Source organism: Oncorhynchus clarkii, chromosome 10 (assembly GCF_045791955.1).
Source record: "Oncorhynchus clarkii lewisi isolate Uvic-CL-2024 chromosome 10, UVic_Ocla_1.0, whole genome shotgun sequence".
NCBI classification, from domain to species: Eukaryota; Metazoa; Chordata; class Actinopteri; order Salmoniformes; family Salmonidae; genus Oncorhynchus; species Oncorhynchus clarkii.
Window position 1 is genome coordinate 53727226 of NC_092156.1, and position 51072 is coordinate 53778297.

Here is a 51072-nt window from a genome sequence, read left to right on the forward strand (position 1 = left end):
AAACCCTTACAGTATGCTTGTCAATGGCAAGGATTAGGGAGTTTTTTCGGATAAAAATAAATGGAATAGAGCTAAGCACAGGCAGAATCATAGAGGAAAACTTGGTTCATTCAATGGGAGACAAAATTTACCTTTCAGCAGGACAATAATCTACATTGAATGTTCCAGAGTGGCCTAGTCACAGTTTTGACATAAATCAGCTTGCAAATCTATGGCAAGACTTGAAAGTGGCTCTCTAAGCAGAGATCATGTGCAAATGTTGTACCATCCAGGTGTTCAAAGATCTTAGACTTAATTAACCAGAAAGACTCACAGCTGCAATAACTGCCAAAGATAACTCAAACCTCTATTGATTCAGGGGTTTGAATACCTATGTAATCAAGACATATTAGAGTTTTATTGTTCATATTTTCTTTACAAATGTTTGAATGTTTTTTCCACTTTGACATTAGAGAGTATTTTGTGTAGATCGTTGACAGAAAATACTATTTTTTTTGTCCATTTGAATCCCACCTTGTAACACAACATGTGGAAAAAGTCAAGTGGTGTGAATACTTTTGGAAAGCACTATATAACGTGTAGGCTTCGATTTGATTGTGGCTCACACCCTTTTGGCACAAACTTTGCCTTTCCTGTCTTTGTCTCAATGTCTCTGTCCCCAATAATGCAAAAATACTCCTTTAAAAATATATACTCACCTCCTCACTTGAAGAAACTTCTCAATGACATGCTGATGGCCATGCTCAGCCTTCAAAAGCAAACAATAAGACAATTAAATAATATACATATGGATGTAATATACTAACTTTAAGATTTGACCAGCATTTCATGTACATACTACATGCATGGCTTACCAAAGCAATAGAGAGAAGCATCACAAATCCAAGTAGAACAACAATCTTCATGCTGAAAGTCTTCATCTAAATAGAGTATAAACATAAACATCATCACTTTATTAATCCATCTATTTCCTACAAGTTACAGATTATATTATATGTATAATCTACTACACAGTTAATGAGTGTATAAGAATGACTTCACTCTGAACAAAGTGTTAGAATTATTAGTATAACCATACCTTAACGTATCTCAGGGTTAAAAGCCTTCTCAGTGCCTCTGTAAGCGCTAGCACACTCATCAATACACAGACAATATATAGTGTTTCTCAGCCAATCACAAAGCCCTAATGAAGCCTAAATGTGTTGTAATGAAGGATGTTGTATGATGTCTGGGTGTTCCATGTAACGTTGGGCATTGCAAAACAGGCAAACAAATGAGCCTCTTGCCACTGCTATTAATCAAATGTGCTAACTGAAAATGTCAGTAGGCCTACTGTGTCATTGTTTCCCATCTGCTGTTAATTCCAAACAATGTCTATTTCACATCTACATTTATGGCAATAACATTCTCTGTGTGTAACTGTGTGAGTTTGGCATATTACCTCTGACCTTGTATTGTCAGTGGATCACAGACCAGCTAATAAGGGTCTCCCTCACAACGTTTTTATATCAAATCACATTATTTGAGGAATTTACTTTGATCGAATTTCTATCAGGTACGACAGAAAAATAAAATGATTAAAACAATGAATCAGGGTAATTGTATACTAGGCTACTATTAAGTGTTGATACTTACTCAGTGCTAAGGATAGATAACTAGAGTAATCAAAAGGGGACCAGAAGCTTAGCCGGTCCGTAAAACCCTCAAATTCAGACAAACAAAAGGTGTAATGGGTACTCATTCAAAATAATCTCACACAAAGCTTACTAGATATCTAGAGTATCTGACTTTATACTGAAGTTATAGATTAGAGGTTCGCAAACGATTATGTTATCACCCATTTGCAACGTGTCTTTCAAAATTGTCTTGTTATTAGCCACCAAACAACATATTTCATCATGTGCTACCCAAGAGGAACTGGTAGTGGGTCTTGACCCTTTTTTGGAAACACCAAATACCCTGGAATTGACTATGAATTCCGAAGTTTTGTGGATTTCATATTTGTTCATATTTGTGTTAGAACTTGTAGCGACATCCACCTTATGTCAGAGAGGTTTCACTCTTGTTTTGAAAGCATCGCAAATACTTTGTCAAACAAACAGAACACAACAGACAAAGACATACACAATGATGGATCTTAACTTATTTCATTTATTGAAAATGGAATAATCAGCTCTGAACAGCAGCTAATGTCAACATATGTGATGTAAACAAGGTGGAGACATGAGAGTCCTTCTGGCGCCCATCTCATTTTCCACCTGCTGCTGGGGCTGGGGCGGGAGCTGCAGCAGGAGTTGCGGCTGGAGCGGCAGCGAGTCTGGCCAATAGGAAGGGCAGGAGGGCCATCAGGGCAGAGTTACTTTGGGGAGGCTGGGCGTAAGGGAAGAATGACGGGTACTGAGGCTGCTGAGGCTGCTGATAAGGATAGAATCCCCCAACACCACGCCCATAACCCCTGAACATCTGTGGAGAGAGAGAGAGAGAGAGAGAGAGAGAGAGATGGATAAATTGTTCTGAACTCAAACAAACTAGTAATCATATTCAAATAGCAGCCCATACTAAAGTACTCTAATAGATAGAATACCTAATAAATAGCAATAGATAGTACTAAATATTACTGTACCTCATCACTAGCTGAGCGCTCCTCTCGATCATGTTTCTCAGACACCTGCACACACAAACAAAATCCCAGGATGAAGGATATTACAGTATAGAGTAATCAACACTCAAAGAGTGAACTTAAGTCCATCATATTGTAATAATTAATGTATTGTCATATTCCAATACATTGCAATCTGTGGAAACAGCAATCTCTTGGTGTATTGATTTGTAAATTGCAGTGTTGATGTTGTATTTCAAGAATTCTTACAGGAATGGAGGAACAAAGTCCAATCAGGCACATCACTAGGAATAGTAGTTTCATGGTCGCCATGGAATTCTTGAAATGAAGAATACGAATTGTGAATTCAAAGCTAGATAAAATACTGCAAGCCTAAATTCCACTACAGTATTCTTTGAATCTCTTACCTGTTCAAGTGAAGATGTAAAATGGTTGAAAAGTCAGAACTAAAGTTGTGACACTGATGCTGTATTGTAACTTAACAGCTAGTTTGTGCTTTTTATAGACCATTTCAGTCCAGTGCACCAATGAGCTTTCAGTCCCATGATCAAAGGTGTGTCCTGGAGATGTAAATGTGATGAAATTAGGCATTTGGTGGGTAATCCTACAAATCTATATATCCACAGTCCCCACAAAGAACAATGTCTCATCAGTATTAGGAAACCTTAGCAAAGATGAGACGTTTTGAAACTGTGGATGATTCATTCACATGGTTTTGGGGGATTGTGGAGGCTAAATGAACACATTTAAATAATGTTAGATAATGTATATTGATAAAATATTGTTTCAAATTGTATTACACCGCTTTCATTTCTCAAATAATGCAATATAGCTAAAGTCCCACCATTTATTTAGACCATTTACTTATCATACAATCTGATGTACCACACTTTTTTTTCACAATTTCCACAAACTTCATGAGCATTCATCAGAGAACTGGAGAGACATACAATGTAGCTTGAAATATATATCTATTTTTAATTGAACATAAAGACATAAAGGAATCACACTTCATTATGTAAAGTGTGGGGTTCCACAGAGTGCTGAATGTTCATTCTGCGTGATGCAGGATATGAAGGGACAGCAGTTACTCTCTGGGAGTTCCATTAAATACCTGCTAGATTGAAAAGTGAATTAATTAATATATAGGATATTACATTTAATTTGTCACGTTGGGGGACTGGTGCAGGGGTTGAGGCAGGTGCAGGGGCTGGTTCAGGGGTTGGGGCTGGTGCAGGGGTTGAGGCAGGTGCAGGGGCTGGTTCAGGGGTTGGGGCTGGTGCAGGGGTTGAGGCAGGTGCTGGGGCTGGTTCAGGGGTTGAGACAGGTGCTGGGTCTGGTTCAGGGGTTGAGTCAGTTGCTGGGGCTGGTTCAGGGGTTGGGGCAGGTGCTGGGGCGGGTGCTGGGGTTGAGGCAGGTGCTGGGACTGGTTCAGGGGTTGGGGCAGGTGCTGGGGCTGGTTCAGGGGTTGAGGCAGGTGCTGTGGCTGGTTCAGGGGTTGAGGCAGGTGCTGGGGCTGGTTCAGGGGTTGAGGCAGGTGCTGGGGCTGGTTCAGGGGTTGGGGCAGGTGCTGGGGCTGGTTCAGGGGTTGGGGCAGGTGCTGGGGCTGGTTCAGGGGTTGAGGCAGGTGCTGGGGCTGGTTCAGGGGTTGAGGCAGGTGCTGGGGCTGGTTCAGGGGTTGGGGCTGGTGCCGGGGTTGGGGCTGGTTCAGGGGTTGGGGCTGGTTCAGGGGTTGAGGCAGGTGCTGGGCTGGTTCAGGGGTTGGGACAGGTGCTGGGGCTGGTACTGGGGTTGAGGCAGGTTCTGGGGCTGGTTCAGGGGTTGTGGCGGGTGCTGGGGCTGGTTCAGGGGTTGAGGCAGGTGCTGTGGCTGGTTCAGGGGTTGAGGCAGGTGCTGGGGCTGGTTCAGGGGTTGAGGCAGGTGCTGGGGCTGGTTCAGGGGTTGTGGCAGGTGCTGGGGCTGGTTCAGGGGCTGGGGCAGGTGCTGTGGCTGGTTCAGGGGTTGAGGCAGGTGCTGGGGCTGGTTCAGGGGTTGAGGCAGGTGCAGGGGCTGGTTCAGGGGTTGGGGCTGGTGCAGGGGTTGAGGCAGGTGCAGGGGCTGGTTCAGGGGTTGGGGCTGGTTCAGGGGTTGAGGCAGGTGCAGGGGCTGGTTCAGGTGCTGGGGCTGGTTCAGGGGTTGAGGCAGGTGCAGGGGCTGGTTCAGGGGTTGGGGCTGGTGCAGGGGTTGAGGCAGGTGCTGGGGCTGGTTCAGGGGTTGAGACAGGTGCTGGGTCTGGTTCAGGGGTTGAGGCAGTTGCTGGGGCTGGTTCATGGGTTGGGGCTGGTGCAGGGGTTGAGGCAGGTGCTGGGGCTGGTTCAGGGGTTGAGACAGGTGCTGGGTCTGGTTCAGGGGTTGAGGCAGTTGCTGGGGCTGGTTCAGGGGTTGGGGCAGGTGCTGGGGCTGGTTCAGGGGTTGGGGCAGGTGCTGGGGCTGGTTCAGGGGTTGAGGCAGGTGCTGGGGCTGGTTCAGGGGTTGAGGCAGGTGCTGGGGCTGGTTCAGGGGTTGGGGCTGGTGCCGGGGTTGGGGCTGGTTCAGGGGTTGGGGCTGGTTCAGGGGTTGAGGCAGGTGCTGGGTCTGGTTCAGGGGTTGAGGCAGGTGCTGGGGCTGGTTCAGGGGTTGGGACAGGTGCTGGGGCTGGTATTGGGGTTGAGGCAGGTTCTGGGGCTGGTTCAGGGGTTGTGGCAGGTGCTGGGGCTGGTTCAGGGGTTGAGGCAGGTGCTGTGGCTGGTTCAGGGGTTGAGGCAGGTGCTGGGGCTGGTTCAGGGGTTGAGGCAGGTGCTGGGGCTGGTTCAGGGGTTGGGGCAGGTGCTGGGGCTGGTTCAGGGGTTGGGGCAGGTGCTGGGGCTGGTTCAGGGGTTGAGGCAGGTGCTGGGGCTGGTTCAGGGGTTGAGGCAGGTGCTGGGGCTGGTTCAGGGGTTGGGCCTGGTGCCGGGGTTGGGGCTGGTTCAGGGGTTGGGGCTGGTTCAGGGGTTGGGGCTGGGGATGGGGCTGGTTCAGGGGTTGGGGCTGGCTCAGGGGTTGGGGCTGGTGCAGGGGCTGGTGCCGGGGTTGGGGCTGGTGCAGGGGCTGGTGCCGGGGTTGGGGCTGGTGCAGGGGCTGGTGCCGGGGTTGGGGCTGGTGCAGGGGCTGGTGCAGGGGCTGAGTCTGGTGCAGGGGTTAGGGCAGGTGCAGGTGTAAATAATTTCTGCTCATAATCTGTGGAGCTATGGAACGTACCTCCTTGGAGTTTGAGTTAGAGTTGGAGTCAGAGCTGGAACGTGCAACTCTCAAATGATCCACATCAGCCTGAAAAATAATAATTTTGTACATGTAAATATGCCTATATATGAATATATTTAAAAAATGATATCGAAAATATAAATAAAATATGATATAATGTAGAATACTACGTAATTTGGGCCATATCTATTGTATGTTTATTTTTGTTAAACTCACAGGAACAGTCAATGACAGGCCCAGGAGGTATCCCAGAAAGATTGTAGCCTTCATCATCATCTTGGTGGTCAGTTCTAAAAACATATTAAGGAGCAAAAGCAGCTTAGATGACCTTTTTGTTTTTGTTCTGAATGCTGAAATAGCATGTGAACACCACAGCATAAGTATATTTACCAACGTTCAAAAGCCCTGCTTTACGACCAATTCTCTTACCTTTGAGTCACAGTTCATTTCAGCAGTTGATCAGGTGTAATGATGCGAAGACAATGAGCTATACCCAGTCGGTGGGTTCAATTTAAATAGAGTTAAGAGCACTGATGTCACAACCCCTAATACTAAGCGATATTATTGTGAAAATAATCATGATGTTTAATTTTCTGAAATCTTTAAACTCTCTGTTGAAGGATAGGTGTGGGTAATAGTAAGTGATTTACATTATAACTTCACAGATGAGTCACATGTCAAATATTGGATATAAAACACAACCATGTGGTAACAGTTCACAGTCATTTTCATGAATAAACCTTTTATAAATAGTGTTTATTATTAGTAAATGGTATATCATTATTTAAAAACATGTATAAATATTATAAGTATACAATGCATAAGCATATAAAATGTGTTATAATATATTAATTTCAAACATTTCTGAACATTTATTAGAATAAATGTCATAAATGTTAATATAAAGACAAAATATCAACTACATCCAGCTAATCGCTGAAATAATTGTTGAATGTGTGATAGAAATGGATATTAATCATTTTGAAAACACATGCAGTTCCAGTGTTTTGCAAACAAACACCCTCTTAGCTCCCCACCATTAAATGTTGCCCAAACATCATGGGAAGTATTTGAGTCACCAGCTTAAAAAGTATAATAGGCAACACAATCCGCACCTTGCCACGACAAATGTCCAACTGTTTTTCTTTCTTTCAAGTATATGTTGCTCCAGGCAAAAACATTCATTTAGGATCATGTTCAAGAGTTCACACATTTCAAAGGCATCCGTATTTGTAGAGAAGTAAACTATTAAACACTGAACAAAAATGTTAACACAACATGTAAAGTGTTGGTCCCATTTTTCATGAGCTGATATAAAATATCCAATACATTTTCCAGATGCACAAAAAGCTTATTTCTCTCAAATTTTGTTTACATCCCTATTAGTGAGCATTTCTCTTTTACCAAGATAATCCATCCACCTGACAGGAGTGGCATATCATCAATCTGATTCAACCATATGATCATTACACAGCTGCACCTTGCGCTGGTGACAGTTAATGGTCACTCTAAAATGTGCAGTTTTATCACCCAACACAATGCCACGGATGTCTCAAGTTTTGAGGGAGCGTGCAATTGGCATGCTGACCGCAGGAATGTCCACCAGAGCTGCTGAATATTCATGTTCATGTTCATTTCTCTACCATTAGCCACCTCCAACTTTATTTTAAAGAATTTGTCAGCATGCCCAACCGGCCTCACAACCGCAGACGACGTGTAACCATGCCAGCCCAGGACATCCGGCTTCTTCACCTGTGGGATGGTCTGAGACCAGCCACCAGGGCAACTGATGAAACTGGTTTACACAACCAAAGAATTTCCGCACCAACTGTCAAAAACCGTCTTAGGGAAGCTCATCGGAATGCTTGTTGTCCTCACCAGGGTCTTGACCTTACTGCAGTTCTTGACCTTACTACAGACCTCCGTGAGCCAATCAATGCTCACCTTCGATGGTCACTGGCAGAGGTGGAGAGGTGTGCTCTTCACGGATGAATCCCAGTTTCAACTATACCTGGCAGATGGCACACGCATGGCGAGCGGTTTGCCAATGTCAACATTGTGAACCGAGTGTCCCATGGTGCCGGTGGGGTTATGGTATGGTCAGACATAAGCTATAGACAACAAACATAATTGCATTTGAATGCACAGCGATACCGTGATGAGATCTTGAGGCCCATTGTCGTGTAATTCATCTGCCGCCATCACCTAATGTTTCAGCATGATAATGCACAGTCCATGTCGCAAGGAACTGTACATAATTCCTGGAAGCTGAAAATGTCCCAGTTCTTCCATGGTCTGCACACTCACCAGACATGTCACCCATTGAGCATGTTTGGGATGCTCTGGATTGACGTGTATGACAGCGTGTTACAGTCCCGTCAATATCCAGCAACTTAGCACAACCGTTGAAGAGGAGTGGGACAACATTCCATAGGCCTACTTGTTTTTAAAGGTACAGTGCATTCGGAAAGTATTCAGACCCCTTCCCTTTTTGCACATTTTGTTACATTACAGTCTTATTCTAAAATGGATTATACACATTTTTTCCTCGTCAATCTACACACAATACCCCATAATGACAAAGTGAAAACAGGATTTTAGACATTTTTGCAAATTAATTCAAAATAAAAAACAGAAAACCTTATTTGCATTAGTATTCTGACCCTTTGCTATTAGACTCGAAATTGAGCTCAGGTGCATCCTGTTTCCTTTGATCATCCTTTTGATGTTTCTACAACTTGATTGGAGTCCACCTGTGGTAAATTTAATTGATTGGACATTATTTGGAAAGGCACACGCCTGTCTATGTAAGGTCCCACAGTTGACAGTGCATGTCAGAGCAAAAACCAAGCCATAAGGTCGAAGGAATTGTCCGTAGAGATAGGTAGGATTGGATTGTGGCTAGACACAGATGGGAGAACCTTCCAGAAGGACAACCATCTCTGCAGCACTCCACCAATCATGCCTTTATGGTAAAGTGGCCAGATGGAAGCCACTTATCAGTAAAAAGCATATGACAGCCTGTATGCAGTTTGCCAAAAGGCACCTAAAGGACACTCAGACCATGAGAAACAAGATTCTCTAGTCTGATGATCCAATATTGAACTCTTTGCTTTGAATGCCAAGCCTCACTTTTGGAGGAAACCATCCCTACGGTAAAACCACCCCTACGGTGAAGCATGGGGGTGGCAGCATCATACTGTGGGGATGTTTTTCAGAAGCATGGACTGGGAGACCAGTCAGGATCGAGGGAAATATGAACGGAGCAAATTTCAGAGATCCTTGATGAAAACCTGCTCCAGAGCGCTCAGGACCTCAGACTGGGGCAAAGGTTCACCTTCCAACAGCACAACGACCCTAAGCACACAGCCAAGACAACACAGGATTGGCTTCGGGACAAGTCTCTGAATGTCCTTAGTGGCCCGGCCAGAGCCTGGACTTGAACCCGATCAAACATCTCTGGAGAGACCTGAAAATAGCTGTGTAGCGATGCTCCCCATTCAACCTGACAGAGTTTGAGAGAATCTGCAGAGAAGAATGGGAGAAACTCCCCAAATACACATGTGCCAAGCTTGTAGCGTCATACCCAAGAAGACTCAAGGCTGTAATCGCTGCCTAAGGTGCTTCAATAAATTACTGAGTAAAGGGTCTGAATACTTATATAAATGTGATTTTTCAGATTAGTTTTTCTACAAATTTGACGGAATATCTAAATACCTGCATTTGCTTTGTCATTGTGGGGTATTGTGTGTAGACTGATGAGGGGGAAAAACAATTTAATCCATTTTAGAATAAGGCTGTAACGTAACAAAATGTGGGAAAAGTTCAATGGGTCTGATTACTTTCCGAATGCACTGTATCTGTGACCAACAGATGCATATATATGTATTCCCATGTGAAATCCATAATGAATTTCTTTCAATTGACTGATTTTCTTATTTGAACCTTAACTAAGTAAAATCTTTGAAAATGTTGCATGTTGCATTTATATTTTTTGTTCAGTGTACATTATACAATTTAAATACACTTATATGAGCTACTGTCAGACTGTCATTGCAATCAAAGGGCTCTTTCTGTTGGCAAACTGGCATTGCACGACTCAATGTCAATGAAATACCTCTTTAGCAAAGCCTGCGTGATAATTGCCCTATTGCACACATCAAAACATTCGTCATAGGCTGTGTTTTCTCAAGCAGTATAGAGATTGCTCAACACTTCATGTCTAATATAAGTGTCCATAGGTAGGAGCTTAGAGCACAAAGAGACTTCCAAGGTGAAGGTAAGTGCTAGGGAGAAACACTGGGTTTAGAATAGACAGGTTGTTTTCAAGCAATCTGGTGGCAAAAATGACTTGGTGTTTTTAATGTTAAAACTACTGTTTTCAGTAATGTGTTTTCAGTGTTAAACAACTTTGTGTTTGCAGTGTTAAAATGGATTTTCAATGTTAAAACCTCTTAAGGATCGGACCCTTAAAAAAAAAAAATAGCCTAAAATAACATACCCAAATCTCTCTGCCTGTAGCTCAGGACCTGAAGGAATGAAATGCATATTATTGACACCATTTGAAAGGAAACACTTTGAAGTTTGTGGAAATGTGAAATTAATGTAGGAGAATATAACACATTAGAGCTGGTAAAAGATGGCAGTAGTGTATGTGCAAAGTTTACACTGATCCAAAGAACCATTGCACTTCTGTTCAAAATGTTGTATCAAGACTGCCCAAATGTGCCTAATTGGTTTATTAATACATTTTCAAGTTCATAACTGTGCACTCTCCTCAAACAATAGCATGGTATTATTTCACTGTAATAGCTACTGTAAATTGGGCAGTGCAGTTAGGTTAACATGAATTTAAACTTTCTGCCCATGTCAGATATGTCTATGTCCTGGGAAATGTTCTTGTTACAACCTCATGCTAATCACATTAGCCTACGTTAGCTCATTCGTCCCGTGAGGGGGCACCGATCCTGTATTAAACAACTTTGTGTTTTCAGTGTTAGCAATATCAGTGTTAAACAACTTTGTGTTTTCAGTGTTTAAATATGAATAATTGTCTTACAGGCATATAGGAAGCAATGGAGGACCTCTGTGTTGTCATTTTACTTTTCTCGGCTGTGGCTACACGTGTGAGTAAATAGTCAAGAGAGAATAGAGAATAATCCAAAAAAATATATGGGTGCAATGCATTAGGTTTATTAATATTCAGCACGGCAGATCATGTACTTTATTAAATTGTGATTTATTTTTCCCAGGCTGACCCATGGAGACAATTGCAACAGGGAGACAGTCGATTCCTCCCATTTGGCAGACCTCAACAAAGTCCAGACAGACACCCTATGAGAGTAAGAAAAAAAGGTCAAAGAGATTTCCAAGAGATCCAAGAGACCTAAATCAAAGTCAATCAAGATTTAGAGAAAAACAGACAATTCTAGATTTTACTTTGTTTTCTTACTTAATGGTTATATCTGAAGCTCATATTATTTTCCTTTACTTTGTCAAGCCCAATGGTAGAGATCCCTGGATGAAGGATGGTTCCCTCCCTCCATTTGGGGGCCAGCCAATAGGTGGAGGAGGAGAGAACTCTAGACCAATCGGTGGAGGACCTACGTGGCAAGGATGGGATATGGGTGGAACTGGTAACCCAGGATGGGTATGATGGCCTTCTAATTTGATTAACAAATGTGATTTTCCCAAACTACTAAATCATTGTATCTACTAGTAGTAATAGTTATGATATAGTACTTTTTACTTGACTGAATTTATTTTGTGTAGCCCGACCAGGATCAAATGCCCCCTTGGTACCCAAACAGACCCTCTGGAGGCCCAGGAAGTGGGGACACTCAGCGACTAATGGGAGGGCCCGAGTCTGGAGGACCCCTCGACTACCCTGATCGGGATTATAAAAGGGTATGTCGTGTCTGATTATTTTCTATTCTATTTATGTAATTTATTGCTTTTTCAATGTTTTTTCTTCTCATATGCTGTTTTTGTGATCGTTTTATTGCCATGATATACTCAGGTCTCATTTTGGAAACGTGATTTGTAATCTCAATATGATCTCCTGAATAAATAAAGGATACAAATATAAAAGCTGTCAGGGATCCTCCATCAATTGAAAATCTATTGTTAATTAACATGTATAATGTGATGCTCGCTCCTGGTCAAGAGAGAGGATGAAGGTCAATGGTGGAACCAGGGAACCATGAGAAGAGACCGAGGATCATCATCCCCTGCCGATCTTCCACCTGTGACAGTGAGTAAACGGTGTAATGGCAACCTCCATGCAACCTGCTATGAATACAATCACCGATTCCACTTAAGATTCTTAACTGATTGTAGAACTAGAATTTAATGTTTCTCTCTCTCTCTCAATAGGGATCTGACTTTGGGTATGCTCCCAATGGACCTGGACCGCACCCTGGCCAGGGCCCCCCTCGCGGGCCAGGGTCCCGATGGCGTAGACCTGCAGGGCCCCCAAGAGGAGGAAGACCCAACATGAGGAACCTTGATGCAAGGGTAAGACATTTTTTAAACTTTTATTTCAGACTATATTGGAAAGTACTAGCCTGGCGGTCCATTTTGTTAGTGTGTTAGCCAATGTATCCCTCTCTGTCTTTCTGTTGTTAAAAGCGCATAGATTATGTGACGCTGGCTAGGAGACGACAGAACTAATTAGCTTTGATATAATGAAGGGTGTTGTGTCTCTTTATCTCCCCAGCCTGACAGGAACCCCATTCGCCCCTCAGCTGTTCCATCTGGAGCAGGTGGACGGCCCCCGTTTGATGACACCTTCTTAGGAGGAAGACTGTTGCAACCTGAGATGGTGGTAGGTTGTTAATAGATCCTGGTTATGTCATAACCCGGCATTAGGTTTAACGTAGACAAAATTAACTTATGTCCATTTTTTTAATGTTTTAGGGCAACAGAGAATTCATCCCCATCTTTCAGGTACAGTACCTTGGCCATTGGTAATTAATGTATGTCAATGAAGAACATCGCTTTGTGAATACAGACATATGGGTAATGAGATATGTATAATTTATTGTTAAATATGATGTTATTCCTTGTTATTATATTTATTCATTTAGAAATTCTTGAGAAATTAGAATTTAAAAAATAAATAATGTTATGGTTCTTTTACAGGCTGACAATGTGACTTTACAGGTAAGATGATGTTTTTACTATCAAAAACTGAATGGATTTACATACTTAAAATCATATTGAAACAAAATGCTTTTTTTCTTTCCCAGAATGCAAGTGGTCTGCCCCTGAAAGAGGTAAATAATGAATTTGCCTGAATGATCTAAGATAGAATTGTTATCATATATTATACATGCGTTAATTGTCCCAGTATCATACAGTGTATGTCGTCTATATCTGTTCATGTGGCGAACATGTTTCCCTTTGTAGGGTGAGAACATTTTCCTGCTGCCAAAGGTGAGGAATTCACACTAACAATGATTTATTTTAGTATTATGATGGCTGGAGTACGGCATGATGGAATTGTGTAAAACAAATACTGTATTTTCTTTACTATCAGGGAGGACGAGGAACACCCCCACCAAGGGTATGGACTAGCCTCTCATTCCATGTTAGCTTAATTCTATGACTCTGAAGTATTGTAGGCAACATAGCAGGAAGTATGCCATTGTACTGTATATAACAGATAAGTAAACTGTAATATGTTTTACAGCATGGACATAAAAGACCTCAAGAATTAGGGGTATGACGAGATATTCCGTTTTAAATCATATTCTAGTACATTTTGCTGTGAACTTTGGTGTGAAGTGTGAATTTCTTGAAAGAACTTGAAAAGCAGTTGATATTTTTTCTGTGTCCCTGGTTTTGATAGTTTGGATACCCACACTCATCTGGTTTTCAGGTAAGTGTCCTAATGAACCTTTAAACTATTTTGTTATATATTTACAATGCTGAATAAATAGAAAACAAGTTGATTTGAAGATTTGAGAACTAGCAAAACATTTCGTTTTTTTTCTCTCAGTTCCAACCTTACCTGAAGCTCATCTACAACCCCTCAGCTACAGTATGTATACATTTATGATTTAACATCAACAAAATACCACAATGCAAATATGTTATGTGAGATTTTATCTTTTTTCTTAATTAAGAAATATACTTTACACATGTTTTAAATGTTTATCTGTTCTTTTCCCTGCAGAATAAAATCTCATTTGAATATGGGATAACAACACTTGTAAGTATTGGCTGTTTACTAAACATGCTTCTTATTGAGATTTTAATATTCCCTTTCAGCTTTAGTGTCATCATGAATGAATATTGTCAAATGTAGCAATATTGTTTATTTTTCAATCAAATGTCACTCACAATACCATCTAAAACATGATTTGAATCCTTCAACCTTTATCCCAAGCTCCCATCGTTCATGAAGGTAAGAAATTACTAATGACATTGTTGTATCTGTATTCCTACAATAAAATAATGTATTTCATTTCTTAAACCATGATATGATTGATCTATCTGCAGGCTGAAGAGACAAAGGCTTGGGAAGAGGAAGGAAAATAATATGGTGGATACAAGGTGTGTTAAACACTTTGCCTAGGCGTTTCCTTGCAATGCATCATCTATTTCTTTATCCTTTTCTGACTTCTTCTTCCCTGTTTACAGGGAGAAGAAGCCCAAGCCTTGCATCTGGATTGGAAACGTCGATTGGAATGAGATTACATTTTCGACATATTTTCATATCTATCTGGAGTACATTCAACTTTACAGATTACATTTGGATATTTAGTTGCTAAATGTTTTCCTAAATACTAATACATTTCTTAACTCATGAAACCAAACAACCTTTAGTTTTAGCCTAACAATATTTGATTTTACTCATGGGTGTGGGGAGGTGGGCCTCTTTCTGTCCAGTAAGGTAATTTCTGGACAATATTTCTGTCCAATTAGGGGACCCCTTTTGGCTCAAGAGCACCCCCAGTGGCAAGATATGTGTAGCCTCTTTAGAACCTATTTCTAACTATACAGTACATGGCAGGTGTTGGTGGAGGTTACTTCTGTGATATAATTTGACACTTTCTCAATCAATTGCTCTATAACATTCATTAAAACTTCCAGCATGCAAACTAAGAACTCTTGTTTTTGTGTGCATACAAAGTACAATTGACAACTGTGATTTTGCTTGATAATAGATTTATTTGACAATAGAAAATGTATCAAATTGTAACTGACAACATATCTTATATTAATATAGGAGTAGGAATGTGAGATTGATGTGCCGATCCCTGAAAATGAAAAAAAAAACACTTAAATGGAAGTACAGTATACTACTGATCTGAATACATTTCAGGTGTTTAGTTGAAGAAATGTTTCCTTCCCATAATAAAAACCTGGAAATGGCCCTAATGTTACCCTACCTCAATTTCATTTGACCCCACATGCAATTTTATGGCTCAAACAGGAAAGAGAAGTTGGGATGACCCTGTAAAAAAAAAAATTCAAGATGACATTATCACAAGTACAACATATGTTTCATATCACATACTAAAATCTATATATACAATGTATACATACTATAATATATTATATGTTATATTAGCATTGTTATAGTCATAGTAAAAGAAGTAGAGGTCATACCTCATCTACGCCAGGGTCAACTGTGTCTCCACGGTGATCTGGTGGAGGGTTGGCAGCCTCTGTCTGGAATCCTTTAGGCCATGTCTATCAACAACACAAAAATACAGTTAGATATCACACAGCTCAGTCTACGTCAACAGCCCTCACATAGAGGACACATTAATGTTATCCATATATGATTCAGACACAGTAGTAAGCGCTTACTTACCTTTCCTGGTGCCTGAGGTTGGGCAGCCTGCTGCAATTATGAAATGGTAATAATAATTATTAAGATACTCTGTCTGACCTGTTGAATTTTCGAATTATAAAATTATTGTTAGTTTAAAATGAAACTAAAATCATGAAATTATGACATACTATCGGTTCATTGTCTCTAATTTCCATTCTGTTGAGAATATTTCACTGCACTTTAAACTGCCGTATTCAAATATTTTATTCTCCTGGAGCCGCAATGCTTATGCATAGGTTTCACTGAAATGAATATGAACGTCTCACACTCTGCAAAAGTCACTCGTCTAGTGTAACAGGCCTGTATGAGGGGAAGGGAGAGCACACCCATGTAATGACCCCTCCTCACCTGTAGTGGGAGCTGTGGTTTCTGAGGGGTCTTCTCCAAGTTCAGCTGGTTCTGCCCGTTGTTCTGGTTAGGCTGGGGGTAGTTGGGGTAACCGTAAGACATGTAGTAGGGGTAGCCCTAGGGAAGATACACTTGTGAAAGTTAATAGTCTTAAAGGATCAAAAAGTGTGATGATGATATGTTTGATATGCAAAACACATCAGGATCACACATTTAGCTTTTTAGTGCTCTATCTTGAAAACTTTACTGTTGACATGCCCAATTTGTGGGGACCATATCAACAGTGAACTACTAAGAAAATGCAACACAGAAATGGAGGGTAAAAGTGATCCTTTAGTCTGAATAAAGAGTGTATATCATCTCTTACAGTGAATACAAGATGCACCTTGAGGAACAAATCACACTGAAAGAGGGAAACTCCACTGTACCTGCATTCTTGGTTGCTGGGGAAATGAAAATGATGGGTAGTATTGAGGAAACTGGGGAACCCCCTTCAGGATAATAGAAAATAAATACAACTTCAACAAATACTGGAAAGACTTTGCCAATTAGTAGTGGATTACCTGACACGTGGTATTTCATTGAATTACATTGAATTTGTATAAAAACATAGACAAACTGACTTCAGGAAAAAAATATGTGTATTCATTAGTAGAGGCTGGGAAGCCTTTTGTCATTGGTATCCATCAAAAACATTGGTATTTCAATGAACTTGTGTGAAAACATACACAGACCAACTAACTGATCTGAAATGGTACAGTAGCCTACCTGTGCAGGGTTGTGAGGTTGCTGGGGGTTATTGGGGTTGTTGGGGTCCTGGGGGGCCCCAGGCTGCTCCTGTTGGGCATTGGCGTACAGTATGGGGGGCAGCTGGTTCCCCTGTGTAGGGAACATCATCTGGGGGCCGAAAGGGCCTCCCACCTGGGGGTTAAAGTTCACCATCTGGGGGAGACCAAGTTCAGGCTGCTGCTGGATCACGTACTGGGGCATGAATGGAGACGCCTGAACAAACAAGGTTGGGTAAAAGATCTGTCTCTGACCTAAGATCATTTCAAAGCTTTGTGGACCGAAGTTGTGATGAGCAATTGAATGAACAATTCGGCTGATGTGCCAAAGCTGAAAATATGTGTAGTTAAAGGTAAAGTGGGAATGGAAACTGCTCACTGGAGACCATTTTGAACTATTATGCTGTCTGCAAATGTGGCTAATGATATCAATCTTCTTTACTACAGTATGTCTATAGCATTATCATGGCTAATGATTTCTACCTCGATTGCGTTAGATTGGATTGGTTCAGTACCTGCATTTGTGTTTGCCCAAAGCCTACACCTGTCAGGGTCAGTCCATTCAACCGCAGGATCTGTAAAGGATGGGTGAGCAGCCAGAAAATGTTTCTAACAACCGTTACTCCACATTGCATTGTATTTTACTGCACAACAATTTGAAAGAAAAATCACGAACAACAAATGCAATGTCAAGAGTTACAGACAAAAACATATGGGACAATTCAATGTACCTCATTGCTGTTACTTGCGAGGATTCCAATTTGCTGTTGGTATAGCTTTAAAAAAGCAACAAAAACAGTTTGTTATGATTCATTTTGAAGTGTAGCACTCGCTATAAATGAAGGAATATTCAAGTAACGTGTGAAACTCACAGGAAGTGAAAGGCTAGCACCCAAAAGGCAGACCAAAACAGTTACAGTCTGCGGCTTCATGATATCCTACAATGAAGACAGAACAAATGTAGTTTATATCTGACATCTCAATACCATCTTGTAACCATCTTGAGCATGTTGTATGTGATGCATACTTATTTTTTTTTAACTATTTTTGATTATACAGAAGCAAGTCATAGCCCATGACAGTATTACCTTATCAGAGAACGTCAGCTTCAGCCTATCTTCTTTCTTTCCAGTGTGTTCTTTATTTCTCTGTCCAGGCTACTGTGTCTCTCCTACTTTTAAACTATCTCTGTCTTCCCACTTGAGCTGTCATGTCCCAGACACACACAGACTATGGTCAAAATGACGCACAGGCTCTTTGAGATGACATCACTCTCAGACTCAGACAGTTACGGTGCAGATATATGCTGCTGTATCATTATGGACTGACCATAAGTCAAAATGAATCTCATGCCTGGACATTATCTATCGTGTCGTACACCAATTCTAATGTTATTGTCTAATATGTTGACTCTACAGTATATGACACAAAGTAGGTGGATGAAAGGTGGATAACAGTCAACCTCTGTCCCATTATTTCAATCGGTATTCTGCCCCTACAGTATGTTCACAATATATAGAACATCTCCTATTATACATCACTTTCCCTATATTGGCCTAAAAAACCTGGAACTCAATGCCCCTGATGACCATGAGTCTGCATTATTTGTAAACCTTTCATAGAGACCTGTGATTATAATATGCGTCACTACAAGAGCGTTTGCTGCAGGTGGTTAAGAGTTTTCAGACAGACGATTAGTCTATGGACTGGTGTGGGGTTGGCATGTGTAAATGTAAGTCTTTTGATTGACATTATCAGTGTTTATTATGTCCTATAAATAAGGTATTATAGGCAGGTAGCTGTAAGGTTGCTGGTTCAAATCCCAATGGTTACTGAACAGGCAACAGGAGGGCTGCTGGTTTAGATCCTAACCGCCATCATTTGGTTAGGATAAAACCATTTGTAAAAAATGTAAGAAACATTTGCATACTCTTATGATATTATATTACATAATTATATTCTGAAAGAGATTGAGGAAGAGTGAGAAGTGCAATCTACAGTAGAAACATTTCCCCTGTTCTTCATCAGGCCAGGTTCCACGAGGGGGCAAAAGTGGGCTTTGGGCACTCAGTTGAAACTTGTGCCCCCTCAGTTTTAGTCCTATCTCCCTATATAAAAATAGCAAAAAAGTTTAAATGATCAAGAGATAGGTTGGTGCAAAATCTGTATCTCCGCTGTGCTGTGTCAGCAGAATCAACAGATAGCACAGGATGTGTGTAGGGAGTTGGGCTATCGAAAGCCCCTGGGGTGGTTAGTAATGACTCCTTTGGGTTTCCATAAACATTTTGGGGAAAACACTTCTCATCTGTGGTAGGCTAATTGAATAATATGGTACACCTCTACCTGTAATATTTGATTTGGATTTATAAGGGTGGGGTCAAGTTTACCATTAAGCTGCTTCACTCAACTCTGCCTCACACCACACCACTACAGAGTTTAGTTAGCTTCTTAGCTAGCTGTAAAAAACATTGTTATTAGCCTTAGCCTATTTAGCTTGCTCGAACCAGCTAATCTGCCACTGCCACGATTGATATCAAAAATTGGCTTTGCCAAAGTACCCAAACAAAGATAAAAGGAGTGTGATGAGCAGCAGCTGCAGCATCAAACCACAGAGGTCACCACCAAGCCGAGCAGCGATGATGCTGCCAAGCTCCAGCTAGCTTTGCGTGCAGAGCCTACCCACCCTTCCACAAACGCCAGGATATTGACTCCACAGTCCCCTCCACCTCCGACTGTTCCTGACGATCTTGGAACAGAGGAGCCAGCCCAGGTTTATCTAGAATACTACCCTAGCCGCAGGTTTTCTGTCCAAAAACATTCATTTAACAGCGTCTGGTTCATAGGAAGAGTGTCTGGAATACTGGGTTACTGCAGAATTCAATATAATTCCAATGCAAGAACCCAAATTATGCTCCTGGGTGTAGTTACATATCGGTATGTTTCATAATAAACATTCTATTATGGTTTTCTTGGTAGCCTATTGGTTTTTGTGCTTGTAAATGGAACTGTGTGTATTGGAAATGTGTTTATGGTAGGCTGGCATTGCTTAATCGATTAAGCCCCTATGGGGCGGCAGGGTAGCCTAGTGGTTAGAGCGTTGGACTAGTTGCAAGTTCAAATCCCCGAGCTGACAAGGTTCAAATCTGTTGTTCTGCTCCTGAACAGGCAGTTAACCCACTGTTCCTAGGCCGTCATTGAAAATAAGAATTTGTTCTTAACTGACTTTCCTAGTTAAATAAAGGTAAAAAAAAAAATTGGGTTGAATTTAAGTGTTTTGTGCCAACGTGCCAACATGTTGCTGTACTCATGAGCAGCATGATTTTCCATGTCTTTATGTTTGGCAAGACAGCTCTGCATGGCTGCTTCTCACTGTAGTAGGTTGTAGTCTATATTTTGGTTATTTGGATCTCCATTCGCCTTTTATTTACTGCGTTTGTTTACTGTTAATGTAACTAACCTAAACATAGATTTTGTCATGCCTTTATCCATCTGATATTTTGTATTCTAGGCCTACATAGTACCACTGTTCTATTCACATTCATTTGTTCGCATTCGCAGCTGTGATGGTATTCTAAGCCAAACTGCGATTAAAACCTTTTGGGGATCGGTGTCCCTTCCACGGGACGGTTGAGTTAAGGCTAATGCGATTAGCATGAGGTTGTAAGAAACAAGACAATTTCCCAGGACATATACATATCTGATATTGGCAGAAAGCTTAAATTCTTGTTAATCTAACTGCACTGTCCAATTTACAGTAACTATTGCAGTGAAATAATACCATGCTATTGTTTGAGGAGATTGCACCATTTTGAACATGAAAAGTTATTAATAACCAAATTAGGCACATTTGGGCAGTCTTGATACAACGTACACTGCTGCCATCTAGTGGCCAACATCGAAATTGCACCTGGGCTGGAATAATACATTATGGCCTTTCTCTTGCATTTCAAAGATGATGGTACAAAAAAATATAAAAGAACAGTTGGTTTTTTCTTTGTATTATCTTTTTCCAGATCTATTCTGTTATATTCTCCTACATTCCTTTCACATTTCCACAAACTTCGAAGTGTTTCCTTTCAAATGGTACCAAGAATATGCATATCCTTGCTCCAGGGCCTGAGCTACAGGCAGTTAGATTTGGGTATATCATTTTAGGTTAAAAAAAATAATTTAAAGGGGCGGATTCTTTTAACTATTATTGTTTGCCTGCATGAATAACTGGGTTACTTCTTTCAGCATTTAGTTTGCATTATTTTGGTAAGACAGATAGACATGCGCATTCACATAGGTTGTTTGTAATAGGTGAATTACCCTATCTATCTTGTAGCTTAGATTCATTACCAAAATGTCATTGCTTTGGTGAGTAGGGTGCAGTCCATTGTATTGATACAGTGCAGCGGAGATAGGCTACAGATTTCTTGCCAACCTGTCACTTCAAAAGCACTCAATCAATGCTCTCGGAGTCTTGGCAATTTAACTTTATGTTTATTGTGGTATAGAGTGATATACTGTATAAGCAGAATTCTAAGCAGAATTCAATATAATTCCAATGCAAGAATCCCCCAAAATGTTGCTTCCGAACCGATTTCAACTGCCCCCTTAGTCACTTTTTTATGGCGCTGGGTCTGTTCATCCTTTAGCCCTGCAGTCACTTGAAGCCTCTTAAAGGGATGGCTTCCTGGACAGAATTTCAACCTAGTTCTGGACTGAAATGCATGCTCAATGGAGATTCTCCATGGAAAGTGCTTCTTATGGACTAAACTAGTCCATAATATTTTAGATACTCAAATGAATTTAATTCTGCCCCTAGATGGCGAAATCGGGGCAATATGCCATACATTTGCATGACAAACATAGAAGGGCCAAAAATCAACCCCCATTTCAAACCAAACAAACAAACAAGTTTTATGAAGGCTAATAGTCATGTTTATTGAAATTTCAAGAAGAAACATAGGCATGGCAAATAAGATCTGCATGTATACAATGTTAGAAGACATTATACATTTACATTTTAGTAATTTAGCAAACGCTCTTATCCAGAGCAATTAACAGGAGCAATTAGTGTTAAATGCCTTGCTCAAGGGCACATCAACCAATTTTTCACCTAGTTGGCTCAGGGATTCGAACCAGCAACCTTTCGGTTAATGGCCCAAAGCTCTTAACCGCTAGCGTATCTGATATGATTAACTTAAAGTGCTGTGGACGACTTGGTGAAATTCCCCTGTGTCCATGTTCTACAGCAGACACCTGTAAATAAATCACCCAAGATACGTTTTGCTTATTATTTTTTTCAATAATGGGATATTGTACAATACCACAAATAGCATTTGTATTTTGATGTATACCTTGCTCCTCTCAAATTTGTCGACTCTAAACTTGAATTTTGTCTTAGCAAGTAGTTGGGGACGGAGTTGTGGTTGTCTCAGGTGAAATCTGAATGAGAAAAGGAAAGGATACCTAGTCAGTTGTCCAACTGAATGTATTCAACTGGAATGTATCAGATTAAATGTGCATTATTCTGTACCTGAATGTCCAAATCCGGTTTCATGGTGTGAGCCCTCCTCATCAGAAAGCGCTAAAAGGTGAAAATTGTATGAACATATGCACATTAACTACTGTATATTCCTTTTCTTACACAGAGTCAATTACAGATTGAAATACACTATTGACCATGAGCCACATGTACTGTACAGTCAATGACCATTACTGTACCTTGAATCTTCTCACGGGCTCTGCTTGTTGAGGACCCTGCTGTGGCTGCTGCTGTTGCATCATGGGAATCCCACCTGCACCTTGGACTCCCTAACCAGAAGGAAGAGTTATTATTATACATTTATTATAAATTGTAAATGATGGAGTAGTCTAAATGTATTCATGATTTGTGCGTGCCTATATTTTCCTGGAATGTAACACACTCCCGCCCTCATGTTGGAAACTCGGGACCTCCAAGTTCAAATTAACGTTAAAGTTATCTGCTTAGAGATTCATATTGGTGAATTCTGATGCCTAGGTTAGCAAGTTGGAAATGTCAGCGTTTCCGAGTTTCCAACATTAAGTGAACTCAGAATATGTTTGAGTACATAGAGTTGTCTATACCATGACTTGCTGTTGTGGAGGATTCATTCCTGCCATTTGAGGGACACCCATGTAGTAAGGCAGCTGTTTATGGGAGAACTAACATTTTAATTACTGCAAAGCATTTCCAAATTGTTTCTTCTCTGATAATACTATAATAACACCAAAAGAAAAAGCAGAATGTGCAATATAAACGTCCTGTTTTTCAAAGTTGTACCCCAGGACAAAAATGTGTACAATGTATTTCCCATTTTTAACTAATAAAACAAATAAAATATTAAAACAACAGAAAAGGACATACGTAGCAGAATAAGAAGTATGAAAGTCTATTTATTTAGAGTCATACCCCATTAGCTGGTGGGGCAGGATACTGGTACTGCCCAGGGAAGTTAGGGAACAGTTGAGGCTGCAGCATCCCGACATTGGGGAAACCATAGGGACCATTGGGAACAGCTTGGGGTTGCATGACATACGTGGGGACACCTGGGACCATCTGTATGAGTGAGGAGAGAAAGTCGTGCCAAATGATTCAGCACTTAGATAAAGATATAGTTTTCCCTCCCACATCTTCTCTCCCTAATACACAATTGACTGTCTGTTGCATAAATGGTTATGTGAAATGATTTATAAAAAGGTGTATAAGTAGTTTAAAGACAGTGTATTCTTTGTTTATCCACCTGTTGTGAACAGTTACTGTATAATACATTTCTTGAAATAGAATGAAACTGCAAACATGGATATTGATGACTGACCTGGGCAAACTGAGGCTGCCCAATCAACCCAGTGCCACCAGGGAGGACGCCAGGGTTCAGGCCCCCCACCACCAGTCCAGGGTTAAGCCCAGAAACAATTCCACCATTTAGACCTGCCAGCAGTCTCAGTTTCTGAGAAATGACAAAGATAGATATGATACGACCTTGAATTCTATCAACAGCTTCTCCTGAAGTGTCCACTCATTCAATACTTCCCACAACCCTAAAAGCATTGGATTGGTGAAGGATAAATATGTTTTTAGTGTCCAGTATCCTACCTTGCCAGCATTGACCTAAACAGATCATTGAGGGGGGGAAAAGGGAAAATTGTCATTAGAGTAATTTTGAATGCAAACATTTGATTTTGTACATTGTTGTGTGATGATCATGTGATCATACTCACATTGAAGATGGTGGCCATGAAGGCTACAAAAATAAGAAGCTTCATTTTGCAATCTGGAATATTGACAGACCACAAACGTGATTAGTGTTGCTAAACTACTGGGGCTACTGTACTAGGTACATTATCTAGATTATTTGCTGCTAACCAAAATATTAAATAATATATAATGTTTGAATATGAAGGCAAAAATACAGACCTTGAAGTGGTGAAAATTGTTTTGCTTCAGGTGCTGTCCTCCAAGCAGTATTCTCAGTTGCCCTCTGACATTTGAACATAGCCTTTTATTGATGTTAGATCTTCTATAGCAACCAATTAGAACAGAGCCCAGAAATTAGAAATCTTCATGTTGGTCACCTGATGCCCATAATAACAGGAGTTACCCAATTAAGATAAAGCCAAAGGCATTGTGTGGTTTTAGTCTTCAATGACTCCAATACCTGGTCCCCAAAATAAGACCATTGACCATTGTTCCAAATATTACTAAGTGACCACTAGTGACCGCAGTAGGACCATGAAAGGTCACAAACAGATTAAGCAACCAGGTTGTAATCATGGAGGCCCGTGAGCTAAGTAAAGAATTAAATCCATATGGGTAAAGAATCTAAGAACGCAAATCAACATAATATGACTGTAGATTGCTTCTGAATACCTGTAACTATTTTCACTATCACAATTGTTGTGGTTTTAACAAATGTACTCCTTAAGCAGGGTAAATGCTTCCTAAATTGCTTCCTAAAGAGAGTGTGAACAGACTTGTGCTACTGCTAAATCTTAAACGGACTATTTTCTTTCTCGTGCTGTAACAGCCCTACAAGTACGCACATGTTCACAGGACCCATGCTTAGTTATGACCCTTCTCCTTTGTGGTTGGATGGGAATGGTGTCATGCAGCTCTTAGGTTGTCTGGGATTGGTGTACCCGACTACAGTATTACAGGTAAATACCACCTAGGTGAGTCTGCGGCTGTATTGGGATTATTGTATGTCATGTCGTTTGTGAGGTCTGAGACCAAATGTCCCTGCTTTGTTTTTTTTAATGATATGTTACGACTAATGACTGATCCTTTTTGGTTATACACACACACTGAAAAACAGTTAGAATATTGTCCAAAAATGTCAGGAAATATTGTATAATAAGTTTGTTTGTGTAAAATATTTCCCACACTATGGTTCACTCCATAGTCAACATGGCCATTGCGGCTTGTGTTTGTCTTGAACATCTTACTGAAAATGTGAAACATCTTAGTGACATATTTGTGGGTTCATGAATGAATGGTCAGGGAAAGTTCATAATGCAGCATGTGAACTTCACTGTCGTAGGAAAGCATGTGCAGCTTGTTCATTCCATAGAGTAATAGTAATATTTTTTTAAACATTTTGCCCAAGTAGTTTTTATATATATGCACTATTTAAGTGCCACAAAACTGTTCGAATCAGAGCACTCAAAACATACTGTGTGGAAATGCTTAGGAAGCAAGAGGGTCAAATTGACTGATCACTTGTGCTGGACAGTGTAAGGGTAGACAGTGTCTGGGAAGCCTTTTAATATAGATTCCTTGATGTGGTTAATGTGATGGCTCCCACTGGACAGGTCAGAGTAAAGCAGAGATCGAGCCCTTGGTTTAATCATACGATTCTGGAATCTATTCAAGCAAGGTATAAGGCCTTTAAGAAATGTAAGAACTCTCAAGAGAAATTGGATTTTCTCCTATAAGCATCTCGTACTTTGGTTCACAATTTGTCATGAGGCTGAGAGAAAATGCTACATTTGTAAAGGTAATTTCCTGCGATGCTACACATTTGGCTATCATATGCTATCTGGGGTGCCCCGAATTTAATTTAATTTAATTGGAAATATAATTTTGCCCTGTACTTCTCCACCCATGCACTATAGTTAGGCCCCTATATAGGCTATTGATAATTTAATTGATCTCACAAAATACATTGTAGGCAAACTGGATTTCCCGAGCCCAGCAGAGAACTGCACTTGGCTTGCATTTTTATGAAGTGATCTCGACTAAGAAAAGGTTGGTGACCACTATTTTAGTCTATGTAGGCTATGACCTGTTATTATGTGTATTAGCATACTGTTAGGCTATAGTTTAAGTGTCCTTTGATGGTGTTAAATATACAGCATGCAACCTAATTCAAACCTGATCTACTTTGATTGGCCTCCGTGCCAGTAATTATTAACATTTACATTAGAAAAGCCTGGCCTCGTTGGACCCCCCTTCGGGCCAATGACGTGTCTTTTGAAAGTCAGCAGTCTAGTAAATACATTTCATTTTTGCTATCGGAATCGTTTGGTTTTGTTTATGAAGGTCATACGTAGCATTAGAATACAAAATAAAATCGATTTGAAAGAAAACAATAGCATTTTCATTAGTTTATGTAATTTATGTAAAATAAATATGACTAAAACACCAGAATTCAAGTGTTAAAATCCATTAAATAAACAAAGATAATTTATTATTAATTTGTTAAGGGCAGGTCTTAAAGGAATTGATTTATTAATTTAAAAAATGCATTTCAAAGAACAGAATGGCATATTTTGAGTTTAAATATGTTAATGTGCTTTATGTCCTCATAAAACTGCTTATAACACCAATTCTGCTTGTGATATTAAGATACTAACAATGATAGTGTGTTAGACTTATTTAGGAAAATTTGCTTTGAGTCAATATGACGCTCTCGGCTCTCCTAGTGTTGAATGGTTACATTTGTGGCCTCCTAGCCTGGCCTACTATCTCCTGGTCGCTGAGGCTAGCCTAGCCTATCCTAGCCTACTATCTACTGGTCGCTGAGCTTAGCCTAGCCTAGTCTAGCTTGGTCTACTATCTCCTGGTCGCTAAGCCAGTGAGAGGTTGCCATGCCTATTGTGATTATTACTGTTGTGTCAGGGCATTATGTTCTAGTCTCATAGACTATTAATTATAAGCCTATGGTTTGTTATGTGTAGGTCTATGTGTGTCGTATGTTAAATGCAACCGTCATGGATTTACGTAAGCCTACAATACTATTTGGTCTGTGATGCAAAATCACATGTTGGATGGTTTATTGTGTGTGCTATTATGATAATAGAACCAACATTTTTGCTGGCACTGCAATTAACATATTTCTGCCTACGCCACTGGTGTGATGACACGATATTTCAATAATGACACTCTTGTTGTGATATACATGTTCCAAAAAAGGGATAAATACTTTTATCAGAATTTTTATCAACTCACATACAGTTCTTGGTTGCAAGGGTCCACCTGACATTTTTAATACCCTTCTCGGTACAACTGAGCCGTTGTCTGATCTATACAATACATTTCTATCTATCTGAATGTTCTGTAAAGTTTTTACCCTCATCAACCAGGCGTTTATATTGCCAGTCTTGTGTTGTATTATGGGCTGTTGTGTTGTGTTGGCATTTAGTGAGAATTTATGGGGCTTAAACACCAGTGGTGTTTCATTCAGCCATCTATGAGTCTTGGGGAATTTCCTATCCAACACCAAATGAACAATACCTATCTAGATCTCTCCCATATTCCCAAGAAAGCAGTTGTTGTTTCTGGTCAATGGTCAATTATGTGTGTAATTATCAATCACAATAGTTTAATAGAGAATGAATGGCAATTAGATTGCAGGACATGGAGAGATACAACTTTCAAAGATTGCCATCTGTTTAATAATTTATTCAAAGACATCAGCTGTGGTAACAACATTTCCAGTGCATCGGGAACGCCGTTACAAAACATGGAAATGGACACACAGTCGAGATAGTCAGCCTGTTAATCTAGTTTTAGTTTTGGTCAAAGGAGACTGGAATTCCACTTTTCTTTCATAACGTTTATTCAGAGATAGATTTTGAAGTAAGATGGGGAGACAAACAAGCGGGCAACACAACAAGTTGTAGTGGCGCACCCGGGAATTGAACAACCTGCCAGTAGAGGTAATTTGTCATCTGGAATTGGCAATTTGATGAGATTCTGGTATTACAGTTTAAATACTTTATTTTCGGTTGCAAGATTCTGGTAACTTTCACACTTTCCAGAAGTCCCAGTTACTAGAAATGTGCAACCCTAGTTAGAATGCTGTCCAGGTTTCAGAGGCTCAGCCTCACTTCAGCATTCACTGGTGTCAGAGCCGGAGGATTCTTCCACCTCCCCAGCAATCACCTTGGTCTGATGGGCAAAATGGAAACATGATAGAAGCATTATTAGCTACTTTGTACATTTGTTATTGTTATCACAAGTGTTATATTAACAAAACATGTATAGCTACAACCTGAATTTATTAGTGACGTATAGGATTTAAACGTATGTTTCATTAGAATGCATGTTTCATGAAGTACACATTGGGCAAGTAAGCCTTGTCTGAGCCGGAATGGCCCATAGGGGCAAGAGACTACACTATGTCCTGATTCCGTAGCATGAGGCAATTTGATTTATAAGACTCTAGTCTTTTGCATGTACAAACGCTATTTGTTGCAAGGCCTTGCCCCCAATACATTTCCTTAATGCTGAGTGTCAAGAAGAGAGGCATCAGGTCCAATTTTTAGAGTATTTGGTCAAATCAAATCCAATATTATTGGTTTCTGGTTAGCAGAGGTTAATGTGGTTGTGGTGAAATGCTTGTGCTTCGAGTTCCGACGGTGCAGTAATATCTAACAAGTAATCTAACAATTCCCCAACAACTACCTAATACACACACATCTAAAGGGGTGAATGAGAATATGTACATATAAGTATAAGGATGAGCGATGGCCGAGCAGCATCAGCAAGGTTCAGTAGTTGGTATAAAATACAGTATATACATGTGATATGAGTGTAATGTAAGATATGTAAACATGATTAAAGTGGCATTATTTAAAGTGGCATTATTTAAAGCGACTAGTGATCTATTTATTAAAGTGTCCAGTGATTGGGTCTCAATGTAGGCAGCAGCCTCTCTGAGTTAGTGATTGCTGTTTAGCAGTCTGATGGTCTTGAGATAGAAGCTGTTTTTCAATCTCTTGGTCCCAGCTTTGATGCACCTGTACTGACCTCGCCTTCTGGATAATAGCTGTGTGAACAGGCAGTGGCTTGGGTAGATATTGTCCTTGATGATCTGGCCTTCCTGTGACATCGGGTGCTGTAGGTGTGATGGAGGGCAGGTAGTTTGACCCCGGTGATGCGTTGTGCAGACCGCACCACTCTCTGAACAGCCTTGTGGTTGAGGGCGGTGCAGTTGCCGTACCAGGCTGTGATACAGCCTGACAGGATGCTCTCGATTGTGCATCTGTAAAAGTTTGTCAGGGTTTTGGGTGACAAGCCACATTTCTTCAGCCTCCTTAGGTTGAAGAGGCACTGTTGCACCTTCTTCCCCACACTGTCTTTGTGGGTAGTCTATTTCAATTTGTCTGTGATGTGTACGCCGAGGAAAGTAAAACTTTCCACCTTCTCCACTGCTGTCACTTCGATGTGGATAGGGGGGTGCTCCCTCTGCTGTTTGCTGAAGTCCACGATCATCTCCTTTGTTTTGTTGACATTGAGTGAGAGGTTGTTTTCCTAACACCACACTCCGAGTGCCCTTACCTCCTCCCCGTAGGCTGTCTTGTTGTTGTTGGTGATCAGGCCCACTACTGTTGTGTCATTTGCAAACTTGATGATTGGGTTGGAGGCGTGCATGGCCATGCAGCCGTGGGTGAACAGGGAGTACAGGAGAGGGCTGAGCACACACCCTTGTGGGGCCCCAAGTGTTGAGGGTCAGCAAAGTGGAGATGTTGTTTCCTACCTTCACCACCTGGTGGCAGCCCGTCGGAAAGTGCAGGACCCTCTTGCACAGGGCGGGGTTGAGACCCAGTGCCTCCAGTTTGATGATGAGCTTGGGGGGTATTATTTTTGTCCAGATGGAATAGTGTGATTGCAATTGCGTCATCTGTGGAGCTGTTGACGCGGTATGTAAACTGAAGTGGGTCTAGGGTGGCTGGTAAGGTGTCGGTGATATGATCCTTGACTAGCCTCTCAAAGCACTTCATGATGGCAGAAGTAAGTGCTACTGGGTGATAGTAATTTAGTTCAGTTATCTTTGCCTTCTTGGGTACAGGAACAATGGTAGCCATCTTGAAGCATGTGGGGACAACAGACTGGGATAGGGAGCGATTGAACATGTCCTTAAGCAAACCAGCCAGCAGGTCTGTGCATGCTCTGAGGACACGGCTAGGGATGCTGTCTGGGTCAGCAGCCTTTCGAGGGTTAACAAGTTTAAATGTTTTACTCACGTCAGCCACGGAGAAGGAGAGGGGGGTGGATGCAGTCTTTTCTAGCGGTGGCACTGTACATTCCTCAAAGCGGCCAAAGAATGTGTTTAGTTTGTCTGGGAGCGTGACATCGGTGACCGTGACGTGGCTATATTTGTTTTTGTAGTCCATAACTTCCTGTAGACCCTGCCACATATGCCTCATGTCTGAGCCATTTAACTGCGACTCCACCTTGTCCCTGTACCGATTTTTCACTTGATTAGTTTGATTGCCTTGCGGAGGGAACAACTACACTATTTAAATTTAGCCAAATTTCCAGACCTCTTTCCATGGTTAAATGCAGTGAATCGTGCTTTCAGTTTTGCGCGAATGCCGCCATCCACAGTTTCTGGTTAGGTTAGGTTTCAATAGTCACAGTGGGTACAACATCTCCAATGCACTTCTTAATAAACACACTCACTAAGTCAGCATATAGGTCAATGTTGTTCTCTGAGGCTGACCGGAACATATTCCAGTCCGCGTGATCAAAACGATCTTAAAGCGTGGCTTCCGAATGGTCAGATCAGCGTTGAATGGTTCTCGTCACTGGTACATCCTGTTTGAGTTTCTGCCTTTAAGACGGAACGAGCAAGATGGCGTCGTGGTTGGATTTGCTGAAGGGAGGGCGAGGGAGGGCTTTGTATGTATCGTGGAAGTTAGAGTAGCAGTGATCGAGAGTATTAGCTCTGCAAGTCATACAATCAATATGCTGATAGAATTTAGGTAGCCTTGTTCTCAAATTGTATTTATCCCCAAGTACAATAAATGCAGATATATGATTTCCAGTTTACATAGAGTCCAGTGAAGTTCCTTGAGGGCCGTCTTGTTGTTTGCTTGAGGGGGAATGTACACAGCTGTGACTATAACTGACGAGAATTCTCTTGGTAGGTAAAATGGCCGGCATTTGATTGTAAAGAATTCTAGGTCGGGTGAGCAGGACTTGAGTTCCTGTGTGTTGTTATGATTACACCATGAGTCATAAATCATAAATCATACACCCCCGCCCTTCCTCTTCCCAAAGAGGGGTTTATCTCTGTCGCCACAATGCATGGAGAAGCCCGGTGGCTGAACCGATTCAGACAATATATCCCGAGAGAACCATGTTTCCGTGACACAGAGAATGTTACAATCTCTGATGTCTCTCTGGAAGGCGAGTAGTATACTCGTGAGTGGTGAGAGATGTGGACATCTACGGAGCCTGACCAGAAGGCCGCTCTATCTGCCCCTTCTGTGGCGCCGTTGTTTTGGGTCGACTACTTGGATCAGATCCATTGTCTTGGGCGGTGGTCCAAACAGAGGATCCGCTTCGGGAAAGTCGTATTCCTGGTCGTATTGTTGGTAAGTTGACGTTGCTCTTATATCCAATATTTATTCCCGGCTGTATGTAATGAGACCCAGATTTCCTGGGGTAACAATGTAAGAAATATTACATAAAAAAACTAAATTATGCATAGTTTCCTAAGAATGCGAAGCGAGGCGACCATCTCTGTTGGCGCTATTTTATGTATGGTATGACTTGACCGGGGGATGAACTCCCACCCTTCCAATCTCAGATTAGACACTCTAACCACAGACAGTACAGTATAAAGTTAGACAGATACTGCTTCCCCAATAGAAATCTCCGATCACACTTGTAGTCGATGTCATGGCGACATTGGCTAGCTAAACTCATGCTCAGAAACACGTAATCGGGTCTAACAGCCTTCTTGCGTCGAACTATGCATGTGCAGGCTGTCAAATCAAAGGCACTCCTTCGATATAAAGTTGTTTTTGACAAAAATGACAATGAGTCTATTTGTCACTCCCGCAAGGTTGGAGTAATAATGTTCAATTACTTAAGAAATTGGCTCGAATCTATGTTGTCATTTACATTTTGAGAAAATCAAAAATAAATTGACTTCTCTCTCATTGACTTCTCAAACCCCGGCCTGGTCTGCTTGGTCTTTTTCACAAGCGTTCCCGGATGTCTCTCGATGTTGGCCTCTGGGTTTAGAGACTCTGTGCCCTAACCATAAGGCCACATGAGTTGTCTCATGTTTCATGAGAATGTGATTAAAATGTGAATAATGGATAAAGGTTCATTTGAGAGCTGCCTTGATAATATGGAAATGAGTGAAATGTACCTGTATTTGAGGGCAATTCTTTCAAATACATGATGAGGGTTATAAAGGCAATCCCACTGTCAGAAATGAAGTGAAGAGGAGGAATAACTGAGAATATACCAGTGGAGTATCTGTTCTTGTTGATGTGGGCATTCCATGAAAAGGGACTGAATGCTGTGAAGGGGATTTAAAATGAGAGAGCAGGTGAAACTCTTACAAAGGTATATCAAGATACATAATACGTTGCTTTGTGACTGTGATGTAATCTGTGTAATCTACAGTTGCGAGCACTAAAATGTTTTTAAAATCTGGTGCCAAAGTACATGTTTTTGTGACGAACTACTACTATACTTACGCCAAACTATCCTATTGGATACTGGAGTAGTTGTTCCTGCCAAAACCAGCACCTGGATCTACAGTAAGCGTGCTCCAGTGCACAGGGTTTTATATTTATGTATTGCTAGAATATTTTAGTGCCGTGTTGCACACGCTTGCATTGTGGCAATTGTTCTACTAATACCACAGAGCAACCTACTTCCGCCATCTGCGCTTTGCACAGTCAGCCTGGGGAACTTTTTAGTGCCCGCAACTTTATGACTAATGAGTAGAGGTGGCCCATCATGTTACCTTGACTCTAGCTTTCCTTGCCTTCCCTCCAGCCGCTGGCTGTTGAAGGTTGTTTCCTCCACCCACAGGAATAATCTGACAGGAGACGATGAAAAAGACAGAATCACCGTCATGGGTCATTGACATCAAAGTGTGGGCACCGTTAAATGGGATGTATTTGGTGCGTTGAGATATCTACAAAACATAAACATACAAGACATACTACTGATACAACAGTAATGATATACCTGCATCAACATTGGGGCCTGGGGGCCTCCGATGCCATTTGCCTGTGGCAGAACTGCAAATAATGGTACAACCTGCAAAGATATGTTTAAACAGTCACACTGTAACACTGATTATTTTCAATAGATTCTCCTGATATCTCTAGGCTTCTGGTAAGTGTTAGAGAAGCAAAGTTGGACAAAGGAGACAAACCCTATTGGCTAGTTGAGGAAGCTGTCCTTGTTGTAGTGGCACTCCATTGGCTGCTCCCGCCTGTCCTACAGGAAGTGCCCCAACCTGCTGAAGTGCACCAATGGGGACCAGCTGGGGCATGGCGGCCTGACCAAGTGCACCCGGTTGTTGAATAAGTAATGATCCACCAACTGGTAACACCTGTTTGGCCAATAAGAATAGTTTGGACCAGGAGAAACAGTTTACATTGGAAATATGACATGTTAGAGAGGTAGCCCATAGTACAAATGCTCTGGTTCAAAAGTTACTTTTTAAAATGCCTGTACTGCAGCACCCGTGCATCGTCTATATGACTCTCAAATCAAATCAAATGTTCAAATCAAATCACATTTTATTGGTTACATGCGCCAAATACAACAGGTACAACCTTACAGGGAAATGAGCCCATAACCAACGATGCAGTTTCAAATATATAAGAAAAATAAATAAAAGTAACAAGTAATTAAAGAGCAGTGGTAAATTAACAATAGCGAGACTATATACAGGGGGGGTACTGGTACAGAGTCAGTGATGGGGCACTGGTTAGTTGAGGTAATATGTACATGAAGGTAGAGTTATTAAAGTGACTATGCATAGATGATAACAACAGAGAATGCAAATAGTCTGGGTAGCCATTTGATTAGGTGTTCAGGAGACTTATGGCTTGGGGGTTGAAGCTGTTAAGAAGCCTCTTGGACCTAGACTTGGCGCTCCAGTACTGCATGCCGTGCGGTAGCAGAGAGAACAGTCTATGACTAGGGTGGCTGGAGTCTTTGACAATTTTTAGGGCCTTCAGATGACACCGCTTGGTATAGATGTCCTGGATGGCAGGAAGCTTGGCCCCAGTGATGTACTGGGCCATTAGCACTACCCACTACCCGCCTTGCGGTCGGAGGCTGAGCAGTTGCCATACCAGGCAGTGATGCAACCAGTCAGGATGGTCTCAATGGTGCAGCTGTAGAACCTTTTGAGGATCTGAGGACCCATGACAAACCTTTTCAGTCTCCTGAGGGAGAATAAGTTTTGTCATGCTCTCTTCATGACTGTCTTGGTGTGCTTGGACCATGTTAGTTTACTCTCTAGTAAGTTTGTTTGCAATCCCCTAACAAAAACCTATGTAATGAAATATATAGCTGATATGTCTGTGTTGCAGCGCAGGGACACGTTTGAACCCCCCACACTGTATACGTACGTACCTGTGCCAGAAAGGTTTGCCCATTTAAGACAAGCCCATTCATAACCCCTGGTTTAACAGCGTTAACGACCATGCCTCCATTCACAACTCCTCCATTGCCACCACCAGCCTGGGAAGAGTAATGCACATTATCCTATTACTTTGCCCATAATGCCTTAACTTCTCTCACTGAGTCATACTGTCCACACTGTTTCTTTATGCTGTATATGTATTGAGACATTGCTGTGTACTATATTGTATGTATGTGTCTATAACATTATGGTAAAAGTGACTCTCAGCGATTGTAAAGAAGCTCAGAAAGTTAATGTATGTTAAGACGATTTTATCAACAATATCTTATTGTTAAGATGTTTAAGAAACACACAATACCTCACCACTACCTGAAGACTGTCCTCCAGCTTCCACCTATAAATGAAACCAGGAAAGCACAGTGGACGCTATTAGACCTGGGTTTCAAATTCTTGAAAAAATTATTTCAAATACTTTGTGCCTGTTTGAGCTTGCCTAGCTAAATTAAATTAGAAAAGTCCCAAAACTGGAAACCTTGATTCTGAAAGTGCCAAATCTGGCACTACTAACAACCTCAAGCAAACGCTCAAAGTATTTGAAAGGATTTCCAAGTATTTGAACCCAGGTCTGGACGCTGTAGTAGCTACAGTGTTGAATACATATTTAAATATGTCTTACCAGGAGAGACATTGTCTGAAAGACGATCCACAGCATACAAAACATGTTGCTCTGCTTTACCATACAAAAAAGAAAATCAGAAAAGCATCTCATATAACCGATAGGAGCAATAACCCAGTGTCATGAAGATTCAATAAACACAAAACAAGTACATGAAATTGGATTAAATTGCATGAAGGCTGTTCCATGAAAATGGTTAAGTTGTCATCTGTCATACCTCTGTGAAGGACGGCAGTTTTTCAGCTCACAAAGACACTTCTGGAGATGACACGTTGTTTCTAGTTTCACTCTTATAAAGAGCCCCTTCCTCCATGTCCACTGGTAACAGTCCAATCAGAATGCAGATCTAAATGTTGATCTCAACATGCACAGTCATCCTCCCCATCTGACAGACCACACAATTGTGGCTTGTTGACCCAAAGAGGGCTTTATTCAAAATCACCTGCATTGCAAACCCAAACCATGAATCTGAACCATATTATCATATTACGATTATGTCCTTATTATAAGCCTTTGTTGGATGAGTCAACTGTTTGCCTGTGGTGGCTGTGTAAAATAGATGCCTGTCATTATTTTCATGCAAACTAGAAAAGACAAAACGTCAACACTGACGTGAAAGTGACATCACCAACCACAATTTATTACAGTTACTTCCCAATTATGTCATTGCACAGTACAAATTATCATATAAGAATATAAAGAAGGGTTGAGTGTATTTCAGTGTAACCTAAATAATAAATACCGGAGTGGTTTCTCTTCGTTGTATCAATTTTGTTATGGTGCATGAAATAACTTTATTGATGACAATTTCCCCCTGGGGATCAATAAAGTTACCTTCAATCCAATTGTGCATAAAGTAAAACAATCAAACAGGAATGTGATGAGATCCGATGAGGTCAACATTACTTTTATTAGAAAGGTTAGTAAAGTAGCTATATCTGGCAAAACAAATAAAACTGTTGCAGCATTCAACTCTTAGTAATACTGTCAACATCACATGTTCTACTCCATTACTCCATTACTTCTCCTTTTGACAGCTCAATTTATTTTGACAGTCAATTACAAATGGTTTTCATACCAAAAAAAATATTGTTACGCTCCCACTTAAATGTTTAAAATGAATACTGTAATATTTTGGTCAAAAAGTAAAGTGATCGGTCTCACCTGCATAGAAGTCAATTTCTGTTTTGTAGTCAGTCATCTACTAAAAAGCACTCGTAAACTTTCCCCCTCTTGGAATGTGTTCATAACACTAATATCATTGTTAATTGCTAAAAACTTACTCTACTAATACCACTATCAGCTATACTCTACATACAGTAGAACAGAACATCCACATATTTATAGATCCAAATTTGTTTTAGATTAGTCTGATTTAAGACAACATGAACTATCCTCCTCTTCCATATATGACTTAAGACATGGAAGGACATTCTCACTTTTACTTTTTAATCAATTGTACTTTGCAGTAGAATGGTAGAACCCACCTGATTATTGTGTTCACCATTCTGTTTTACTGCATATACACCTGGGCTTTCTCCAATAGATGGGAGTTTAGGACAAGCCAAGAAATGACTGGTCAAATCAGAGTCCTCTCAGAAAACCCACCCCCAAAATCCTGTGCTTTGAATTAGGTAGTCCTCTGATTGGTTTAAGGTGATCCCATCACTGACAACTTGGTTTTGAGTAATGCTTCTCATTACAGACATAGGCTCAAACAGTTTCAATAAGGAGAAATTCCAGACTGATACGTGAAGTTGAATATAATGGTGAACACAGCGATTAGGCTGGTTCTACCAGTCTAACTTTACAGAGCACATTGAAAAACATACAGTTTAAATCAACGCAAGTCTCTCTTCTGCCAATTAAGGTATGTGGTTCTGCCATAATTGAAGGTGATCTTGTTAAATGATTATTAAAGCTGGTTGCTTGATGAGGTACTGATTGGACTCAGAAGAGCAGGTTGACATCCATGTCCTCTGCAGAGAGGGAAAATGGAAAATCACAAAAGATTACATCTTTACAAGAGTTTACAATATAGGGTCATACTATCAAACATGTGTGAAAGCACATGACCATGGTCCTTCTGTAAGCTACAGTAACGCAGCATTCATTCCTTCACTCCCATCTAACTACTACAACTATCACAACGTTGGCAACATCATGTCAAGCCTCATTCTTTGGTCATTGAATTGCCTTCACTTTGTATAAGACTGCACACTCTTACCATCCTTGATGCCGAAGCAGTGGGCCCACTCCCTGAAGGACACCTGTTTGTCTCTGTCTGCGTCACACTCCTGGAAGAAGCGGGAGGTACAATGCTCCATGGGGACCAACGGGACCCTCAGGGGGGCCAGCTCAGAGTGGGACAGGAACCTGGATAGGAACACCAGTGTCATTTTCATAAGCCTATGCAATGGAAAACGTTTTGGAACAGAAAACTAAAATAAGCGCCTCCCATTCTTCAAGTAGAGCTTCCCTGTTTCACTCCGTTTTATTCCATTGGGGGTTGAGTCTGGGAAGTCTGACCCAAAACTAGAAACGGTTGACACACAGTCTGAAATAGATTTACCCAAATGGACTAATTTCAGGAATATCCCAGCCGCGCTTCCACTTTTGTTTCCCGCTCTATGGGCCTTTAAGGTAAACTCAAATGTGAAAGTTTCAGTTAAACTGATTCTTAATCACATATTAGATTCAGACCCACCATGTATCTGATTCACAAGTAATCTGAATCAGATTCACCAACATTACAATGAGAGCCGTAATCAGAATGTCTTGTGAAGGTTAACAGCTACAAGTGAAGCTATTCACTCTTGAATCATATCAAAGACATATAACAACACTTCTTCAATATTATTTATGACTGCATCACTACTTGCTGATTTGACTGCAGGTATGACATCATCCATGATACTGGCCTACTGCACTAGGCGTGTAACTTTTTACAGAAGCTCATAAGCATTTCAATGAAAACTTGGCGTAAGCAGGTTCTTTTTCTTTTTCATTTTTTTTTTATGACAACAACAACAACAAAATAATTTTTCTCCTGGAGTACTGTACCTGTCAGAAGGGTGCTGGTCCATCTGAGCGAACTGCCAGTGCACGGGATATATGTACATGTTGTAGTTCTTCTCGAAGTCCTGGGCCAGCAACTCAATGGGGTGGTCGCCGGCGTGGAGGCGCCTCTCACTCTCGTGGATCTTTCTCACCTGGGAGATTATTTATGGTCACACATGAATAATAAAATTGTATTGGATTGAATATGAACGTGTGCTAACAAGATTGCTGTTTGAAAATCAATTGTGAGGCACTGGTGATTTTTGGGCTTTGAGATATACACTATTAATCCCTAAGAACGCAGTTGGTTAAAACTTCATAAAGCACCTTTATATGAATATGAATTATTTTGAAAATATAAATAATGGAATTATCAATGAACTACTTCTAACCCCTTTATAGATGGTATGTCTAAATGTAATGTTTTACCCTCGTATTGTAAGCATAACTTTAAGGGTGTCCATACAAGGTTTATTTTTTCTCCGATTTATTTGAGAAAAAAAAGAAGATATTTACTCACTCGGATGCGTTGCTTGGGGGTGAGGAAGCCAGGGGACATGGAGTCATGTTCATAGAGCTGCAGCAAGACGTTCTTCAGCCAGTCGCGCATACGCAGAGGAAACTGGACCAGTTCGCCATTCATACATGGTGCTATGACTAACAGAGAGAGCAAGGTAGTGGAAGAAAGAGAGAGAGTGAGAAAGAGAGGAAGGGGGAGAGGCAAGGTAAGATGAGACAATTAAATAGAGAGTGAGAAACAGACAAGAATGAGAAAGAAAAACGAAAGGGAGAGGAAGAAATGGAGAAAAAAAAGTGTTATACTGTAGTTATTTCAGATTAGATACTGTATTGGTCAGAAACGGTAGAGGTGGTCTGACTATAGCTGTCTTACATTTGCAGGGTCCAGTGTAGTCCAGGTGAAGTCTATGGCCTCTTTTGCTGCCTTCCAGGTTGCACTTGGTGGCAAAGAGCTCACAGGATGTGTCGTAGGTGACATTGTTAGTTCCACATACCTGCATGAAAGATACATTACTTCATGTGTTGTGGATTTAACAAATGAAATGCTTCAGCTAAAGATATTGTAGTGATCCTGCTCTTGGTAAGAAACTAAGCATCACAGAGTTCCAATAGAGTTAACTCTATTCAGACTGAGGCTAGTGCACCTGTCTTGGACACAGGGGCCTGCAGATACAATTATAGCCAAAACCAACAGCTCCCCAACGTTGTTAGAATATCATGTCAGGGTTGTACCTACCATAGCCAGATTCTTGGCATACAGTGCCTTGCGAAAGTATTCGGCCCCCTTGAACTTTGCGACCTTTTGCCACATTTCAGGCTTCAAACATAAAGATATAAAACTGTATTTTTGTGTGAAGAATCAACAACAAGTGGGACACAATCATGAAGAACATTTCTTGGATATTTCAAACTTTTTTAACAAATCAAAAACTGAAAAATTGGGCGTGCAAAATTATTCAGCCCCCTTAAGTTAATACTTTGTAGCGCCACCTTTTGCTGCGATTACAGCTGTAAGTCGCTTGGGGTATGTCTCTATCAGTTTTGCACATAGAGAGACTGAAATTTTTTCCCATTCCTTCTTGCAAAACAGCTCGAGCTCAGTGAGGTTGGATGGAGAGCATTTGTGAACAGCAGTTTTCAGTTCTTTCCACAGATTCTCGATTGGATTCAGGTCTGGACTTTGACTTGGCCATTCTAACACCTGGATATGTTTATTTTTGAACCATTCCATTGTAGATTTTGCTTTATGTTTTGGATCATTGTCTTGTTGGAAGACAAATCTCCGTCCCAGTCTCAGGTCTTTTGCAGACTCCATCAGGTTTTCTTCCAGAATGGTCCTGTATTTGGCTCCATCCATCTTCCCATCAATTTTAACCATCTTCCCTGTCCCTGCTGAAGAAAAGCAGGCCCAAACCATGATGCTGCCACCACCATGTTTGACAGTGGGGATGGTGTGTTCAGGGTGTTGCTTTCACGCCAAACATAACGTTTTGCATTGTTGCCAAAAAGTTCAATTTTGGTTTCATCTGACCAGAGCACCTTCTTCCACATGTTTGGTGTGTCTCCCAGGTGGCTTGTGGCAAACTTTAAACGACACTTTTTATGGATATCTTTAAGAAATGGCTTTCTTCTTGCCACTCTTCCATAAAGGCCAGATTTGTGCAATATACGACTGATTGTTGTCCCACCTCAGCTGTAGATCTCTGAAGTTCATCCAGAGTGATCATGGGCCTCTTGGCTGCATCTCTGATCAGTCTTCTCCTTGTATGAGCTGAAAGTTTAGAGGGACGGCCAGGTCTTGGTAGATTTGCAGTGGTCTGATACTCCTTCCAATTCAATATTATCGCTTGCACAGTGCTCCTTGGGATGTTTAAAGCTTGGGAAATCTTTTTGTATCCAAATCCGGCTTTAAACTTCTTCACAACAGTATCTCGGACCTGCCTGGTGTGTTCCTTGTTCTTCATGATGCTCTCTGAGCTTTTAACGGACCTTTGAGACTATCACAGTGCAGGTGCATTTATACTGAGACTTGATTACACACAGGTGGATTGTATTTATCATCATTAGTCATTTAGGTCAACATTGGATCATTCAGAGATCCACACTGAACTTCTGGAGAGAGTTTGCTGCACTGAAAGTAAAGGGGCTGAATAATTTTGCACGCCCAATTTTTCAGTTTTTGATTTGTTAAAATTTTTTGAAATATCCAATAAATGTTGTTCCACTTCATGATTGTGTCCCACTTGTTGTTGATTCTTCACAAAAAAATACAGTTTTATATCTTTATGTTTGAAGCCTGAAATGTGGTAAAAGGTCGCAAAGTTCAAGGGGGCCGAATACTTTCGCAAGGCACTGTATTTCCTTCAAGTTTCCTCGAACTACAGATGTAGGATCAGAAGACGTATCCAAATCCTAACTTTTACAACAGCATAGTTCTGTGGTACCGATCTTATCAATTTCAATTGCCCACAGTTCCTGTCCATAATAGCAACTCTTCCCAAATGTGTTTAAAGGAATTCCTTTCATATTGTTTGCGTTTATTGGACAGGATAGAAAGAAAGGAAGGAGTAGAGAGAGAAAGTGCTAGAGCAGTGGGTCAGATTCAACCCATGCTCCTCAGCAGTACATACTGTATAGCACATATGATCCAGAACTCTGAACCCCCCCAGGCCACCCCAATGACCACTGTTCATACTCACATGATCATAGTCAGTGACACTCTGTGGGCAGGCAGAAGGCTCCTGACACACGCACATAGGCTTCTTCTCCTCGTTGAGTTTGCAGGTCTTTCCACGTTTACAACGGAAGTTCTCACAAGGGTCTAAAAGAGATTTTTTTTGTTGTCTAAACACACTCATGCCCTAGAATTTTATATCAGTGGAACATTGATGTGATAACACTATTGTTTATTTTCTGCTAGATTCACTAAGTTATTGTATGTTCATGTATTATTAATGTTTTAATCAAGTCTTAATCATGATTAACAAGTATGTACTTTCCAGTGGTTATAGATGTCAATGGAAACACCAGCACTACCACCACAGCCATTACCCCCTGCATTCCATTGCCATTTGAGTTTGCACAGTGCTCGAATTCAACATGAGCTCTCTCATTGAACCCTTAATCCAGCGGAGGCGGGGGGGGGGGTTTGTTTTGGTAGCAGCGGTGAATTGGAGTGGCACTATTCTTCTGGGAGTGTTAGTGAAAGGGCCCAGTCAGCAGATTCCTAGTGTGTGTGTGTGTGTGTGTGTGTGTGTGTGTGTGTGTGTGTGTGTGTGTGTGTGTGTGTGTGTGTGTGTGTGTGTGTGTGTGTGTGTGTGTGTGTGTGCGTGCGTGCGTGTGTGCGTGTGCGTGCCTTGCTGAGATTGACACTTACCGGCAGCGGAGGCTTGGGGTCTGTATAGGCTGGCCGCCAAAGAGGGCCTGGCGCTGGGGTAGAGGTCCACTGTCGCCCTGATCTGGACCGGGTTCATTCCCACCAGAGGAGCCTGGGTAGGAAACAGAAGATGAAATCACAATAGAGGTCAACAAACCACCCACAGATGTTAATAGATAAGATGTGGGCATTTTAAATGACACCCTATTTCCCATACTGTATACACTAATTTTGGGAAGCTCTGAGAATAGAGTAGATCCATCCATGGACCATCGGTTGAATTTCAAATAGGTCACTCACAGAAAAGGGCCTAGCTTTATATAAGGGTTACATGGTTCAATGTAGGTTGAGGTTTTAGGATGACATTGCATTATAGCTAATGGGCGATGTGTGATGAGTTTTACCCATTTCCCGGTTCTTCTCCGCTTGGGCTTGTAGACAGCATTGTCAGTGGTGCGGTAGTACTCCTTCTCCCCCTCATCCCCCTGGTGGTCTGGGACTCCTTCTCCTGGCGGGGCCTCATCCCTCTGTGGGGGGTGCTTCCTCACCCTCTGGTTCTTCCTCTGCTTCGTAGCTTTGCCTAGGGTGTGACTGGCGCTCTCGTTTATGTTCTTCTGCTCCTTCTCTTCTCCCCCTTCTACAGAAAGATGTGTCCCATCAAGATCCACACTGTTCTTTGTCTCTTGGAGTTCAGCGTCTGTGTCTCCGTCTTTTTTATTGTTCCCCTTTTCTTGGGAATTGTCCTTGGAACCTTTCTGCTGGTCCTTGCTTCCCTCAGGGAGTTTGTACTGGCCGAGCACTTCCTGGCTCTCAGAGGCCTCGGCTTCTTGTATGTCCTGCTGGGACTCATAGTCATCAGTGGCAGTGGGGATTTCATCTTCCTTGCTAACTTGTTCTTCTTTCTCCTCCACCTTTGCCTCCTCTTCCTTATTTAAGAGGAGCTGGGCGTCTTCGGCGAGGGATTTCCCTTCCTCAAGCTCGGTTTCCAGGGGCTGTGTGTTGTCACTGTCGCCTGCGTAGTCCAGATCCTCTGGAATCTCCGGCTCGGTGTTGCTGTACGTCTCTTCGACTTCAGCCTCTTGCTTTACTCCTCCGTCCCCGACCACAGGTTCTGCCTCTTCCTCTCCTTTCTCCTCATCCTCATCTGACTCCTCCTCATCCGCCATCGCCTCCACCTTTTCTGCCTCTTTCTCTGCCTCCACATCCACCTCCTCCTCCCCATCTATCACCTCCTCATCCTCCTCCTCCTTTTCCAAGTCTCCCTCCGCTTCTTCTCCCTCCTCCTCTTCAGACTGTGTCTCCTCAGACTCGATCTTTCCCTCCTCCTCTTCTTCCTCCTCCTCCTCTTCCACCTCTTCTTCCTCTGACTCCCCCTGGAGGAGGTCCACCAGTGCCTTATCGCTCAGCAGGACAGGGGTGCTCCTCTCACCACTGTCAGACACCTCGAACACCCCTTCCTCATTGGAGGGACCCATATTAACATTAGCATTGTCCTCGTAGCTCATGTCCTCGTCTTCCTGATCCTGACTGCTAGACTCAAAGGTCATGAAAGTTGGCAAGACCTCCCCCTCATTGGCCTCATCTGGAACAATGTCCTTTAGCAGGAAGGGAAGTGTAAAAAGTCAGTACAACTAAAAATTAAAAGTTTCTGGAAAAACTTTTGTAAATATAACAAAAGATATAGCCTCTAGACAAACTTTTGTCATAAATGAAATAATAATATAATAATGAAAGGTAAAGTTTCTGGGGAATCCTTGTCAATGTTCCGTTTTTATAGAGATTTATTTAAAATACAGGAGTTGGATGCACTTTACCTTCTCTTTAGCTGTGTGTGAGGACTTGGATAAAGCTTGATGTTTGTCGTGAGGTTTGCCTTTGACCTTGGGAATGGCAAGGAATTATTGATAAAATATCATTAGACTTGTGGTTATTCATTTATTTTATTAAAAAGCTGTTTATCAAAAAGCAAGAGTGGATTTATCAGTACTTACAGACACAGCAAATGCTGAGGTCAATAGGCAAAAGAACAGTAAATGGGTCTTCATACCTATAATGACATCAAATTCAATGGCATATGTTATTTATTAGTATTTATAAAGTTTAAAGGACCAGTGCAGGCAAATTACTTTTTTCCTTCGTTTTGTATCATATTGAATACCACGAGTGGGACTTGTTATTGCTCAATCTAATTTGAGCTGATTTAATATTTTTCCATAGGCCTAACGGACACATGCTCAAACTTGTGCACTTTTAATAGACTGAAGTTATCGAGATATCAAAGTGTCACCAACAAAAACTTAAACAGCAGGCCGGGCGAACATTTTTCACATGCAAATAACCATTTTCCTGGAAGTGCTCAGGGCATGCCATTCCATGACAGCAGTATTTATTTTTCAACAATGTTTTGAAGCAATGGGTTTTATCAGTCCTCCTTGACAACAAAAATATAAACAACAGAGTAGGCTAATAAGTCCTTAGTTTTTGGCTTATGTTCAGGTAAAACTATTTATCTAATCAATATTTCCAAGTCATATGCTTGAAGATAAAGGGTATTTAATCAACTGAAATTACCAGAAATCTGACAGATAAATTGTTTTTAATATAAAGATAAAGCCTAATCGTATAATTATCTATTGAAGTAGAAAGCAATGGGTAAGAAACATATCTAGCACATAGAGTAAATTGCAACATACATTTAAGGCGATCTAAACTCTAACATTGACTGACCTTGCAATAGGTGTCGTTCAATTGGTAATATTACTTTGTGTCTTCTAATAATGTCTCTTAATAGGAAAGTAATCAGATTATGTTACTGAGTTTGGGTAATCCAAAAGTTGAGTTACGTTACTGATACACTTTTGGACAGGTAACTAGTAACTTTAATGGATCACATTTAGAAAGTAACCTACCAAACCATGTCAGTTCAACACAACTATGGAGAATTGAAATCCCGCCCCAAGCCGGCACCAATGGACACCAACTGAAATGGCCCATGGCAGACCACCCAGACCTCCACCCGCAAAGTAGTCTTGGTATTGTGGACACCTTCTCCTTTCCCAGCTGTAAGCACTGTGGGCTACACTGGGAGCCGAAACATCCAAGCTATAAAAACTCACGAACGTGTGTGATGATGCCCAACCTGCCGCAGCGCAAATATCCCCTACAGTCAATCCTTTAAATAATGGCCAAGATGCTGCCAGGCCCATGGTCGAGTGGGCGCGTACACCGCTAAGTAACCCTCACTTGCTGCTGCATGCCAGGGAGAAAACCTACACAAGTCAGTAAGGAGAGACGCTGCTCAGAGAGCGCCCTGCTACGAGCTGGATTAGCTGAACAGAAAAAATCTGGTCACATAATCAGATATCTCGGATCCACTCAAAGGGCATGCATAAAGCTAGTACTGGACACAGAGCATGAAACCTCTGTTGCTCTTCACAAGCAAAAGGAGGAGGTGAAAAGGGAAAATAGCTCAGAGGCTAAAGACGTGTAGGTCATGACCATGAAGGCCGCATTAGGACACAGCGTCACCTTAGAGTCGCCAGGGGTGAACTGAGTACAGGAACCATGTACGGATGAGGTGTGGAGGCCCCCAACACATTTAGCCCAAGCCATAAGCAGAGAGCTCTTGTAGGAGAGGATCTTCAGATCCACCAACTCCAGGCTCAAAGGGGGCACAATGCCTCCAAAACCAGAGCTAAATCCCATGTGGGCGCAATAGGTACAGCAGGCTCCAAGACCACTAGTGCGCAACACTGCAAGTTTTCACAAACTGATCGACCATGAAGGGACAGTTTGGATGGCACAAAGTCAGATAGTCTCATGTTCCAATATTTTTTTTTTTGTAGAAGCATATTGTTCTTGCTCACATTGAGGTGAAGAGTGAAATAATTTCAGAATGAATTCGAGCCACAGTGTTATCACCTGTGGAAGGTGGGGCTTTCAGAAAGGCACGGATTTCATTAGCCTAGTCAGGCGTGATTTTAGTTCTTCAATCAAAGTCGCAAAAGTGAGTTGTGTTGTACCGAGAGTACCGACTGAAAGGGAACCCTTCCACTCAGACCACTCCCAAACATTCCTAGCAGAATTCTTGCTTGAGATATCGTTTTTTGCTTCTTTGTTTTGATATTGAGATAAAAACAGCTGTTTTGGGCCTTTAAAGCGGCAAAGTGTGATTAGTACATACATTTTTGTACTTTTATATTATTGTTATATACCCATTGATTCTTGAAGAATATAAGTTATTAATGCCTTGTTTAATTGTAGCACCCCATCAGAACCTAAAATATTATATTTTATATATCTCATGGATGGTCAGTCCTTGCTTCCATAGCTCTGTCTATCTTCCAGCTGTATCTACCAGCTGTTTAAAAAAATCAGTGGCAGGGTAAACGCTTTGTTATTGTCTGAACTGCAGATTGCCCCTTTAATTATGGGTATAAATGGGCCATTCAAATGATTTTATCATACTGTATATCAAAGACAGACATGAGGTTTGTCCACCTTGGTCTCTGATAAGGGCAATGACAATCCCTTATTATGCAATCGTTCAAAACCAATGGACAAACCATTTCCCCCAACTTTAGAACATTTAAATCTTGAGTCTCTTTAGGGCTCCTGAGTGGTGCAGCGGTCTAAGTCACTGCATCTCAGTGTTAGAGGTGTCACTACAGCCCCTGGTTCAATTCCAGGCTGTTGCACAACCGGCCATGATTGGGAGTCCCATATGGTTGTGCGCAATTGACCCAGCATTGGCTGGGGTAGGCCGTCATTGTAAATAAGAATTTGTTCTTAAATTACTTAAATAAAGTTTAAATACAAAACTAAAACACCCTCCCTCTCGGTTTCCATAGTGTGAAACTCTCCCTTCAGAGATGCACCCTTCTCTCAAAAAGTCACATTGAGAGTTCAGTGGACGCTAAAGCAAACAGCAGAAGCTACTAGACAGGAAAGAGAGTCGACTAAGTCCACAAACTTTTTGTCCCTGTGTTTGGAGACAATGCGAGGGGGTGGGGGGGGGAAGATATTGCATGCCAAAAATGATAAATCACTTGGAAGAGATTGAAACAGGATGATTCTGTTTTAGCCTAATGATATAAATATCATGTGAACGTTGTCTTTGTCGGTTTTACTAGCTACATAAATGAATGGTTATTACTCTTTGGTCAAACTTTGTAAAGTTTTTAAAGTATGAAAAAAAAATTGTTTTTACCCAGTAATTTCATGAAACACTCTCTAAAGCATGCATGCTAATGTAAAATCTGAGTCATAGACGTCTAAAACGTCCATAACATCTAAAACAATCCTGCAGTAGCACCCTATGCAACGCAATGGGGACAAAAAATACACATCTGAGCAGATTGATTTAGCAGTAAACAAAACACAAAATCACTCATCTCATATATATCCACCACATCCCCAGTGTCAATTTCCTCAATAAGACAGATTTAGAGGGATTTGTTTTTGTGACGACAAAACGTGTCTTCAAGGAATTTAAAATGATAATTTCAAGTGGATGTAACTAAGAGAGAAGAAGAAAAAGTTGTTACCTGATGTTGGCAGCTGCAAGGAGAGGTTTGAGACTGTGTCACACAGACGCAAACACACATACACACACAATGTACTATCTCACCCAAGAAAGTGCACACACTGTCTCTCGCACACTGACGCTTTGTCCAGCAACACACACACCACACCTCTCAGCGTCTTTTGTGCCTTCTGTGTCAAAGGAAACAGTGGACAGTGGACAGTGGACTACAGCAGAGGAGGCAGTCAACTGAGTATGGCCGAGCAGGGAAGCGAGAGAGAGAGCTTATTCAATCAAACCCGTATTGCGGAAGTTTACGCACTAGCTCTTATTTCCTATGGTCAACTAAAATCACCCAAAATGGTTTACAATCACAAGGATGGATGATACACTGATGCGTGAACCACAGGAGGCCGGTGGCACCTTAAAAAGGGGAGGATGGGCTCATAGTAATGTCTGGAACGGAATCCATGGAATGGTATTGGACACATCAAGCAGATGGTTGCCATGTGTTTGATACACTACATGACCAAATCTATGTGGACACCTGCTCGTCAAACATCTCATTCCAAAATAATGGGAAATAAAATGGAGTTGGTCCCCCTTTGCTGCTACAACAGCCTCCACTCTTTACACTAGATGTTGGAACATTGCTGTGGGGACTGGCTTCCATTCAGCCACAAGATCATTAGTGAGGTCAGGAACTGATGTTGGGCTATTAGGCCTGGCTCGCAGTCAGCGTTTGAATTAATCACAAAGGTGTTTGATGGAATCGTCTAGAATGTCACTGAATACTGTAGCGTTAAGACTTCCCATCAATGGTACCAACGGACCTAGGCCAAACCATGAAAAACAGCCTCAGACCATTATTCCCCCTCCACTAATACTATGTATTGGGGCAGGTAGCATACTCCTGGCATCCGCCAAACACAGATTTTTTGGTCGGACTGCCAGATGGTGAAGTGAGATTCATCACTCCAGAGGATGGTTTCCACTGCTCCAGAGTCCAATGGCATTGTGCATGGTGAGCTTACGCTTGTGTGCGGCTGCTCAGACATGGAAACCCATTTCATAAAGCTCCCGACGAACAGTTTTTTTTTGCTGATGTTGCTTCCAGGGGTGTTTGGAACTCAGTAATGAGTCTTGAAACCTAGGACAGACGATTTGTACGTGCTACGTACTCCAGCACCCGACTCTGTGAGCTTGTGTGGCCTACCACTTTGCGGCTGAGCTGTTGTTGCTCCGAGACGTTTCCACTTCACTACTCCAGCACTGACATTTGACCGGGGCAGCTCTAGCAGAACAGAAATTTGGCGAACTGACTTGTTGGAAAGGTGGCATCCTATGACGTTGAAAGTCACTGAGCTCTTCAGTAAGGCAATTCTACTGCCAATGTTTGTCTATGGAGATTGCATGGCTGTGTGCTCAACTTTATAACCTGTCAGCAACGGGTGTGGCTGAAATAGCCGAATCCACTAATTTGAAAGGGGGGCCACATACTTTGCTATATATAGCGTACCATTCCATTCACTCCATTCCAGTTATTATTATGAGTCGTCCTTCTCTCAGCAGCTTCCTGTGGCATAAACATACATAAGCATTGTGGTATGTAGTAGGTGGGTAAGAGGGGTAGGCCACAGTCAGGGCCAGATTAATGCAGGGGTTTACCGGAACTGAAGCCCCTCTGCCCAGGAGACAGCAAAAAAAAGCAGTTTATATACACAAAGTTGACGGTGCCTTTAAACAGCTTGGAAAATTCCAGAAAATGATGTCATGGCTTTAGAAGCTTCTGATAGGCTGATTGACATCATTTGAGTCAATTGGAGGTGTACCTGTGGATGTATTTCAAGGCTTACCTTCAAACTCAGTACCTCTTTGCTTGACATCATGAGAAAATCCCAAGACCTTAGAAAATAAATTGTAGACCTCCATAAGTCTGGTTCATCCTTGGGAGCAATTTCCAAACGCCTGAAGGTACCACGTTCATATGTACAAACAATAGTACGCACGTATAAACACGATGGGACCACGCAGCCATCATACCACTCAGGAGGTAGACGCGTTTGTCTCCTAGAGATTAACATACTTTAGTGCGAAAAGTACAAATCAATCCCAGAACAACAGCAAAGGACCTTGTGAAGATGCTGGAGGAAAAGGGTACAAAAGTATCTGTATCCACAGTAAAACGAGTCCTATATCGACATAACCTGAAAGGACGTTCAGCAAGGAAGAAGCCACTGCTACAAAACCTCCATAAAAAAGCCAGACTATGGTTTGCAATTGCACATGAAGACAAAAATCGTACTTTTTGGAGAATTGTCCTCTGGTCTGATGAAACAACAATAGAACTGTTTGGCCATAATGACCATCGTTATGTTTGGAGGAAAAAGGGGGAGGCTTGCAAGCCAAAGAACACCATCCCAACCGTGAAGCACGGGGGTGGCAGCATCATGTTGTGGACGTGCTTTGCTGCGGGAGGGACTGGTGCACTTCACAAAATAGATGGCATCATGAGGGAAGGAAATTATGTGGATATATTGAAGCAACATCTCAAGACATCAGTCAGAAAGTTCAAGCTTGGTCGCAAATGGGTCTTCTAAATGGACAATGACCCCCAAGCACACTTCCAAAGTTGTGGCAAAATGGCTTAAGGACAACAAAGTCAAGGTATTGGAGTGGCCATCACAAAGCCCTGACCTAAATCCTATAGAACATTTGTGGGCAGAACTGAAAAAGCATGTACGAGCAAGGAGGCCCACAAACCTGACTCAGTTACACCAGCTCTGTCAGGAGGAATAGGCCAAAAACACAACTTATTGTGGGAAGCTTGTGGAAGGCTACCCAAAATGTTTAACCCATGTTAAACAATTTAAAGGCAATGCTACTAAATACGAATTGAGTGTATGTAAACTTCTGACCCACTGGGAATGTGATGAAAGAAATAAAAGCTGAAATAAATCACTCTTTACTATTATTCTGACATTTCACTTTCTTAAAATAAAGTGATGATCCTAACTGACCTAAGACAGGGAAATTTTACTAGGTTTAAATGTCAGAAATTGTGAAAAACTGAGTTTAAATTTATTTGGCTAAGGTATTTTTTTACTGCAACTGCCAACCACAACAGGACTCAAGAACCCACTCTCAATGAGTGTAGATAGCCTGTTGCTGCCTGCTGCTGCTCTGCTAATC

The 51072-nt window shown here is 41.5% G+C and overlaps 6 protein-coding genes and 1 long non-coding RNA gene across 8 annotated transcripts; 1 reads left to right on the forward strand and 6 right to left on the reverse strand.

The window, feature by feature from the left end:
• Window positions 1-2623: 2623 nt before the first annotated feature.
• Window positions 2624-3077, reverse strand: LOC139419826 (uncharacterized). The gene is made up of 3 exons (XR_011635440.1): window positions 3028-3077; window positions 2870-2938; window positions 2624-2668 (listed from the first exon to the last, which is right to left on the reverse strand). It is a non-coding gene; the product is annotated as an uncharacterized lncRNA (long non-coding RNA).
• A 702-nt stretch (window positions 3078-3779) lies between these two features.
• LOC139419267 (uncharacterized) lies at window positions 3780-7954 on the reverse strand. Its single transcript, XM_071169220.1, has 7 exons — window positions 7890-7954; window positions 7522-7673; window positions 6095-6168; window positions 5876-5944; window positions 4407-5803; window positions 4366-4369; window positions 3780-4322 (listed from the first exon to the last, which is right to left on the reverse strand). The coding sequence occupies exons 1-7, from the start codon at window positions 7952-7954 to the stop codon at window positions 3780-3782; spliced, it is 2304 nt and encodes a 767-aa protein (XP_071025321.1).
• A 3000-nt stretch (window positions 7955-10954) lies between these two features.
• Window positions 10955-14303, forward strand: LOC139419268 (basic salivary proline-rich protein 3-like). The gene is made up of 17 exons (XM_071169221.1): window positions 10955-11004; window positions 11131-11220; window positions 11379-11528; window positions 11651-11785; window positions 12045-12131; window positions 12254-12394; window positions 12597-12704; window positions 12797-12826; window positions 13022-13042; window positions 13129-13155; window positions 13289-13315; window positions 13419-13445; window positions 13572-13601; window positions 13731-13760; window positions 13881-13922; window positions 14058-14093; window positions 14271-14303. Exons 2-17 carry the CDS (start codon window positions 11215-11217, stop codon window positions 14301-14303), a joined length of 930 nt encoding a protein of 309 aa, XP_071025322.1. The 5' UTR covers window positions 10955-11004; window positions 11131-11214.
• A 717-nt stretch (window positions 14304-15020) lies between these two features.
• On the reverse strand, window positions 15021-18009 carry LOC139419657 (uncharacterized). 2 transcript variants are annotated; one of them, XM_071169639.1, is made up of 11 exons: window positions 17947-18009; window positions 17731-17796; window positions 17590-17634; window positions 17374-17433; window positions 16842-17075; window positions 16502-16564; window positions 16074-16190; window positions 15705-15734; window positions 15497-15580; window positions 15277-15341; window positions 15021-15144 (listed from the first exon to the last, which is right to left on the reverse strand). In XM_071169639.1, the coding sequence occupies exons 2-10, from the start codon at window positions 17788-17790 to the stop codon at window positions 15306-15308; spliced, it is 729 nt and encodes a 242-aa protein (XP_071025740.1). In that variant the 5' UTR covers window positions 17791-17796; window positions 17947-18009; the 3' UTR covers window positions 15021-15144; window positions 15277-15305. The 2 variants fall into 2 exon arrangements, with proteins under 2 accessions (XP_071025740.1, XP_071025741.1); XM_071169640.1 differs by having other exon boundaries at window positions 15040-15144; window positions 16842-17054.
• An 873-nt stretch (window positions 18010-18882) lies between these two features.
• Window positions 18883-24106, reverse strand: LOC139419269 (secretory calcium-binding phosphoprotein 9). The gene is made up of 8 exons (XM_071169222.1): window positions 24089-24106; window positions 23964-23978; window positions 23686-23817; window positions 23280-23426; window positions 22955-23017; window positions 22571-22660; window positions 22383-22433; window positions 18883-18966 (listed from the first exon to the last, which is right to left on the reverse strand). The coding sequence occupies exons 1-8, from the start codon at window positions 24104-24106 to the stop codon at window positions 18883-18885; spliced, it is 600 nt and encodes a 199-aa protein (XP_071025323.1).
• Window positions 24107-27804: 3698 nt separating this feature from the next.
• Window positions 27805-35448, reverse strand: LOC139419658 (uncharacterized). The gene is made up of 8 exons (XM_071169642.1): window positions 35402-35448; window positions 35084-35119; window positions 34716-34823; window positions 33502-33681; window positions 33312-33383; window positions 33085-33159; window positions 32578-32631; window positions 27805-28259 (listed from the first exon to the last, which is right to left on the reverse strand). The coding sequence occupies exons 1-8, from the start codon at window positions 35444-35446 to the stop codon at window positions 28200-28202; spliced, it is 630 nt and encodes a 209-aa protein (XP_071025743.1). The 5' UTR covers window positions 35447-35448; the 3' UTR covers window positions 27805-28199.
• Window positions 35449-36292: 844 nt separating this feature from the next.
• Window positions 36293-48148, reverse strand: LOC139418784 (SPARC-like protein 1). Its single transcript, XM_071168483.1, has 11 exons — window positions 47903-48148; window positions 44348-44403; window positions 44171-44236; window positions 42761-43951; window positions 42357-42468; window positions 41680-41801; window positions 39354-39474; window positions 38982-39118; window positions 38465-38613; window positions 37629-37777; window positions 36293-37380 (listed from the first exon to the last, which is right to left on the reverse strand). The coding sequence occupies exons 2-11, from the start codon at window positions 44399-44401 to the stop codon at window positions 37352-37354; spliced, it is 2130 nt and encodes a 709-aa protein (XP_071024584.1). The 5' UTR covers window positions 44402-44403; window positions 47903-48148; the 3' UTR covers window positions 36293-37351.
• Between the last annotated feature and the right edge of the window lie 2924 nt (window positions 48149-51072).

Bases quoted from the DNA above. Each gene is read 5' to 3' on its own strand.
- LOC139418784 (XM_071168483.1), bottom strand. From the start codon at position 44,401: ATGAAGACCCATTTACTGTTCTTTTGCCTATTGACCTCAGCATTTGCT. The intron at 41,802-42,356 runs GTAAGTGTCAAT...AATCTCTTTTAG, and splicing joins ACCCCAAGCCTCCGCTGCCG to ACCCTTGTGAGAACTTCCGT. The intron at 39,475-41,679 runs GTGAGTATGAAC...TCTTTCATGCAG, and splicing joins GTGTCACTGACTATGATCAT to GTATGTGGAACTAACAATGT.
- LOC139419268 (XM_071169221.1), top strand. The intron at 12,395-12,596 runs GTAAGACATTTT...TTATCTCCCCAG, and splicing joins TGAGGAACCTTGATGCAAGG to CCTGACAGGAACCCCATTCG. The intron at 13,602-13,730 runs GTATGACGAGAT...TGGTTTTGATAG, and splicing joins AAAGACCTCAAGAATTAGGG to TTTGGATACCCACACTCATC.
- LOC139419657 (XM_071169639.1), bottom strand. From the start codon at position 17,790: ATGAAGCCGCAGACTGTAACTGTTTTGGTCTGCCTTTTGGGTGCTAGC. The intron at 17,635-17,730 runs GTGAGTTTCACA...GCTTTTTTAAAG, and splicing joins GTGCTAGCCTTTCACTTCCT to CTATACCAACAGCAAATTGG. The intron at 17,076-17,373 runs GTACTGAACCAA...TTGTTTGTTCAG, and splicing joins TTGGGCAAACACAAATGCAG to GCGTCTCCATTCATGCCCCA.
- LOC139419269 (XM_071169222.1), bottom strand. The intron at 23,427-23,685 runs GTCAGTCATCAA...TCACTCATACAG, and splicing joins GGCAGCCTCAGTTTGCCCAG to ATGGTCCCAGGTGTCCCCAC. The intron at 22,661-22,954 runs GTATAGACAACT...CCTTCTGGTTAG, and splicing joins CTCCACAACAGCAAGTCATG to GGAGTCCAAGGTGCAGGTGG.
- LOC139419267 (XM_071169220.1), bottom strand. From the start codon at position 7,954: ATGGGACACTCGGTTCACAATGTTGACATTGGCAAACCGCTCGCCATG. The intron at 6,169-7,521 runs GTAGAGAAATGA...ATATGTTTTTAG, and splicing joins AAAGTTGGAGGTGGCTAATG to AACTGACCACCAAGATGATG. The intron at 5,945-6,094 runs GTGAGTTTAACA...ATTATTTTTCAG, and splicing joins GCCTGTCATTGACTGTTCCT to GCTGATGTGGATCATTTGAG.
- LOC139419658 (XM_071169642.1), bottom strand. From the start codon at position 35,446: ATGTTTTGTATGCTGTGGATCGTCTTTCAGACAATGTCTCTCCTG. The intron at 33,160-33,311 runs GTATATCATTAC...GTCTCCTGTCAG, and splicing joins AGGCCCCAATGTTGATGCAG to ATTATTCCTGTGGGTGGAGG. The intron at 32,632-33,084 runs GTAACATGATGG...TCCCCTTCACAG, and splicing joins CAAGGAAAGCTAGAGTCAAG to CATTCAGTCCCTTTTCATGG.